Source organism: Tauraco erythrolophus, chromosome W (assembly GCF_009769465.1).
Source record: "Tauraco erythrolophus isolate bTauEry1 chromosome W, bTauEry1.pri, whole genome shotgun sequence".
In the NCBI taxonomy this organism is placed as follows: Eukaryota; Metazoa; Chordata; class Aves; order Musophagiformes; family Musophagidae; genus Tauraco; species Tauraco erythrolophus.
In genome coordinates, this window is record NC_141497.1 from 7,646,993 (window position 1) to 7,707,143 (window position 60,151).

At 45.0% G+C, this 60,151-nt stretch overlaps 1 protein-coding gene across 1 annotated transcript; it reads left to right on the top strand.

The window, feature by feature from the left end:
* Positions 1-19,805: 19,805 nt before the first annotated feature.
* On the top strand, positions 19,806-47,254 carry LOC104378476 (zinc finger protein 131-like). The gene is made up of 7 exons (XM_086630193.1): positions 19,806-19,848; positions 23,960-24,086; positions 25,571-25,672; positions 26,848-26,992; positions 36,607-37,292; positions 43,117-43,247; positions 45,337-47,254. The coding sequence occupies exons 2-7, from the start codon at positions 23,975-23,977 to the stop codon at positions 45,976-45,978; spliced, it is 1,818 nt and encodes a 605-aa protein (XP_086486319.1). The 5' UTR covers positions 19,806-19,848; positions 23,960-23,974; the 3' UTR covers positions 45,979-47,254.
* Positions 47,255-60,151: the final 12,897 nt, after the last annotated feature.

The following is a 60,151-nucleotide window of genomic DNA, read 5'->3' on the forward strand; positions in this document are numbered from 1 at the left end:
CTTCAGATGCATCTCTGCTTCATTGTCAGTCTCCAGCAGCGTGGCAAGTCCTTCCCACGGAGACAATCCTCTACAACCTCCCTTAGGCATAGGCATATCTGCTTCACTGTGGGATTCTCCATGGGCTCCAGGTGGGTCTCTGCTCCACCATTTTTCTCATGGGCTGCAGGGGGGCCACCTGCTGTCTCACCACAGGCTGCAGGGGAATCTCAACTCTGGCTCATCTCCTCCCACTCCATCTTCACTCACCTTGGTGTCTGTGTAGTCGCTTCTCTCAAGTCTCAGTCCTCTCTCTGCTGCAGCCACACTGGGCCCGACCGGCCTGACGAAACTCGGCGGTCCCGACGAACCTCGGTGGTCCCAGCAAGATGAACTCTGCCCAGCAGGTACCCTGGGAGTGGGGCACTTTGGAGCTCTCCAAGCCATGCTGCTGCGACTGTCTCCAGTTGAGTGGTGGTGGCCCAGCGTGAGCAGCCACTCATCCAGGAGGCCAGGAGAGCCAGCCCCCCGCCTCCTCTTTCTCTTCGCTGCAGGTCCTGCATGGCTTGGGTTCCTTTGTCCCCTTCATAAATATGGTATTCGCAGAGGTGCTGATTGGCTTGGCCTTGGCCAGAGGAGAGGTGGGTCGGACCTGGCCAAAGACCAGTCCAACTGGTTTTGGAGCTGGGGAAACTTCTTGCATCTCTGTACAGGGGCTATCCCTGCAGCCCCTCCCCTGCTACCAAAACCCCACCACACAAACTCAGCACAATGTGTGTGTGGGGGGGGAAATGATAACAAAAGAATATATAAAACAAGTGATGCACAATACAATTACTGACCACCCACTGAGTGATGGCCAGTCCGTTCCCGAGCACGGATCGTGCTGCCCCTGGCCAACTGCCCCAGTTTATATACTGAGCATGATGTTATATGGTATAGAATATCCCATTGGCCAGTTTGGGTCAGCTGTCCTGGCTATGTTCCCTCCCAGCTTCTTGTGCACCTGGCAGAGCATGGGAAGTTGAAAGTCCTTGACTGCTTAGCAACAACTAAAAACATCCGTGTAGTATCTTTATTGTTCATACTAAATTTGAAAACATAGCACTATATCAACTACTAAGAAGAAAATTACCTCTATCCCAGCTGAAACCAGGACAACAGAACAAGTCATTGTGGAATGGAGACAGATTCTGATACAGAGAAGGCTTCTTGCAAATGATTGATATCACTACAAGAATGAGCAGTTGATTTCATAAGACTTCTTTTTAATAGAAGAGACCAGAAAAGGCCACATTGTAGCTATCTGAATTCTGCACTTCCCTGAGTGAATCATTTGGTCATAATGCAGAACAGTGTGGTGGGAGACCTGAGTGTGTATGAGTGCACTAAGCAGCTTTCAAAACTATTTGGTGAGCCAGACAGAAGTCTCCAGCAAGCTGGGTGTAGGTCACAGGCTGCTAGGTGGATAGCCTTGCGCTAGATAGGCTAATGGTCTCTTTTGACCCTCATTTATAATCTGAATCAACTGCTTTTGGAAAACAGTTATCTACTCAATCCTGCACATAAGCATGCCTTCCGAATTCTTGGTTTCACATCTGCAGTTTATTAATTTCTTTGTTACTTCATACAAGAGAGGGGTTTTATTAAAGAAAGGAAATATATGATTCACACTTTTCTATGATTAGTTTAGTATTCATTTTTGTCTGTTTGCTACTTCATAGCTCTTCGTGGGAGAGGCAACCAACACTCAGTCTGGCTGAATGTTCTCTACCTTCTTCAACACTGCTGTGAGAAGATCATAGCTGAAGGAGAACATCTATGCTTTGGTAATATTCCCAAACTCAACTGAATGTTGTGTTCAGAAGGCATATCGGGTTATCTTAATGAATACAGATTTCTCCAGAGTGTTATTGAGGTGATTCTGGAAGAGGAAAGAAACATAGGGAATTTTCAGACATAGAAATGCCTAATACAGATTAAACTAGAGATATGGATAAAAATGATTTGGATGTTTGATTAACATTTTCTTTCCCTCGTGTAAATAAAATGCACCATAAACCAGATTATTTTGAGACTTACAATTGAATTGTATTGGTTTATAATATATCTCTCAGAAATCCTAGAGGTAGTGCTGGGAAACACCACACCCATATCTAAGAGAGGAAAAGGAGAACCTGAAAAGTCTAATTTTAGATTTGAAAAGCTATTAGGACAAATTATAAACCATTCATTTAAAAGTAAGATCATGGAGCAGATCCTCCTGGAAATTATGCTAAGGCATATGGGAAAAAAAGAGGTGATTGGTGACAGCCAACATGGCTTCACTAAGGGCAAATCCTGCCTGACTAATTTGGTCGCCTTCTATGATGAGGTTACAGCATTGATGGATAAGGGAAAAGCAACTGACATCATCTACCTGGACTTATCCAAAGCATTTGATACTGTCCCACACGACATCCTTGTCTCTAAATTGGAGAGACATGGATTTGACAGATGGACCACTCGGTAGATAAGGAATTGGCTGGATGGTTGCACTCAAAGAGCTGCGGTCAATGGTTCAATGTCCAAGTGGAGGCCAGTGACGAGTGGTGTTCCTCAGGGGTCAGTACTGGGACCAGTGCTATTTAACATCTTTGTTGGAGACATGGACAGTGGGATGGAGTGCACCCTCAGCAAGTTTGCAAATGACACCAAGCTGTGTGGTTTTGTGGACACGCTGGAGGGAAGGGATGCCATCCACAGGGACTTTGGCAGACTTGAGAAGAGGGTCTGTGCAAATCTCATGAGGTTCAACAAGGCCAAATGCAAGGTCCTGCACATGGGTCGGGGCAATCCTAAGCACAAGTACAGGCTGGGCAGAAAATGGATTGAGAGCAGCCCTGAGGAAAAGGACTTGGGAGTGCTGTTTGATGAGAAGCTCAACATGAGCCGGCAATGTGCGCTGGCAGCCCAGAAAGCCGACCGTATCCTGGGCTGCATCCAAAGAAGCGTGGCCAGCAGGTCAAGGGAGGCGATTCTGCCCCTCTACTCTGCTCTTGTGAGACCCCACCTGGAATACTGCGTTCAGCTCTGGAGTCCCCAACACAAGAAGGACATGGAGCTGCTGGAGCGAGTCCAGAGGAGGGCCACAAAGATGATCCAAGGGCTGGAGCCCCTCTGCTATGAAGACAGGCTGAGAGAGTTGGGGCTGTTCAGCCTGGAGAAGAGAAGGCTCCGGGGTGATCTTATAGCAGCCTTCCATGATGTCCTGGTTTTAGCTGGGACAGAGTTAGCTCTTCTTTTTAGCAGCTAGAAGAGCTCTGTGTTTTGGTTTTACTCAGAGGCTCACTCTGAGAAGAATGTTGATAGCAAGCTGATGTTTGTGGTTGGAAGTGAAACTCCAAGGACTTTTCAGTGTGCCATGTCCTGGCCAGAGTGCAGAAGCACGGCAGGATAAGGGGGGAGCATAGCCGGGACAAGGGGGCCACGATTCCCCTTGTGATTTGTGGTGGAACTTAAGATTGAGGGCCAAACTGGCCAATTAGTATTCCATATCATGCAGCGTCATGCCCAGTATAAAAGTGAGGGACAGCTGGAAAGAAGGGCTTTTTGCGCTTTTGCTCTTTCGCCGCTTTTGCTCTTTTGCACTTCTGCACTTTTGCTCTATTGCCTTTTTTTTCTCTCTCTCCCAGTACTCCCACTCTCTGAGTACTATCTCTCTCTCTCTGCCCCTCTCTATTTCGGGGCCTCGTGTTCGTCCGGGATTGCAGCTACGGGACAAGACGGGCTTCGCATAAGAGGGGGTGGTGAGCATCTACACTGTGTATTAAATCATCTGTATTAAATTGTTCTTATCTCAACCCATGGTTTTCCCGTTTCTCCTTTAATTCTCTCCCTCATTCCTGGGGCTGGGGGAGGGTGAGTGAACGACTGTGTAGGGTTCAGTTGCCGGAGCGGCCTAACCCACGACACATGACCTAAAGGGGGCCTACAGGAAAGGTGGAAAGAGACTTTTTAAAGGGGTGTGTAGTTACAGGACAAGGGGCAATGGCTTTAAACTGAAAGAGGGGAGATTTCAATTAGATCTAAGGAAGAAATTTTTCACTCTGAGAATGTTGAGGCACTGGAACAGGTTGCCCAGAGAAGTTGTAGATGCCCCATCCCTGGAAGCGTTCAAGGCCAGGTTGGTTGAGGCTTTGAGCAACCTGGTATAGTTGAAGGTGCACCTGTCTGTGGCAGGGGGGTTGGAACTAGATGATCTTTAAGGTCCTTTCCAACTCATAGATTCATAGATTCATAGATTCATAGATTTCTAGGTTGGAAAAGACCTTAGAGATCATCGAGTCCAACCATCCCTAATCCCCATTAAACAATATCCTTAAGTAGCTCATCCACCCTATTCTTAAACACATCCAGGGATGGGGACTCAACCACCTCCCTGGGCAGCTTATTCCAGTGGCTGACAACCCTTTCAGAGAAGAAATACTTCCTAACATCCAACCTGAATCTCCCCTGACTAAGCTTATGCCCATTTCCTCTTGTTCTATCACCCATCACTAATGTAAAGAGCCCTTCCCCTACCTCCCCACCATCTTTTCTCAAGTATTTATAGGCCGTAATCAGGTCTCCCCTCAGCCTCCTCTTCTCCAGGCTAAACAGCCCCAACTCCCTCAGCCGCTCCTCATAAGTTTTATTTTCCAGCCCCTTGACCAGTTTAGTTGCCCTTCTTTGGACTCGCTCCAGGAGCTCAATATCTCTCTTAAAGCGAGGGGCCCAAAACTGGACACAATATTCCAGGTGCGGCCTCACCAGTGCCGAGTACAGGGGCAGGATCACTTCCCTGCTCCTGCTGGTCACACTATTCTTGATACACGCCAGTATCCCATTGGCCTTTTTGGCCACCTGGGCACACTGCTGGCTCATATCAAGCCGGTAGTCAACCAACACCCCCAGGTCCTTCTCCGCCAGGCAGCTCTCCAGCCACTCCTCCCCGAGCCTATAGCGATGCTTGGGGTTTTTATACCCCAAGTGAAGGACTCTGCACTTGGCCTTATTAAAGCTCATGCCATTGGCCTCAGCCCAACGATCCAGTCTGTTCAAATCCCTCTGAAGGGCCTCCCTACCCTCGAGCAGATCGACACAGCCTCCCAGCTTGGTGTCGTCCGCAAATTTACTGAGGGTACATTCAATCCCCTCATCCAGGTCATTGATAAAGATGTTAAACAGAACTGGACCCAGCACTGAGCCCTGGGGAACCCCACTGGTGACCGGCCTCCAGCCGGATTTAGCCCCATTTACCACCACTCTTTGGGCCCGGCCATCCAGCCAGTTTTTAACCCAAAGGAGGGTGTACCTATCCAGGCCAGCAGTTACCAGTTTCTCAACCAGAACACTATGAGAAACTGTATCAAAGGCTTTACTGAGGTCCAGGAAAACTACATCCACAGCCCTTCCCTCGTCAACCAGGTGGGTCACCCTGTCATAGAAGGTGATCAGGTTTGATTGGCAAGACCTGCCTTTCATAAACCCATGTTGACTGGGCCTGATCACCCGGTTAACCTGTATGTGCTCATTAATAGCACTCAAGATAACCTGTTCCATGACTTTGCCCGTCACCGAGGTCAGACTGACAGGCCTGTAGTTCCCCGGATCCTCCTTCCGCCCTTTTTTGTAAATGGGGGTAACATCCGCCAGCCTCCAGTCCAGCGGAACTTCCCCAGTGAGCCAAGACTGCCCAAAGATAATGCTCAAACCATTCTATGATTCTAATCTGACAGAATTAGAAGGGTGAAGCGATAGGAAAAAAGTAAAGAAACACTATGGAACATGCCATAGGAAAAAAAGCAAATGGTCAGAAAAAAACAAATTAATGAAAACTAAGCAAACCATCAACCTTGTCTGGATAGGTACAAGGTGCTGGAATGATAAAACTAAATTATTTTTAATTATTGTGTTGTGGTTTGGTCCTATAGTGGTAAATTTAGCAATATTTTGATTTGAATTGCAAGCTATTGGAGATATAGTTCTTCAATTAAAAATTAGATCTGTAATGATTTAGAGCAAACTTTTATATCTTTGACATGCAGGAGGCATCAACGTTTTTCTTGTGCTCCCATGTACCAGAAAACAAGAATGGGCGTGGCAGACAACTCCTAGATTGAAAACGATTGTCTGAACAGACCTACTAACAGGAAATTTAATAATATTATACTAGCAATGCCATTAAGCAAACTTTTTTATATTACATTACAAACCATCAATATTGATAAATTTGGCAATCTTTCTGTATTCCTGTATTATAAAACACTGCACAGATCCTTAGTAGTTTCTATATAGAGCTGGCTCTCTGAAATGCCTGTACACCAATGCACGCAGCATGGGGAACAAACAGGAGGAGTTAGAAATCTGTGTTCGATCAGGGGGTTACGATCTGGTAGCAATTACTGAGACTTGGTGGGACAGCTCGCATGACTGGAATGTGGTCATGGATGGCTATGTCCTCTTCAGGAAAGACAGGCCAGCAAAGCGAGGTGGTGGAGTTGTTCTTTATGTGAGGGAACAACTAGGGTGCATTGAGTTCTGTCCAGGGGCGGATCAGGAGCAAGTTGAGAGCTTGTGGGTGCGAATTAAAGGACAATCTGGCATGTGTGATACTGTTATTGGTGTCTATTACAGACCACTGAATCAGGATGAGGAGGTTGATGAGGCCTTCTACAGGCAGCTGATAGCAGTCTCGCAAATGCAGGCCCTAGCTGTCATGGGGGACTTCAACTATCCTGATATCTGCTGGAAGGCCTGCTCATCCAGCCATCCACAGTCCAGGAGGTTCCTTCAGTGCATTGATGATAACTTCCTGATGCAAATGGTAGATGAGCCTACTAGGAGAGGAGCGCTGCTGGATCTTATACTCACTAATAAGGAGGGTCTGGTTGAAGCGCTGAAGGTTGAGGGTAGCCTTGGTTGTAGTGACCATGAAATGGTGGAGTTCAGGATCTCATGTGGCAGGAAGAGAATGCCTAGCAGAACTAGAACCCTGGACTTCAGTAGGGCCAACTTTGATCTTTTCAAACAATTGCTAGGATAAATCCCATGGGACAGAGTACTGGAAGGTAAAGGGGCCCAAGACAGTTGGTTAGCCTTCAAGGACCTCTTCTTCCGAGCTCAAGACCGGTGCATCCCAACAGGCAGGAAGTCAAGAAAGGGCACCAAGAGACCTGCATGGTTAAATGGGGAACTGTTGGGCAAAGTCAAGTGGAAAAAGAGAGTGTACAGATCATGGAAGGAGGGGCAGGCCACTTGGGAGGGATATAGGTCTGCTGTCAGAGGATGTAGGGAGGCAACTAGGAAAGCTAAGACCTCCTTGGAATTAAACCTTGCAAGAAAGGTCAAGGACAGCAGAAAGGGCTTCTTCAAATAAATTGCAGATCAAACTAACACTAGAGGCAATGGAGGCCCACTGGTGAATGAGGAGGGTGCCCTAGTGACAGAGGATAAGAAGAAGGCAGAGTTACTGAATGCCTTCTTTGCCTCAGTCTATACTGCTGGAGGCTATCCTGATGAGCCCCGGAACCCTGAGGCTCCTGAGGAAGTCAGGATAGAGGAGGAGTCTACCCTGGTTGATGAGGACTTGGTTAGGGACCAGTTAAGCAACCTGGCCATCCATAAGTCCATGGGTCCTGATGGAATGCACCCGCGGGTGCTGAGGGAGCTGGCGAATGTCATTGCCAGGCCACTCGCCAACATCTTTGCTAAATCGTGGGGAACGGGAGAGGTGCCTGAGGACTGGAGGAAAGCAAATGTCACTCCAGTCTTCAAAAAGGGCAAGAAGGAAGACCCAGGTAACTATAGACCGGTCAGCCTCACCTCCATCCCTGGAAAGATAATGGAACAACTTATCCTTGGTGCTGTCTCTAGGCATATCAAGGATAAGAGGGTCATTAGGGGCAGTCAACATGGCTTCACTAAGGGGAAGTCGTGCTTGACAAACCTGATAGCCTTTTATGAGGACGTCACCCAGTGGGTGGATGATGGTAGAGCAGTGGATGTGGTCTATCCTGACTTCAGTAAAGCATTTGACACAGTCTCCCATGGCATCCTCACAGCTAAACTGAGGAAGTGTGGTCTGGATGATCAGATAGTGAGGTGGATTGTGAACTGGCTGAAGGATAGAAGCCAGAGAGTAGTGGTCAATGGGACAGAGTCCAGTTGGAGGCCTGTATCCAGTGGAGTCCCTCAAGGGTCGGTACTGGGACCAGTATTGTTCAACATATTCATCAATGACTTGGATGAGGGAATAGAGTGCATGGTCAGCAAGTTTGCTGATGACACTAAACTGGGAGGAGTGGCTGACACACCTGAAGGCTGTGCTGCCATTCAGAGAGACCTGGAGAGGCTGGAGAGTTGGGCGGGGAGAATCATAGAATCATAGAATGGTTAGGGCTGGAAGGGACCTTCAAAGGTCATCTAGTCCAACCCCCCTGCAAGGAACAGGGATATCTCCAACTAGATCAGGTTGCTCAGGGCCTTGTCCAACCTGGCCTTGAACGTCTCCAGGGATGGAGCATCCACCACCTCTCTGGGCAACCTGTTCCAGTGTTCTACCACTCTCATAGTAAAAAATTTTTTCCTAATATCCAACCTGAACCTACCTCCCTCTATTTTAAAACCATTACCCCTTGTCCTATCATAACTGGCCCTCCTGAACAGCCTCTCCCCATCTTTCCTGTAGGCCCCCTTGAGGTACTGGAAGACCGCTATAAGGTCACCCCGGAGCCTCCTCTTCTCCAGGCTGAACAGCCCCAACTCTCTCAGCCTGTCCTCATAGGAAAGGTGCTCCAGCCCTCTTATCATCTTCGTGGCCCTCCTCTGGACCCTCTCCAACTGGTCCATGTCCTTCTTATGTTGGGGACTCCAGAACTGGACGCAGTACTCCAAGTGAGGTCTCACGAGGGCAGAGTAGAGGGGGAGAATCACCTCCCTCGACCTGCTGGCCACGCTCCTCTTGATGCAGCCCAGGACGCGGTTGGCCTTCTGGGCCGCAAGAGCACATTGCCGGCTCATATTGAGCTTCTCGTCCACCAGTACTCCCAAGTCCTTCTCCTCAGGGCTGCTCTCGATCCATTCACCACCCAGTCTGTATTTATGCCTGGGATTGCCACGACCCAGATGTAGGACCTTGCATTTGGCCTGGTTAAACTTCATGAGGTTGGTACGGGCCCACCTCTCCAGCCTGTCAAGGTCTGTTGCAGCTAAAGTGTTAACAGTAAGGAATGTGTATCAGCGAATATAAAAAGAGCACTGTCCTTGAGATAAGAAGGTAGGTTGAAACTATGAAAAACACACTGTCCCTGGGAAAAACAAGAAGGATGAAACTATGAAAAACAAGAAGGATGGAATTATGAAAAACAAGATTCTGAGCAAAACATAGTAACTGCAAAAATATTAAAATATTGTAACAAACGTAGAAATCTCTATCCAATCACAGTGTGTATCATACTCGTGCTTGTCGTGTGAACAGCAGTGCTAGACCAATTAGCTTGCTAAGTACAGCGCATGAAAGCGTGCACAGAACCGAGCTATGCTATAAAAAGAGCAGTGTCACAGAATAAAGCGGAAGCCTTTTTACTCATCATATTGATGCGTCTTGCTTCCCCGTCTTCGGCCGCAACATCTGGTGACCCCGACGTGATCAAGAGGGTTTTCAACGACCACAACGCGGACGAGAGAGAGGACGGCCATCCCGGCGCCCGAGAGAGGCGGATAGCCCGAGAGAGGCGGATAGCCCGAGAGGCGGATCGTCCGAGAGAGGCGGAATCGTAGCGCTACGGACTGACCGGTGAGTCAGGCAGACCGAGGTCTGGTTCGGGATGGGAATGCTGCAATGACAGCCTGGGAACGAGATGATGGAACGGGACGTTGCATTGTCGTTGTTGAAAAGCTTCTTAGAGGAGCGTGGATTAAAACTTGGAAAAAGATATTGGCCCCTGATTGCAGGGGGGTATGCAAAAGACATTATCAGAAACACGAAGAATTAGGAACCAAAGGAAAGAAGAAGTAAGTGACTGAAAAAAAAAAAAAAAAAAAAAAACCCACCACAAATAAGCGACAACTGCCTCAACAAGAGGAGGTAAGCGACTGGGACAAAGTGCTAGAGAAACCAGCACTACTAACAGTTCTAACTTGATAAAACTCCCGGTACTCCTGGTTTGGGTATCAGCCCATGTACCGGAGGCCTGACAAGGACTTGGGACACTATAGACGTTAAACTTTGGCGTGCAGCCACCTGTGGGGATGCTGCTGGCCTGGAAAAGTCATCATCGAATCTTTTGATCCAGGGCCCCGAACGAAAGACAGACTTATTTCTTTGCCCCTCTTCCAACGAAGTCGGTACACCGGCACCCTCGCGCCGCGCCGCCCACCGCGCCCGGCGGCGCCCCGGGAACGCCGCTGCTGCTGCCGGCCGGGGCCGCGGGCGGCGTTTGCCTCGGCGCTGCCGCTCGTGTGCGGGAACGAACCGCGGCTGGAAAGGACGGAGACGCGCTGCGGGCCCCGCTGCGCCGGTTCGTTCGCGGCTGATGGTCCCCTCGGCGGGAGGGGGCGGCGGCGGTTACGGAGCGCGAGCGGCCGGAGCTGCGGCAACAACAACAAGAGCAACAACAACAAGGGGGGGGGGGCGGCACAGGGCTGCTGGGTCGTCATCGCCACCCCGCCCGGCTGAGGCGAGGGAGGGCTGACCCCCCCCCCCCCCCCCGCCCGGCCGCTGCCTGTGGCCCAGGTTGTACCAAGAGAGAGCACATCGTAACTTGGATCGTCTCGATCGGCATCGCGGGAAATAACTAATCCTCTTTTGTTCCAGCAATTTCAACAGTTAATATCAGTGTTGCAAAACCGTAAACATGCACATTCCATTGTACATCTGCGAGCGCACACCACGCTTCCAGGGCCTATAGCAGAAGGGAACAGGCGAGCTGAGCCTCTCGCGAGTGCAGCTCTTGTACCAAACTCGTTAATACAGGCAAAATCTTGCAGGACTTCTACCATCAGGATACTGATGCTATTAAGTGACAATTTGGTTTAACACAACAATAAGCCCGCTCAATCGTACAATTCTGTACTAGCTGTTAAAATATGATCATGCCACCAGTGAATGGTGTTAATCTTCGTGGTTTACGCTCGCAGGAACTTTGGCATACACTTCTTATCAGACATATGTATTTTTGTTATCATAAGGTATTGAGCATGTTGCTGGTATTCCTTACAATCCTACTGGGCAACCGATCATAGAATACGCACATGGTACTTTGGAGAATATGCTTTTGAAACAAGAAAGGGGAATGATGGGGAAATCTCCCAATGAAACAATAGCTAAAGTGTTATAGGTGTTAAATCTCTTAAATCGAGAGCTAAACATTTTGGGATGAATAAAATGTCACTCATGTCAAAATTAGGCACAGGCAGGGTTACAGCAAGTAGCTTTCCAACAGCTGACTGAATTGGCTACGAGAGCATTAAGACGTGTCCCTGATTTTTGGGACAGGGGAGGCTTCCTTTGCTTCCATTCGGCAGGGAGCACAGGAACCTTATGAGCATTTCTTTGATCAGCTACAAATGGCAGTTCAGAGATAAACAGAAAATCCGGCTACTGCAGATGTGCTGGTATTCCAGTTAGCCATTCAAAATGCTAACACAGACTGCCAACAAGCTCTTGATCTTATCAGAAATCGGGCAAAAACGATTGCAGATTTAGTAAAGGCGTGTCACAATGTGGGCTTGAAACACTATAAAGCAAAATTTTGGGAACCAGCTAAAATCATTGCAGCTTCAATATTTACACCAGGAGTTAGAGTGCCACAGGTGTTAACTACACTGAATAAGTTGGGTTGTTAGCTTGCAAAACAAATTAATGCTACAGCTTCTGCTTTATCAATGCTCTTAATTGACAGGATGGTTAAAATCTTTAATAAAGCAGACATTATATTGCTAGTAGTTCTTTTATGCATAGTAATAATCACCCCCTGCCTATTGTCACGCTCCCAGCAGACGATACAGAGTACGGTTAATCAAGTAATGGTCACAGAAAAACAAAAAAGGAGGGAGTTGTTGTGGCATCATACACACAGCTACAGTTGAGGTTTGACCTTGATGATTTAAGCCTGTGCTCTTTTCTGAAGTTGGGAAACACCGATAAAGAGGATGAGAAAGAAAAGGGAGTGTGAACAGCTGGTGCAGGGAGTGTGAGAAGTTGACATGAGGAGTTTGGGAAGTTGATATAGAGTGTGTGAGAAAATGATGTTTAGTTTAGCAAGTAAAAAATAGCTCCTTTTTAGGCATAGCCAATAATAAAGTTAAAATAGGTGTGTGCACTATTGTTTGTAATCAATCACAGTTAGGTGAGAGCCGCATGGACACATCATGGCCAGAGTAATAATCTATAAAAGCTGCCTGTATAACAACAATAGAGGTCACTCTGCTATCACAAAAGAATTTTGGACACAGACAGTCACAGCTGCACAGCCTCCTTTAACAGTAATCATTAATGGGAAGGCTTTTCTGGCCTAGTTGACACAGGGGCTGATGTATCTATAATGAAAAATCCTGACTGGCCGCCCTCTCGGCCTCTGATACAAGCCCTGGCAGCTGTGATCAGAGTAGGTGGAACACAGATCCCACAGCAGAGTGCACAGACCTTGTTAGTAGTAGGCCCAGGTAACAAACAAGCTGTTTTGAAACCATATGTTTTTGATGTCCCATGTACATTATGAGGTCGGGATTTGTTGAATCAGTGGAATGTGAGGCTAACCTCAAATTTTTAGCACGTCACTGATGTCCAGCCCTGACTCAAGCTGGCAAGCTGGTCTGGGTCGATCAGTGGCCACTAAAAGGTGAGTGACTGAACTGAACTCAAAAATTAGTCAATGAACAGCTCAAATTAGGACATATAATTCCCTCCAATATTTGTTATCCCAAAGAAATCAGGAAAATGGAGATTTATGTTAAAAGATTTAAGAGCTATTAATACAATCATTTCACCAATGGGTGCATTACAACCGGGTGTACCAAATCCTACTATGATTCCAGAATGTTAGCATTTGATGGCGATTGATTTAAAAGATTGGGTTATTTCACCTTTTTACTTTTTTATTTATTTACACCCTAACGATTGTCCTAGATTTGCCTTTTCAGTTCCAGTGCTTAACAATGAACGACCCACGCAACAATATCATTGGATTGTACTGCCTCAAGGAATGATGAATAGTCCTACAGTTTGTCAATTGGTAGTAGATGATGCTCTCTGTCAGGTCAGACAGTAAATCAAGCTTAGCAGATTGTACGTGCCTGCCCTGACCATCAATATATTGTGCCTTCAAATACTCCAGCAGGAGTAAATCCAACAGGTTTATGTGCCAATGAATTATGGCAAACTGATATTACTTATATTCAATTGTCTAATCGATCTAAATATGTGCATGTAACTGTTGATATGTTTTCTGCCCTTGTTGTTGCTACTGCTCACACTGAAGAAAACCATGGGAGCACCAAAGAAAATTGGGACAAACAGTGATCCAGTATGGTGCCTTTTTACAGGATTGGAGAGTGACTCGCACTACCAGCATCCCTCATTCACCTATGGAACAAGCTGTTATTGAACAAACTCATTTAACGTTAAAACGGATGTTTGATAAACAAAAAAGGGGCAGTCTTCCGTATATTTCCCCACAAGAGTTAAATTTATTAGGATCAAAATTTGTAGGTAGTGCCAGCAACAACCACGTTACACAAACATGTGTTGTTTTAATCTAAGTGACCATGGTAAGTCCATCCACGAACAATTGCAATGGTTTGAAGAGCATTCGAGGAGAATTGTGGTAGAGGATTGTATATTGATATGTAAACTGTCTTTATGTTTCTTATGATTTAGTATATTACGTGTGTGAAAGTTGTTTGTATATATTGCTTGTATATATGCTTTGTGTCTTTTCTCCGATCGGAAAGTGTATGGATTCCACCCGTAGCTACTGGAAGAAAAAGAATTAACTGGTACCAAATTAATGACAAAGAATTACTAACTAGACTTAGTTGTAAGCACGTAACTTTGAAAAGAGAAGCTAGGAGGATTGTTATTGAACAACATGTTGCGATTCGCAAAAACCGCTGTTAGCCGGCAGAGCACATACTGGGCAGCCTTGTTGCACGCACTGGCCACGCGTGCGGCAACGCCGTGTCAGTACCTTTGTCGTAGACTCTGCTAAGGGTGAAAAGAGATGGCTCAGAGCGGAGCTGAGGGAGGCTGCAGGGCACACTGTGTAGATAAACAGGGGACGCCCTGAAGGTGCCGTGCCTGCCTCCCTTCTCCACGACGACCCTGCCGATTGACACCCTCCTGCTCAGCGAAATCTTGGGTATAGTGGAAATAGTAAGGCCCTCGGAAAGGGAAGTAGTATGCTAGAAACTGCTTTTGCAAAGCTGTACCAAAACAATATGCTAGTAACTGAAATTGCCAGTCTCCTACACAGAGTTTTATTCATGCAAAAAAAAAAAAAAAAAAGGGGCAACGCTGTCACTGATCGATCACACAAATTTTTTCACCAATCTGCTCGACCTCTTCAGAAAGAGTTTGCACTGTCGCGAGCACAAGCCCGTGCCATCGTCGCTGCAAGGCACCAACCCTCGAGGATTGCAACCAAGAGGAGTGTGGCAAACTGATTTAACTGAGTTTCCCGCCTTTGGTCGACTGCGCCATATCCACGTCACCATGGACACTTGCAGCAGAGCTGTATGGGCGACACCAGCGCCTTCTACCGCCTTCCGATGTGTGAAACAACATTGGCTTTCAGCATTTGCTGCCCTTGGCTTACCACAAGTCATCAAAACAGACAATGCTCCTGCATACGCAGGAGCAGCATGTGCTGCATTTGTAGCAGATTGGGGAATTGAACATAGAAAAGGTGTTCCGTACAACAGTACGGGTCAGGCTATTGTTGAACGGTGCCATCAAGATGTAAAGCGACTCGCTGCCATTTTGAAAAAAGAGGGGGAGATGTCCCCCAACGCGCGAACTGAAAGGCGAAGGCAATCCAGGAGTTCCCAAAGACTCGGACCTTTCTGCAGAAGAATAGAAGAAGTGCTAAATCTTCCAAAGAACATATTAGACGACTCTGATCCAGACGAGATAGATTTTGCCTTTATCCGTAGTCTGATACGCACGCGCAAAGCTGCAAAATTATACCCGCTAACGCACTGTAGGTGTAGATGTAGAAATTTACAGGCTATAACTATAGAGTGTGGAGGTTGTAGTCGCATATGTCATGAATCGCAACGTGATGCAGTGCAAGGCTGTACAGATTGTAGACACGCTTTAGATATTAATCCATACCAGGCATTCGCTACTTGGCTTAAAATAGAGAACGCTTCACGACAAAGGTTAACTGCGTTGTTTGAAAGTGCAGAAGAAGCTATATTAGCACACGCAGCTTTTAGGTTACAAAAACTATTGACTGTTGTAGAAGTAGCACAAAAGACACAAGTGATGGGTACCAGATATCAGAAGCAGTGTAGACATCATGACAAGGATGGAGGAGTTTATTGGTAAGACAATACCTATAGTAACAGGAATCTTAGTTTGGTGCCAAATGACCTACGGAATCAACTCCATCAGCCCGAGAGACAACATTTGGGTAACCATTGCTAACAAAACAAACCAGTCATCAATTTGCCTAGCCCTGGGTGGTATTGGAAACCCATTCCGTACCTGTCTCATAGGAGTACCAACATGGAAAGTGGCAGCCTTTAGAGGGCTAGTAAACACCACTAACCTAACATATAGCAACTTCAATACCACAACGATCTATAGAGCGACCCCTCAACAGTATGACGGAGCAGTACAATGCCGGCTTATTCATGCACTTAATGCTTCCCTCCAGTCTAATCCAGAAGAACTAGACCTGCTTGGTAGTATGCATGCAAACACTACCGCTGGGAAAATAGGAGGATGGTTTTCATTTTTGCCATTAGACCCAAACAACTTGAATAAAAACAGGAAACTATGGGCAACCTTAGATTCTAATCTTGACAGCGCATCGGTAATTCGCTTTCTATACTCGAGCTGCAATGGCAGCAACATTACTGAACCTCGAAGGTTGCCCGAAGGAATTTTCTTAATTTGTAGAGACAGGGCATGGAATGGCATTCCAAAACAACCAGAAGGAAGTCCTTGTTATTTAGGCCAACTAGCCTTATTCCATCCCAATATATCCCTATTAAGAGAATGGAGTGAAAATCACACCAGGAGAAAAAGAAGCCTACATGATCTAGACTGTAGCAGTGTAGGCAATCCCACATTTTGGAGTGAATTTGGACGAGTAGCTGCCTCCACGCTTTTCCCAGGGTTAGCAGCAGCAAAAGCGCTCACCTTAGCAAAACAACTAGGTTGCTGGGCTCGTGACGAGATAAACTTAACATCCAGCATTCTAGATGAATTAACGAAAGATGTAGAAAGTGTCAATCATGCAGTATTGCAAAACAGAGCAGCGATTGACTATTTGCTTTTAGCCCATGGGCATGGTTGCGAAGAGATCGAAGGAATGTGTTGTATGAATTTAACAGGTCCAGGAGAGTCAGTGCATAGAAAACTTAAACAACTAAAGGACAAACTACATGCCTTGAAAGAGGTAGATGGCATCGATGGATGGTTGACTTCCTGGGGAATAGATGGTTGGGTGAGAGATCTCATCAAAACGTGCTTGGGGCCTCTTTTGTTGTTAGGCTTTCTCTTGCTTTTTGGACCATGCTTAATGCAATGTGTGACCCAACGCTTGTCAGCTATAGCGCACGCCGTTTTTGAAAAAAGAGGGGGAGATGTTGCAGCTAAAGTGTTAACAGTAAGGAATGTGTATCAGCGAATATAAAAAGAGCACTGTCCTTGAGATAAGAAGGTAGGTTGAAACTATGAAAAACACACTGTCCCTGGGAAAAACAAGAAGGATGAAACTATGAAAAACAAGAAGGATGGAATTATGAAAAACAAGATTCTGAGCAAAACATAGTAACTGCAAAAATATTAAAATATTGTAACAAACGTAGAAATCTCTATCCAATCACAGTGTGTATCATACTCGTGCTTGTCGCGTGAACAGTAGTGCTAGACCAATTAGCTTGCTAAGTACAGCGCATGAAAGCGTGCACAGAACCGAGCTATGCTATAAAAAGAGCAGTGTCACAGAATAAAGCGGAAGCCTTTTTACTCATCATATTGATGCGTCTTGCTTCCCCGTCTTCGGCCGCAACAAAGGTCCCTCTGGATGGCATCCCTCCCTTCCAGCGTGTCGACGGCACCACACAGCTTGGTGTCATTGGCGAACTTGCTGAGGGTGCACTCCATGCCACTGTCCACGTCACCGACAAAGATGTTGAAGAGGGCCGGGCCCAACACGGACCCCTGAGGGACGCCACTTGTGACCGGTCTCCACTTGGACATCGAGCCGTTGACCACTACTCTCTGAGTGCGGCCATTGAGCCAATTCCTTATCCACCGAGTGGTCCATCCATCAAACCCATGACTCTCTAATTTAGAGAGAAGAATGTCGTGCGGGACAGTGTCAAAAGCTTTGCACAAGTCCAGGTAGATGACATCCATTGGTCGACCCTTGTCCACCGATGCTGTCACCCCATCATAAAAGGCCACCAAGTTGGTCAGGCACGATCTGCCTTTGGTGAAGCCATGTTGGCTGTCACCCACCACCTCCTTGCTCTCCATGTGCCTTAGCATGGTTCCCAGGAGAATCTGCTCCATGACCTTGCCAGGCACAGAGGTGAGGCTGACTGGCCTGTAGTTGCCCGGGTCCTCCTTGTTCCCCTTTTTAAAAATGGGGGTTATGTTCCCTCTCTTCCAGTCATCGGGGACCTCGCCAGACCGCCACGACTTCTCGAATACAATAGCCAGTGGCTTGGCAACTTCATCCGCCAGTTCCTTCAGGACCCGCGGATGGATCTCATCAGGTCCCATGGACTTGTGCACCTTCAAGTTCCTCAGATGTTCTCGAACCTGGTCTTCAAGTACAGTGGGCGGTGGTTCATCCTCACAGTCCCTGCTAGTTCTTTCCACAGCTTGGGTGGTAAGACAAGAGGCTTTACCATTGAAGACTGAGGCAAAAAATTCATTGAGTACCTCAGCCTTCTCTATGTCCCGGGTAACCAGAGCACCAGTATCCTTCCGGAGGGGGCCTACATTCTCCTTGGACTTCCTTTTGTCCCCTACATACCTATAGAAGCATTTCTTGTTGCTTTTTATATCCCTTGCCAAATTCAATTCCTTCAGGGCTTTAGCCTTCCTCACTTGATCCCTGGTCACTCTTACAGCTTCTCTGTATTCCTCCCAGGCTATGTGTCTCCGCTTCCACCCTCTGTAGGCTAACCTCTTCATTTTCAGTTGGTCCAGGAGCTCCTTGCTCATCCACGCCGGCCTCCTGGTCTTTTTGCCCGACTTGTTCTTCGTCGGGATGCACCTCTGCTGAGCTTGGAGAAGGTGCTCCTTGAATGTGGACCAACTTTCCTGGTCCCCTTGTCCCTCCAGGGCCACCTCCCACGGCACTTTGCCCATCAGGTGCTTCAAGAGGCCGAAGTCCGCCTTCTTGAAGTCTAGGGTACAGAGCTTGCTGAATGGTTTCCTTGCTGCCCCATGGATCTTGAACTCCACTGTGTCGTGGTCACTGCAGCCAAGGCTATCCTTAAGTTTCACATCGCCCACCAGTCCCTCCCTGTTGGTGAGCACAAGGTCAAGCATGGCACCCCTCCTTGTCGGCTAATTTAATGAAATACAACAAGGGCAAGTGTAGAGTCTTGCATTTGGGTAAGAACAACCCCATGTATCAGTACAAGTTGGGGACTGAACTGTTGGGGAATAGCATAGGGGAAAGGGACCTGGGGGTCCTAGTGGACAGCAGGATGACCATGAGCCAGCAACGTGCCCTTGTGGCCAAGAAGGCCAATGGCATCCTGGGGTGTATTAGAAGGGGTGTGGTTAGTAGGTCGAGAGAGGTTCTCCTCCCCCTCTACTCTGCCCTGGTGAGGCCACATCTGGAATATTGTGTCCAGTTCTGGGCCCCTCAGTTCAAGAAGGACAAGGAACTGCTTGAGAGAGTCCAGCGCAGGGCCACAAAGATGATTAAGGGAGTGGAGCATCTCCCTTATGAGGAAAGGCTGAGGGAGCTGGGTCTCTTTAGCTTGGAGGAGACTGAGGGGGGACCTCATTAATGTTTATAAATATGTAAAGGATGACTGTCATGAGGATGGAGCCAGGCTCTTCTCACTGGCATCCAATGATAGGACAAGGGGAAAAGGATATAAGCTGGAACATAGGAGGTTCCACTTAAACATGAGGAAGAACTTCTTCCCAGTAAGGGTAACAGAACACTGCAACAGGCTGCCCAGAGAGGTTGTGGAGTCTCCTTCTCTGGAGATGTTCAAAACCCGCCTGGACGTGTTCTTGTGTGATCTGATCGAGGTGGTCCTGCTCAGGCAGGGGAATTGGACTAGATGATCCTTTGAGGTCCCTTCCAATCCCTAACATTCTGTGATTCTGTGTGATTCTGTTATATACAAATATTATTTATATTTTGCTTGATGTTGTAGGATTTCTATGCTAAATGGCTGAATTGACTTCATTTTCTCTTCTTCTCTCTCTCTCCCAGAATGCACCAAGCAGTCGAACCACGCCCCCCGCCGCCTGCGCACCCTGTTGTGTGAAAGGTGACTCTGTCGTCATTTCCGCCGCGTGGTGCAGGCCGGGAATGCGAGTCGTGATTGTTCAGCGCCTGCTCCTGTTTGTAACGTGCTGAGGAGAAGGAAGGGGTAACGGCAAAGCAAGTGCGGCAGGACGAGGGGTTTCTTGCGGTGAGTACCTAGCGGAATCGCCTCTCCATCCCTCGGAGTACCGTGTCGCTGGGGTGTAACTCGGCCGGGAATTGAAAAGGGATCGATTTAATGCGCGCTTTGATGACGTAATAACGACTAACGAGGCGGCAGTGCTGCTAAACGTATGGCTCGGGCCGGCAATGGCCGGGTCCTCTTGTCGGGGGCGCTCCCGTGGTATATTCGCGCCTGCCGACCGTCGCCCGCGCTGCTCTCAGAGCGCCCGTGTCCGGTGGGTACTCGGCGCTGGCTAGATCTTCCGCCTTCTCGCTTCTGGGACACGGCGGGCGCTCATTGGCTATTCTGTCTGGAGCGGGTTCTGCCGTCGTTTTACGATTGGCGGGGGTCGCTCTGATTGCCATCAGCGCCCACTAATGGGGCTGTGGCTTACCACAGGTTGCGTGAGCTGAAGCTTGGAGGCGGTGCGTGTGATTGCCAGTGGTTTAGGCTTCGCTTCCAGCTGGCGGGAGTGCAAGGGGTATTGAAGGCCAATTGTGGTGCTGCTTCACAGCTGCTGTGGGCAGCGAGAGGCTTCTTCCGTCCCTTGATAGTGCGGCACCCAGTGTGTGCTCTGCTTGGCTTGGTAGGGTATGGATGCCTGAGTTGTCTCTGCCTTAGTGGGAGCGAGGCCTTGTCTGTGGTTAAGAGAGGACTGAGGGGCTGGCTTGCATCCTTGCTCTGCGGTTGTTATTTTTGAAGAAAAATATATGGCAAAGTGCACAAGAAGTTCTTGTGTCTGTGTTATCTTGAAGCAGCCACTGCTGTTGCCCACCAAACACCTCTTCTCTTTTTCTGAGATGGCTATGAGGAGATGGCAGTGGTTTGGCCAGTGCTCAGTCTGCTGTTTGTCCTGTTTTCAGCTGGGACAGAGTTAGCTCTTCTTTTTAGCAGCTAGAAGAGCTCCACGTTTGGGTTTTAGTCTGAGACTTGCTCTGAGAAGAATGCTGACAGCCCACTGGTGTTTATAGTTGGCACTGAGGCCTCAAGGACTTTTCAGCTGCCGTGTTCTTGCCAGTGTGCAGGAGCACAACAGGATGGGGGGAGCACAGCCGGGACAGAGGGTCCACGACTCTCCTTATGATTTGTACTTAGATTTAGGATTGAGGGCCAGACTGGCCAATTAGCATTCCATATCATGCAGTGTCATGCCCAGTATAAAAATGAGGGTCAGCTGGAAAGAAGGGCCTTGGCTCTTCCGGGGCTCTCACTTTTGGACTCTGAGAGTGTGCGCTCCCCCCTCCCCCCGGGCCTCTCACTTGTGTGGGATTGCAGTGTTGGGACTTATCTGTTTCAGGATCGTTAGTCCCGGACAGAACAGTCCTTGGTCAAGGGGTGGTGAACAATTACCCGTGGGGGAGGGTGAGCGAGGGGCTGTGTGGTGTTTAGTTGCCGGCTGGCCTAAACCACAACAGCTGAGAATTTCCATAACTCTGCTCTGCCTGCATTTGTGTATGATCTATATAGGCAAAGAAAGCAAATGTCTAGTGCCTAAATTAAGAGAAATTCCTGCTGGAGTCCAGGAGTATGGAAATAAGATAGCTTCATTGAGGTATATTTATAAAAACAGATCTGCAAATTGCATGCATGTCGTGAGATGCATCCAGTGTCAGAAGATGATATGGTTAAGTCAGTAGTCAACTGAGTCTTCCAAGAAAATCTAGGTAACTAACTGAATTAGTCCTGTTTCCATCACTCATCTATAAGCCTGCATGTAAGTGCCAACTTGCATCACTTCTGTCTGCCTGCTTTGGCTTCTTGTTTTTTCTCTAAGGACTGTGCCTTTCACTTCTTGCTCCAAACTAGTTATGCTCTCATTGAACATATGGTGTTCTGTTGGGCTTTCTTCTCCAATATCACTGAGTTTAAAATGAGAATACTCAATGAATGCTGCAACTGTATTCAGATATGGGATAAATTCACATTTTTTTACTAGTTTTGTATTAATTCAGGACAATAAATTAACTATCATGTTGTTATTTTCTTATTCATGATTTTCAGTGTTCTGAGAGACTGAAACTTTTTAAAATTTCTTAGATTTGCGGGGGGCTTGCTCTGTTATTTTGAGGGATTTTTTTGTAAGATCTTCCTACAAACGTAATTTGGAAGTAAATTTTGGATAGGTGGAAATAATGAGATTTGGGGGTCGAAGTTTTGCTTCGTTTGACTTTTAGGGAATTATACTTTTACCTCTAAGTCATCTATCCTTGTACGATGTGTCAAAAAATGGGCAAGAAGAATTAAACAGTGAAGTAAAGGGCTGACAGCTTCCCACATGAGACTTTACGTGGAATACCAGATGGCAGAAGAAAGGCAGGAGTTGCTGGTCATCTGTCTTAGGCCCATCCATTTCACATGAGGTGAAGTGAAGGGAGCAGCAGCATTCTCTCCCTTCAACCTCACCTTTCCCCTTGCCCTCACAAGATCCTGATATGTATTTCAGCATGTTTGGCAAAGTAGCGATAACAGATAGAACTAGACTTCCATAACCAGTTGCTTCTGCTCCTCTCTTTTCATGCTCTCGGCAAAATGATTTCTCCATGGGACAGTTTTTCTGAGATGCAAGAAAGTGTGTTTTGTGGTAAAAATAGGAATTCCACAATTTCCTTTACTTGATGTCTGTTAGTTGTAAGAAAATAACTTTGCTTTTATTGTAACTGGTTAATTCTTCTCCTCTCTACTTCTATTGAACCCCATATACCAGTACGTGTGTTTGTTGGAAGTAAGGTAGAATTTACACAGCTGCACAGGGGAGTTAGCAAGAATGGTGGCATCAGCTCAGATGTGGTTAGTACATGTAAGGAACGGGTTTGTGCTCAGAACTTTCCAATTCCAATCACACACAAAAGTCTGCACCAGAAGTTAGGGAGCACCTGCTATCTATTTTCTTCTAGCACTCTGAAGATAACTGCTTTTTTGCCCCACTAGAATTTTTCATCTCTATATTCAGTGTTTGGTTTGATACTAGCTGCTCTCTTGACTTTCTTCCTTTTGTCCATACTAAATAGATCAATATAGTGAAGAGTATGTCTCAAATTCCTTTAAGACTGATTCAAGCCTAATCACCATCTTCTCTCAGAAACCATATGTTCCTCAAAGTGAGTTAGACTGTGAAAAGAAACTAAGTTTCTGCATTAATGTGACTTTGAAATGTCTTTGCTTTTTCTGTGGCATTCTCAGTATGAGCGCCATGTGAATGTGGGAATTGGAGATGAGTGCTGCTGCGCAGATCTGAAGTCATTTTGCCTGGAGTTAATTCGTGAAATGTTTTCATTGAAGTACTTGGACTCTCTCCAGAGGTTCTTTTGCATAAGCAGCACACTAACATCTGTGTATCATCCACAGGCACAGAGTTCTGCTAACCCTCTTCAGGTTTGAGAACCTCTGTAACTCCCACCTTCAGCTATGTTTGTTGTATAAGTAAGGGAGGAAGAGCCATCAGATTACAAGCCTATATGTCTCTTTCAAAAAATTGGCAAAGAATATTACACTTCTCCCCCTTCAAGGTGAAAGAAGGCTGGGTGAATGAGAAGCTCTTAGGTGTGACAACATGTTAAATCCCTGGCAACTCCTATGTACTCAGAAGCTGAAAAGTGCTCCTTTATAACATCCTTATTTAAAGGAAGTAAACATCTTGTGTTCACTAGATACAAAATGTGACTTAAGTATGAAAATTTTCAGAACTGTTCTTTCACCAAGTGGATTGGTAGATTTGCAAGAAGTAACTTTATATAGATTCTGACATTATGCTGCTGAGATGTTGTAGAATAGTTAGCGGTGGAGATGTTATATCCTTGCAGTATTTGCTTTGAGGGAGGTGAGTCCCTGCTGAATCTGTAGAATAAAGAAATGCACTTACCCACTTTGACTGTTTTTTCATGCGTATAAATAAGGCCATACTCTGTTTCATTAACCCTAACGTTTCCTACCTGTCAGCTAAAATCAGGTAAACCTGTTACCAAGAGAGTTTGGTGTTTCTATTGGTTTTGTAGTCTCTGAATAGCTCTAGTTAATTTACATTTGTAGACTAACCTGACTGTGCATAGTATTTACTGAGCGGCGCAGTATTCTTACTGTCCTACCATGTCTTTTGCAGACTAGTCCTTTTGCCATGGAAGCCGAAGAAATGATGGAATTCCCTGAACACTATAAAGTTATTTTGGATAGACTGAATGAACAACGTGAGCAGGACCAGTTTACTGACATCACTCTGATTGTTGATGGTATGTACAGGCCTGAGAACCAGTTGGTATATAGAGAATTCTGAAAGCTGTGCTGGGAAGATGTTGGGTTTGTCACAGGTCAGCTCTCAAACTGGGTTGCTAAAAAATTCTTGGTTCTTTATTGGTGAGCGAGTCGCTTGCAGAGTTTTATTTAAAATCTTGGGGTGAACAGTCTCCAGCAGTGATTAAAAATTTTGCTTCTGCCTTTCCAAATAAAGGGATAAATATTTTCAGATAGAAGCCCACTATGAAACTGCTGTACTATATTTAACATGTTGTCTAAGGATTTCCAAAACATTGTAAAAAATATCTTTCCGTAACTCGAGCTGGCTGTTTGCATGCAGGGAACTTATACAAATATTGGTTGATTGTTTAAAAAAAAAAAAAACCACAACAACAAAACAGCTTGAAATAAGATTGCCTTCTTGCTTCTCTGGTATCTGCCTACTATTTTACTATATAGTTAAAATAGGGTAGAACAACTCACTTTTATTTTTCTATGTGTTCTAAAGACATAAGTATTAGTTTAAAAGGAAGATGGAGATATAAGTGCTTATTATCTCATTAGAAAAGGTGGTGTCTGATAGATCACCTAAGATTGCTTCTTATCCCAAACATGTCTTAGAATGGACGAGCACTTCAAGGAAGATAGGCAGTGTCCACTAGGACAGACCTAGCTAAAGGAGTGCTACCTGATCCTTAAAAGGATAGCAAGAGCTCACTTGAAGGAAAAGGGTCCTACAGAGCCTGGATTAGAAAAAAGTAAGCAAATGAAGAAAAAATTACTCTTCAGGAATCACTGTAGTTTCACTGACAGTGCTTGCACAAAACTTATCCTGAATGTTTGTTCCTGCTCTAGTGTTACCAAATCCATGTATTGAACTCAAAACTGTTTTCTTGTGCACCTATGTAGTTCTAACCCATGTTGCTTCTCTTACCTCTGTCCCACGGAGCCTTATGAATGTTCATGCCTGCACCAGGAAGAAGGCAACACAGTGATGGGAAATACACAGTCTGGAAAACAGGAAGAACAGAGCAGAACTACTTCTGTTCTGCAGGGGTCTTTATGCTGCCAGAAATGATGATAAAGTATACCTGTATGTAAGAGCAGCAAAAACCAAGGAGAGCCTGGATAAAGCCCAAGAGCTGAGCCCAAGACATACAGGAAAAAGTTTGCACAGGAATTTCCCATAACTTAAATATCTGAAAAGATAAACACTCTGGAGTAATTGAGTCCCCCAGCTGATTGAGTTGCAGAGCTTCAACAAGGTCAGTCATGTCAGCAAGGGTCTGCATGAGATGGGACAGGCGAGCTGCAGGGGTATCCCGTGTTACAAAGAGACATACTAAGTGACTATATGCTGCTGGAATAGATTTGTAGACTGGGTGGTTCTGCAGCCATTCTCTTCTCTGCATTGGCACTTATTTTGCACTATGAGTAAGGAAGGTGTTATCCTAAACCAAAATTTTTGCCTCCTTTGTAGGTCACCATTTCAAAGCTCATAAGGCTGTTCTTGCTGCCTGTAGCCAGTTCTTCTACAAATTCTTCCAAGATTTCACTCAAGAGCCCTTGGTGGAGATTGAAGGTAGTTTGATTCATGCAAATAAAAAACCTTTGGAGTTGTGTGCCCAAGCTCAAAATGAATGTAGTATCCTTGGTATGGGCTTAAACACATGCTTGGTCATATTGATTAGCTTTCTAGATCTAATCTCTTGAGTTGTTTAATTCTGGCTGGCAACTAAGCACCACACAGCCCGGCTTGCTCGTTCCCCCCCAGTGGGGATGAGGGGGGAAAATTGGAAGGGTTAAAGCAAGAAAGAAACTAATGGGTTGAGATAAAAACATTTTAATAATTAAAAAGAAATATTTTTTTAAATGATAAGAAAAAAATAATAGAGAGGAAAATAAAACCCAAAAAAGACAAGCAATGCAAATAAAAACAGTTACTTGCCACCAACTGACCAATGCCCAGCCAGTCCCTGAACAGTGGCCCCTCTGCCTGCCTCCCACCCAGTTTTATTGCTGAGCATGACATCATATGGTATGGAATATCCTTTTAGTCAGTTGGAGTCAGCTGTCCCAGCTGTGTCCCCTCCCAACTTTTTGTGCACCTCCAGCCTACTCGCTAGTAGGGCAGTGTGAGGAGCAGAAAAGGCCTTGACGCTGTGTAAGCACTGCTCGGCAGTAACTAAAACATCAGTGTGTTATCAACACTATTTTCAGCACAAATCTAAAACATAGCCCCATACAAGCTACTGTGAAGAAAATTAACTATCCCAGCCAAAACCAGTGTACAGGTAGCTATCGCCACTGGAAAAAAAACTTCCCCTGAAGAAAAATTAAAAAGATGCCTTGGCTGGGGTGCAAGAACAGGATAGATGTAGAGCAATGCTTGCCTGGTAGGCAAGGAGCAATTTCCTGGAGCAATAATTCAGCTTCTGGTAACTTGCTGCTCAGAGGTCTCTTGAGAGAGAGAGAGATATCATATTTTTATGTTTAAATTTATACTTTTTATTATTCTATACAAACAGCTTTTTGTCCATCTTATCCTTCCTTTCATCTGTGTTATGGCATGACTGTAGTTGTTCCAGATTGACATGTTTCTATAGTAGACTCTTTATTCCAACATGAGCCTTTCAAGGGTGGCGTCTTTATGAAACTGGCTGTCAAAGTACTGTGAGCAGGCAAGCGTGCAAGATTCAGCAGATAGATGAGACTGAGGAATTGCTAAAAGAGGCTGTTTTTCTTGCTTATAAACAGGTGTAAGTAACATGGCATTTCGTCACCTAATTGAGTTCACCTATACAGCAAAACTAATGGTTCAAGGTGAGGAAGAAGCAAATGACGTTTGGAAAGCAGCTGAGTATCTACAGATGTTAGAAGCAATCAAAGCACTTAAAATCAGGTAAATACATAAGCCTCTTTTTCTTCCCAACACTGAAACTGCTGTTCTGGAACCTCTTAAACTTGTGTGGGACCGTATACTCTTCTGCTGTAAGATATGGGTCAGAATTATAAAGGCTAAAAAATGAACGTCACATTCTTTGGGCTGGAACTCAATGACAAGTGACAGCTGGTAAATGTTGCAGACATTGTAGGGCTGTGACTTTGTGGTAACTAATACTAGGTCCCTGTGCTATCTGACTGCTCACACCTTATTGAGAGCTGGGCATACAGTGATGATGTGTCTCAGGTAATTAGACCCCATTAACAAGTTTGCACTGTTTTTTTGATTTCATGCAGCTTTCTGCTTTCAAGGGAAAGGCAGTGATTTTAAAACTTCTTGGTGCAAAATTAATCTCAAACTTCTTGAACAAATGTAATTGTTATAATCAGTTTTATATGGGATCAGTGCTTAATCAAACGTTGCTGTGGCACCTTTTATCCAGTACCAGGAACTATACTCCATTACCAAAATCCAACCTGAGAAAAGCAGGTGCCATTCCCATCATGCTGTTTTTCTTCCCCTTCCTTCCCTTTCACAAAGTGCTGTCGTGTTCTCATTCCTTCTGTATGCTATGCTGTTGTTCTGTCATGAAGCAGAGGGGGAGGGGCAATAAATGCCTCCCAGCATTATGGTTAGCCTTGCTTTCTCTTTTAGACCTGCTGAAAGGTCTTTGTGTTCAGGCTAAGGAAAGACTGTTACTTCCTATTTATCTCCCCATAGATGCACTAGCTAAGGAGAGTGGCATTGACCTCGAGTTCCTCTAGCAGCCAGCTAACTTTTTCTTTTATTTTTTAAAAAACAAAACCAAAACCCAAGCAAAACCTCCATGACATGGTACACTGGAAACTTGGTTTTCAACATCAGTGTTGATTATTTTTTCGAATCAACTTATTCTGTGGATTGGTAGCAGAGCTGAATAAGTACGTAATTTATTTTTTTTAATAGGAAAGATGGAATTGTACATTTCTAGTCCTATCCTCCAACTCCACCAACACTTTTTTTGACATTATTGAGATTAAGCATGGTATCACCAAAATAACTTTTTTCTTTCATTCAGGAAAAAAACCAGACCTTTGCTGTCTGCTTGAGAAATTTAAAAGGTACTTGAAACTGAAAAAGTATGTTCTAATTGGTATCACTTTGAGTCTGTGTACACCAGTAGAGCTGTTGAACCAGGATTCAGATCAGTCGGTCAAGCAAAACTGTCCAGCCTGCAATTGTTTTCCACTATTGTATAATGTTATGCAATTTGTTGGTTATGCATCACTAGTAAACGCTGTAATTCTTATGTTACAAAGAAACAAATGTTTTGCTTAACAAACTGTCCTAGTTTTAGCTGGGACAGAGTTTTTTAACAGCCAGAAGAGCTCCGTGTTTTGGTTTTACTCAGAGGCTCACTGAGAAGAATGTTGATAGCAAGCTGAAGTTTGTGGTTGGAAGTGAAACTCCAAGGACTTTTCAGTGTGCCGGAGTGCAGGAACACGGTGGAACAAGGGGGACACGATTCCCCTTGTGATTTGTGGTGGAACTTAAGATTGAGGGCCAAACTGGCCAATTAGTATTCCATATCATGCAGCGTCATGCCCAGTATAAAAGCGAGGGTCAGCTGGGAAGAAGGGCTTTTGCGCTTTGGCTCTTTTGCGCTTGCTGCGCTGTTGCTCTGCTGTTTTTCTTTCTTTTCTCTCTCTCTCTCTCTCTGCCCCTCGCGTTCGTCTGGGATTGCAGCTTCGGGACGAGACGGGCTTCGCATACGACGGGGTGGTGAGCACCTACACTGTATTAAATCATCTGTATTAAATCATTCTTATTTCAACCCACGGGTTTCCCGTTTATCCTTTAATTCTCTCCCTCATTCCTGGGGGTGGGGGAGGGGGAGTGACCGGCTGTGTGGGGGGTGCAGTTCAACCTAACCCACGACAGTCTTAATTGGCGCCCAACGTGGGGCCCGAAGGGGTTGAGATAACGATGTTGCTGGCTGCAATGCTGTTTGTTATGCTCGCATACATGTTACCGGACATTTATAATTTATTGCATTATTTACCCTATATGATGTTAGGCGGAATGTTTATGCGGTTTTCTGGCTCTGGGTGTTGGATCGGCATGAAAAGTATGTTATCGGTAATTAAGGGTTTTGCTATACTGTATAGTGTAACTCTGATAAGATCATCGGTGCTGGGACCAGCTCAGTCTTTGTATTCGGCGGTGCAGAGGGGGATGGTGATGTGGAGCTCGTTTATTAATTTTGAGCGTCACCTGGCGGATATCATCGCCAATTATACCGGTGACTTTTCATTCACAAAAGCTTATGTTGATTTTGATAATGCTGAACATCATTGGAATAATTTAACCGGTTTGATTGTCCTGCAAGGTCTCCTGAATATATGTTTAATTATCTATATATTCAAAATCAATCGGCCATTTAGGGGTGTATATCAATTTATTTCTCGGGTTATTGTGCTTGCCATCTCAACTCCCATGACAAGCACTATAGCTACTCAGACTACAACGGTATCAGTTGCCCCCATAAGGAAAAGAAAATGTATACAAAAGTTAGAAGATGAAGAAGAGCAATCAGGGCCATCACAACAACCAAATGAGGAAGAGCACTCAGGGCCATCAGAGCAACCAGACAAAGAAGAGCAACCAGGGCCATCACAACGATTGGCGGAAGAGCAACCGAGGAAATGTGTGCGAAAGTCAGAACGCAGAGGAGAGGATGATGATGATGAAGAGCGACCAGGGCCATCACGAGAAATGAAGCGGGAGCGTTCTGTTTCGCCTCAGAGAAAATCTCAATGGAGGAGGAGTGACATCATAGATGAGACGATAACCACCAGCTCTCTAAAAATGAGTGAGCTGCGAGATATTCAAAAAGATTATGGCTGTCTTAGAGGTGAGCCCATTGTCTCTTGGTTGCTCAGATGCTGGGACATGGGAGGCAATAATCTGGAGTTAGATGGTAATGAAGCCAGGCAGCTGGGAGCCCTTACCATGGATGGAGGCATTGATAAGGCAATTGGAAGGCAGACACAAGTCCGCAGCCTCTGGAGATGGCTCCTGGCAGCTATAAAGGAAAGGTATCCCTACAAGGACGAGATGCCATGTAATGTAAGCAAGTGGACCAACATAGAAAAAGCTATTCAGTATCTGAGAGAACTGGCTGTGCGAGAGTTGATTTATCTTGACTCGAGAAGCGGACCAAGACTCGAAGATCCAGATGACGTCCGGTGCACACGACCAATGTGGCAGAAGATTATACGGAGTGCGCCAGCAGCATATTCCACCTCATTGGCAATAATGGACTTCAGGGACGATGAAGCACCACTATCCGTAGGTAATCTGGTCACCTACCTCCGACGATATGATGATAACACTTCTATACGAACCTGCGTTGCGGCTGTGGAAAAGCTGTCTGAGGAGGTCCGAGAATTAAGAGAAAAAGTAGATTTCCCACCACCTGAACGTTCTAGAATTTCAGCTGTCAGAACCAGGCGTTACCCTCCTTGAGAGAGACAAGAGAGACGGTACAGATCACGGGGTGAGCTGTGGTTCTACCTCCGTGATCATGGAGAAGACATGAGAAGGTGGGATGGAAAACCCACCTCCGCTTTAGAGGCCAGGGTACGCCAGTTTGGAGGAAGAACCAACAGAAATAGAACTTTCTCCAATTCCTCCAGGACAGCTGTTGCCCCAGTCTACAGTGAGCAGTCCACTAGTCAAAATGGGAGGGCTGATCCTCCTAGCCACCCTGACTCTAATCCTGCTGATTCCTCTGATGAATATGATAACAGGTACTAGAGGGGCCCTGCCTCCAGCCAGGTGGAGGAGAGGGATAATCGAGTTTACTGGACTGTGTGGATTCGGTGGCCTGGCACATCATACCCCAGAAAGTATAAGGCTCTAGTGGACACTGGTGCCCAATGCACCTTGATACCGTCGAACTTCAGAGGGGCAGAATCCATCTGTATTTCTGGAGTGACAGGGGGGGTCTCAACAACTGACTGTGTTAGAGGCTGAAGTGAGCCTAACTGGAGAGCAGTGGCAAAAACACCCTATTGTAACTGGCCCAGAAGCGCCGTGCATCCTTGGCATAGATTATCTTAAGAGAGGGTATTTCAAAGACCCAAAAGGGTATCGGTGGGCTTTTGGCATAGCTGCAGTAGAGACAGAAGAAGGCAGACAGCTGTCTACTTTGCCTGGTCTCTCAACGGACCCTTCTGCTGTGGGATTACTGAGGGTCGAAGAACAACAGGTGCCAATTGCTACTACAACAGTGCACCGACGGCAATATCGTACCAACCGAGACTCTCTAATTCCCATCCATAAGTTGATTCGTCAACTGGAGAGTCAAGGAGTCATCACCAAGACCCGCTCACCTTTTAACAGCCCTATATGGCCTGTACGTAAGTCCAATGGCGAGTGGAGGCTGACGGTAGACTATCGTGGCTTGAATGAAGTTACACCACCATTGAGTGCTGCCGTGCCAGATATGCTGGAACTTCAGTATGAACTGGAGTCAAAGGCAGCCAGGTGGTACGCTACAATTGATATCGCTAATGCGTTTTTCTCAATTCCTTTGGCACCGGAATGCAGGCCACAGTTTGCTTTCACTTGGAGGGGCGTCCAGTATACCTGGAATCGACTGCCCCAGGGGTGGAAACACAGCCCCACGTTGGGCGCCAATTAAGACTGTCGTGGGTTAGGTTGAACTGCCCCACACACACAGCCGGTCACTCCCCCTCCCCCACCCCCAGGAATGAGGGAGAGAATTAAAGGATAAACGGGAAACCTGTGGGTTGAGATAAGAATGATTTAATACAGATGATTTAGAATCATAGAATCATAGAATGGTTAGGGCTGGAAGGGACCTTCAAAGGTCATCTAGTCCAACCCCCCTGCAAGGAACAGGGATATCTCCAACTAGATCAGGTTGCTCAGGGCCTCATCCAACCTGGCCTTGAACGTCTCCAGGGATGGAGCATCCACCACCTCTCTGGGCAACCTGTTCCAGTGTTCTACCACTCTCATAGTAAAAAATTTTTTCCTAATATCCAACCTGAACCTACCTCCCTCTATTTTAAAACCATTACCCCTTGTCCTATCATAACTGGCCCTCCTGAACAGCCTCTCCCCATCTTTCCTGTAGGCCCCCTTGAGGTACTGGAAGACCGCTATAAGGTCACCCCGGAGCCTCCTCTTCTCCAGGCTGAACAGCCCCAACTCTTTCAGCCTGTCCTCATAGGAAAGGTGCTCCAGCCCTCTTATCATCTTCGTGGCCCTCCTCTGGACCCTCTCCAACTGGTCCATGTCCTTCTTATGTTGGGGGCTCCAGAACTGGACGCAGTACTCCAAGTGAGGTCTCACAAGGGCAGAGTAGAGGGGGAGAATCACCTCCCTCGACCTGCTGGCCACACTCCTCTTGATGCAGCCCAGGACGCGGTTGGCCTTCTGGGCCGCAAGAGCACATTGCCGGCTCATATTGAGCTTCTCGTCCACCAGTACTCCCAAGTCCTTCTCCTCAGGGCTGCTCTCGATCCATTCACCACCCAGTCTGTATTATGCCTGGGATTGCCACGACCCAGATGTAGGACCTTGCATTTGGCCTGGTTAAACTTCATGAGGTTGGTACGGGCCCACCTCTCCAGCCTGTCAAGGTCCCTCTGGATGGCATCCCTCCCTTCCAGCGTGTCGACGGCACCACACAGCTTGGTGTCATCGGCGAACTTGCTGAGGGTGCACTCCATGCCACTGTCCACATCACCGACAAAGATGTTGAAGAGGGCCGGGCCCAACACGGACCCCTGAGGGACGCCACTCGTGACCGGTCTCCACTTGGACATTGAGCCGTTGACCACTACTCTCTGAGTGCGGCCATTGAGCCAATTCCTTATCCACCGAGTGGTCCATCCATCAAACCCATGCCTCTCTAGTTTAGAGAGAAGAATGTCGTGCGGGACAGTGTCAAAAGCTTTGCACAAGTCCAGGTAGATGACATCCATTGGTCGACCCTTGTCCACCGATGCTGTCACCCCATCGTAAAAGGCCACCAAATTGGTCAGGCACGATCTGCCTTTGGTGAAGCCATGTTGGCTGTCACCCACCACCTCCTTGCTCTCCATGTGCCTTAGCATGGTTCCCAGGAGAATCTGCTCCATGACCTTGCCAGGCACAGAGGTGAGGCTGACCGGTCTGTAGTTGCCCGGGTCCTCCTTGTTCCCCTTTTTAAAAATGGGGGTTATGTTCCCTCTCTTCCAGTCATCGGGGACCTCGCCAGACCGCCACGACTTCTCGAATACAATAGCCAGTGGCTTGGCAACTTCATCCGCCAGTTCCTTCAGGACCCGCGGATGGATCTCATCAGGTCCCATGGACTTGTGCACCTTCAAGTTCCTCAGATGTTCTCGAACCTGGTCTTCAAGTACAGTGGGCGGTGGTTCATCCTCACAGTCCCTGCTAGTTCTTTCCACAGCTTGGGTGGTAAGACAAGAGGCTTTACCATTGAAGACTGAGGCAAAAAATTCATTGAGTACCTCAGCCTTCTCTATGTCCCGGGTAACCAGAGCACCAGTATCCTTCCGGAGGGGGCCTACATTCTCTTTGGACTTCCTTTTGTCCCCTACATACCTATAGAAGCATTTCTTGTTGCTTTTTATATCCCTTGCCAAATTCAATTCCTTCAGGGCTTTAGCCTTCCTCACTTGATCCCTGGTCACTCTTACAGCTTCTCTGTATTCCTCCCAGGCTATGTGTCTCCGCTTCCACCCTCTGTAGGCTAACCTCTTCATTTTCAGTTGGTCCAGGAGCTCCTTGCTCATCCACGCCGGCCTCCTGGTCTTTTTGCCCGACTTGTTCTTCGTCGGGATGCACCTCTGCTGAGCTTGGAGAAGGTGCTCCTTGAATGTGGACCAACTTTCCTGGGCCCCTTGTCCCTCCAGGGCCACCTCCCACGGCACTTTGCCCATCAGGTGCTTCAAGAGGCCGAAGTCCGCCTTCTTGAAGTCTAGGGTACAGAGCTTGCTGAATGGTTTCCTTGCTGCCCCATGGATCTTGAACTCCACTGTGTCGTGGTCACTGCAGCCAAGGCTATCCTTAAGTTTCATATCGCCCACCAGTCCCTCCCTGTTGGTGAGCACAAGGTCAAGCATGGCACCCCTCCTTGTCGGCTCCTCTATCATCTGCAGGAGGAAGTTGTCATCCACGCATTCCAGGAACCTCCTGGACTGCCCGTGCCCTGCCGTATTGTCTCTCCAACAGATGTCAGGGTGGTTGAAGTCCCCCATGAGGACCAGGGCTTGTGACCGCGAGGCTGCTCCTATCTGGCTATAAAGCGCCTCATCTGCTCTGTCCTCCTGGCCAGGTGGCCTGTAACAGACTCCTACCGTAACATCCCCTATCCGTCCCCGTAATATTTAATATTTAATACAGTGTAGGTGCTCACCACCCCGTCGTATGCGAAGCCCGTCTCGTCCCGAAGCTGCAATCCCGGACGAACGCGAGGGGCAGAGAGAGAGAGAAAAAAGAAAGAAAAACAGCAGAGCAACAGCGCAGCAAGTGCAAAAGAGCAAAAGCGCAAAAGAGCCAAAGCGCAAAAGCCCTTCTTTCCGGCTGACCCTCGCTTTTATACTGGGCATGACGCTGCATGATATGGAATACTAATTGGCCAGTTTGGCCCTCAATCTTAAGTTCCACCACAAATCACAAGGGGAATCGTGTCTCCCTTGTCCCACTGTGTTCCTGCACTCCGGCACACTGAAAAGTCCTTGGAGTTTCACTTCCAACCACAAACTTCAGCTTGCTATCAGCATTCTTCTCAGAGTGAGCCTCTGAGGAAAACCAAAACACGGAGCTCTTCTGGCTGTTAAAAAACTCTGTCCCAGCTAAAACTAGGACACAAACACATGTGTAAGCCAGTCTGTTCTTAGAGTTATTTTCATTATTCATAGATATTTTTTTTAAAAAGTGTTGTTTTTTAATTTTTGGTAAGGTTTTTTTGGTTAGAAAAAACAAACTTGAGTACTGCTGTCAGTCTCAATTTTCTCCTCTACAGTAGGAGGGGGAAGAATTGCAATACAGTGCCTCTGAGCTTTGACTGAAAGGGATAAGCTTCAGAAAGTTCAGCTAAAGTAGAGATTATTATAGAACTAACCATTTGTGTAATCCATCAGAGTTGTACATCACGTAATCTAGACTAGAAAGAAAACAACCAGCTATTATTCCTTGAAGTACAGTTGTGTTGTATATGTGTATCCACATTCAAAGTTTCACACCTGAGCCACACAATGTGTTCAAGGATGGTAGTCTTCTCTTTGCTGAGCAGATTATTATTTTGGTACATGATCCTGGAGCTCGCAGTAATGTGCAAAATAACTGTCACCTTCTAGACATCAGAAATCCAGGCTAGATGAAACTGTAAGTTTAGCTGCTTTGTCTTCCTGTATCTGAATATAGTAAGGTGCAATTTAATAAGCTGTATCCTTTGTTAGGTCATTAGCCACACATCTCTGCCATATGACATACAGATACTGAAGAAAAGCCTTATGTCTCCTATTACTAGAAAACCTGGAAGTGATAGGGAGTAGGTTACGTAAAAGGATTCATCAGGCTGCAAAGGAAGGTAAAAGTACAAATTACTCTTGTCAGTCTGATTTGAGGGGAAGATAGCCACTCATTTTCAAAACTGATAATCAGTAGTAAAATTTCCAGCGTGTAAATGCTGTGGATAATTGTGAGGGTGTAAAAAGCATTTGAAAGCATTTGCCCACTCATCTCTGTTTGAGATGGGATGATATCCTTGGCATCTCAGAGGAAGGGGATTGTGTGTTTATGGTGCAATAAGAGGAACAGAGCTGAGGGTTGTCCTTAAGCCCAGAAAATTAAACTAGAATACTCTTTCCACATCTCAGTGGCTTTTTTTTTTACCTCAGCTGTTAGCTGTGTGCCTTCCTGATGTACAAGATGTTATAATAATCATTATGTGAAGTCATAGCTGTAGTGTTTTCTAACAAGCTGTAAGTGCTGCAGCCAATTGCATGCACTCCAGAGCTTAAGAGGTGAATGGCATAGGAAGGACTTGAATCTTATTTCTGAGTAGGCAGGCCAAAGAATTAATTCCTTCGGGGAAATTTTCTTTCCAAGTACAGAATTTCACAAGCTTCTTAGATAAACCTATGTCACTAGACTAACTGGCCTTTCTTCTTGATAGGTGGTGTGTGTCATAGAATCATAGAATGGTTTGGGTTGGAAGGGACCTCAAAGATCATCTAGTTCCAACCCCCCTGCCATGGGCAGGGACACCTGCCACTACACCAGGTCATTCAGGCAGAGCTATTAAAAACCTTTCAGTAACCTTATGTCAAAGGCTCCACAGCTTTAACCGTGCTATTCTACAGCTCAAAGGAGTATAGATTAAGGACAAATTAGCTTCTGAAATGCATGCAGGTTCGTGGTTGTCCATCGTTCAGCTTCTTTGAGGAACAACTAGCCAGTGTTTAATGCAGAAGCTCAGTATCAGGCAGGAATTGTTATGTAAGTGCTTATGGATCTTAACTATGTTTATGCAAATTCCTTTGCAGGAACAAAGAAAATTCAGCACCCTTAGAATCAAATCAAACACAAGGTAAAAATAAACCAAAAAAGAGGAAGATAGCTGAAACCTCTAATGTTATCACAGAAACGCTGCCATCTGCAGAATTGGAGCCTGTTGAAATTGAGGTTGAGATTGCTGAGGGGACAACTGAAGTGGAAGATGACAGCATTGAAACACTTGAAGTAGCTTCTGCAGAGCAATCCATAAAGTACCTACAGACAACAGGTACATCAGATGAATCTGCTTTGGCTCTTTTGGCAGATATCACCAGTAAGTATCGTCAGGGAGAGACAAAATGCCAGATCCAAGAAGAAGGTGGTAGTACAACTGGTCCCTCATGCAAACAGGTAGAAGGTATTGAAATTGTGGAACTTCAGCTGTCACACGTGAAGAATTTATTCCACTGTGAGAAATGTAACCGTTCATTTAAATTGTTTTACCATTTTAAGGAACACATGAAAACACACTCTACTGAGAGTTACAAGTGTGATATATGCAATAAAAGGTACCTACGGGAGAGTGCTTTGAAACAGCACCTCACCTGTTACCACCTTGATGAAGGTGGTGCCAGCAAGAAGCAAAGACCTGGCAAAAAAATACATATATGCCAGTACTGTGATAAGCAGTTTGACCACTTTGGACATTTTAAAGAGCACCTCCGGAAGCACACAGGTAAGAGCACTGCCATGGTCCTGTACTTGTGGCTTTGGCTCTAGCATTTTGGGTTTTTGCATGTTTTGGGGAAATGGAGAATATGCTGAAGAGAAAATGTGAGTCCTGAGTGCTAGAAATACTTGGCTTCTGGTTGCAACTAAAATGCTGTTTTGTTTTTTAGGTTTTGTTTTCCATTGATATAAACTTTGAGGGATTGAAGTGGTTAAAAATAGGCACCTAAAACCAGAAAGCACTAATGAAGCTTCTCTCTCAAGTCTATTAAATCTTAAAGATTTTTTTTCAAAATCATTTCTTAAAGCATGTTTTCTTCTTCAAAAGTACTAAGCTGAGGAGCTACTCTTATTTTCACAATTTTACTAGTAAATGTTTCTGTTGAAATATGATCTGAACTGTGAGCTTCTCAGTGAAATACACAGTTTAAAGGGTTTCTTCAACTAACAGAACTTCTGAGCAAATGCTTATTAATGCATTAGGCATAAAAGACCCTCCTAACAACTCTCTCGTACCATCTTGTTTGAAAGTTTCATCCTTGCTCTTGGTATCTCATATATGATTTCATTTTCTTTGTTAATTAACACAGAAAAACATTTCTAGTGACTATAATAGACTTTTACAGTAAAATCTGCCTCTGAAATCTGGATAGCATCTTTTGAGTACAAAATGACTTGTGCTCTTTCTTCTATATAATATGGGAGGTTAAGATGCTATTTCTTCATCTCACTGAAAAGTCTGTACTAACTGAATAGGTACTGAGCATTATATACATAGCTCTCTGAATGTAAAATACATGTTGTCCTGACCTTTCAGATGGTTTTAATGTCAGTTATGAGTCATCAGTAAGAATTTAATGGAGGGTAGCAGTCCTATTTCTTTTGTGGCTTGTTGTTGCTAAAGCCTTTTAATTGGAACTTATTTGCATATTTGTATGACACTGCTGAGTATTGATATATGACACTGTATCCAGTCTACTCCCAATAGCCCCTTAAAAGTTGCATTTATAAAAAGTCTTTGGCAAATTCTTATCCCCTATGAAGTAGGGAGTGTTTCTCTATTATGACCAAGCCAAATACAAACTACTTAACAAAAGTCTTTTATCTGAAAAGTTTGTGGCGGATTAACACAGTAATCCAAATATCACAAAATGTTGGTTGCTGTTGTGAGAAAGGATTTTGGAGATGAAGCAACTTAGCATATCACAGGAGGTACAGAGTATTTTTAAAATGTTTATTGATACAAGTATAATACATGGAATCTAATTACTTCCAGTTCAGTGTTTTGAAAGCCTTAAGCTTAAAATTAAACCAGATACTACCATATAACTGTGGTCTCCTAAGGTCAGTGGAAAACCTTCTGTTGAGTCAAAGGCATTCCAAGTTCTTAATTCTGTATAGCACTAGATGAATATGAAAATTAAATTAAAAGGCCAGGGAGAAAATGTCCTACAAAGTATTTGACCCTATTGTTGCTTAATCACAACACGAGCAACCCCCCTGCCATGGGCAGGGAAACCCTCCACTACACCAGGTTGCCCAAAGCCTCATCCAACCTGGCCTTGAACACTTCCAGGGAAGGGGCATCTACAACTTCTCTGGGCAACCTGTTCCAGTGCCTCACCACCCTCAGAGTGAAAAATTTCTTCCTTAGATCTAATCGAAATCTACCCTCTTTCAGTTTAAAGCCATTGCCCCTTATCCTATCACTACACGCCCTTGTAAAAAGTCCCTCCCCAGCTTTCCTGTAGGCCCCCTTTAAGTACTGGGAGGCTGCTATAAGATCACCCCGGAGCCTTCTCTTCTCCAGGCTGAACAGCCCCAACTCTCACAGCCTGTCTTCATAGCAGAGGTGCTCCAGCCCTCTGATCATCTTCGTGGCCCTCCTCTGGACCCGCTCCAGCAATTCCATGTCCTTCTTATGTTGGGGACTCCAGAGCTGAACGCAGTATTCCAGGTGGGGTCTCACAAGAGCAGAGAAGAGGGGCAGAATCACCTCCCTTGACCTGCTGGCCACGCTTCTTTGGATGCAGCCCAGGATGCAGTTGGCTTTCTGGGCTGCCGGTGCGCATAGCCGGCTCATGTTGAGCTTCTCATCAAACAGCACTCCCAAGTCCTTTTCCTCAGGGCTGCTCTCAATCCATTCTCTGCCCAGCCTGTACTTGTGCTTGGGATTGCCCTGACCCATGTGCAGGACCTTGCCTTTGGCCTTGTTGAACTTCATGTGGTTCTCAGAGGCCCATCTCCCCAGCCTGTCAAGGTCTCTCTGGATGGCATCCCTTCCCTTCAGCGTATCCACAACACCACGCAGCTTGGTGTCATCTGCAAACTTGCTGAGGGTGCACTCGATCCCACTGTCCATGTCACCAACAAAGATGTTAAATAGCACTGGCCCCAGTACTGACCCCTGAGGAATACCACTCGTCACTGGTCTCCGCTTGGACATTGAACTGTTGACCACAACTCTTTGAGTGCGACCATCCAGTCAATTCCTTATCTACCGAGTGGTCCATCTGTCAAATCCATGTCTTTCCAGTTTGGAGACAAGGATGTCATGTGGGACAGTATCAAATGCTTTGGATAAGTCCAGGTAGATGATGTCAGTTGCTCTTCCCTTATCCATCAATGCTGTAACCCCATCATCGAAGGCCACCAAATTAGTCAGGCAGGATTTGCCCTTAGTGAAGCCATGTTGGCTGTCACCAATCACCTCCTTATTTTCCATGTGCCTTAGCATAATTTCCAGGAGGATCTGCTCCATGATCTTGCCGGGCACAGAGGTGAGACTGACTGGCTTGTAGTTCCCTGGGTCTTCTTTTTTTTCCCCTTTTTAAAGATGGGGGCTATGTTTCCCCTTTTCCTGTCAGTGGGCACTTCCCCAGACTGCCACGACTTCTCAAATATGATGGATAGTGGCTTAGCAACTTCATCTGCCAGTTCCCTCAGGACGTGTGGATGCACCTCATCAGGTCCCATGGACTTGTCCACCTTCAGGTTCCTTAGATGGTCTCGAACCTGATCTTCTTGTACAGTGGGCGGTTAATGCATGCATGCATACAGTGTCTTATGTAGCTTCTGAGTCTCTGGGAAAAAAACAAAACAAAAAATAAAAACAAAATTGTCTTATATGTCATTATGTAACTGAATGTGCTAACAAACTCATTTCCAGAACTTATAGAGAGGCAGGTTTTTTGGCGTGATCTAATCATTCTCTTTTTTTCCCTTTGAGAATGAATGAGATTTGACTTGCCAATCATAAGTAACTCATAGGACAGAAATTCTGCAAGGCTGCACTTAAATAACGCATATCTGTTCAATAGCTCTAACTTTTCTTGCACAAGAAGAGTGATTTCTTCATATAGAAATCAACCTTAGAATGAAGCTACTGCTTTTGATATGCTTATCTAATCCTGGTATTTTGCAAAGCTTATATCTCCTAGCAGGAAGAGACACTGAACAGCTTTGATTCCCTCTGATTTTACTGGGAATTTTGACTACTGAATATTTCTCAATGTTTAATCCTTCTTCATTATTTTTTTCTTTTTTTTTCCTTTTATGGAGTGCGTGTGCACTCACATGAGCGAAGGTGGAAGTGAAGGAATTTTGATGTGCTCCGAGCAGACAAATTAATCAGTCCTTATCTGAAAACCCTGTAACTGAAGTAATTTGTTTGCAGATTTTATAAACTTCTTAGGAAAAATTAATCAAGGTCTTTGCCATTCTTCATAAATCTAAAATATGTTTTACAGGAAGCATACTTTGAACTGCAAATAACATCTTCCATAGGAGTGAATAAATGGACTCTATTTACATACCTTGAATAAATGATCCCAAGAAGTTCATTTGATAAACGCCTGCCTTGGCGGGGGGGGGGGGCGGAACACCAAACAAAAGAATCCAACTAGGCTTATTGTTTCTCTCTAAACTCAATCTAAATAATGATATGGCAGCTTTATGGTTATGGTTGAATTCCCTGATATTTCTTACATATTAGGCAAATAAAAGTCACTGTTGTTATGAGTGTCTTTGGGTTGGAAAATTTATTTTGGGCAATCTTCTTCTTGTGGCTGTAGGATTACAAAGGACTAGTACAATATTGGACTATCTTAGGTCAGAATTTCTGTCCTGTGAGTTACTTATGATTGGCAAATGAAATCTCACCCATTCTCATAAATGGAAAAAAGATAATTGTTAGATCAGTCTAGAACCCTCTCTCTTTATAAAAATCTCACTTAGATGAGACTAAACTTGTAGTTGGATGACACCTGGGGGAAGAGAAGCATGTTGTCACCTTTAGCAGAGGAATTTATCCTCCAGCTCGTCAATGCATTTCTCAAGCTAGAGGTAGGCTGACGTGTTCTCTGTGTTTTCCATTGCTGTTGTGACCAGTGCGGCCGAGGTTGCAGCATTGATTTGCACTGTGCAAGAAGTCACACAATGTCTTTTGGCCTTTGGATAATGCCACTGTTGTCTTTGAATTGTCACTTTCAGATACTTTTGACAGAATACATGGAAGATTATTGAAGAATTTGAGTAAGAATAGAATAAATCTGCCCTTGACTGGGCAGTGCCTTGTTCCAAGTAACTCTTTAAATGTGACCAGATCACAGGGCAGGTGAAGGTCTGTGGTGTGAGTTTTGTTCTGTGGTATCCTCTTGGATCACCAATGTATTTGGTTGCTTGCACAAAGTCCATGATTTTCAATCTACAAGATTGATGGCAGTTCAGCATCCTCTGCATTACCTGTACAACAGTCTCCAAAAACATAGCCTTTTATAACCGTTAAGAGGAATATTCCCACCGTTTAACATTTTTCTGTGGCCTTTAGGTGTATAAGTGAGAATTACAGGCTAATTGTGGATTTCTTTTGAAAAGCTAGTTAGGCACTTCTGAATATCTTTATTTCTGAAAATATAGGTTTATTGGCTTTCCATCTCAGTAGTCAATAACTATTGCATTCCTGAAAATGTAGACTTTTAAACTTAATCTAGCTAAAATAGATTCTTATGTTACTCACTGAAACATCTCAGCCTCTTTCGGAGTTCATTAAGTAGTTTATTTCAGTAGTTATGTTGGTATCAGTACTTCCATGGATTAATTATCAGACTTTCAGAAGAAACACACTGTTCCTAATTTTTTGTACTTTAATTTCCTTGAATTTCATTGCGTTTGTGCATTACGAAATTAGTAAACAGACACACCAGTTGTTCTTTGTTGCTACTTGATGATGGTAAATAACAATATACTACTTTAATCCAAAGTTTGGGGTTTTGTTTTGTTTGTTTTGATACAGATGCATTGTTACTTCATGGTCATTCTGTGTCATCTTCTTTTTCTGGAGCTCAGTTTCAGCTCTCAAGCATAAGCTGTTACTGTTCTTGAAAATCAAACTATATTATTTAAATACTTCCTTCCTTTATGTGTCACTTTGTATATACTAATGTTGAGTCTTTAACTGTTAATATTATCAGGTGAAAAGAGAGAAATAGCTGCTATTTATTTAAGATATTTTGTCAGAATAGTAATCTAACTTCCATAAAAAAACCTAAATGTACCTTAAATGGCACTGGTAATTATGTTACATTGTTGTTTTTTTGTAGTTTTTTTTTAAATAAATGAGAGTTATGACTTCACATTAGATTTTTACCCTTTTATTTACATAAATAAAGTTTACATAGACTGTCTTTCTCTTCTTCTGTAGAATAATCCAGTTGGCCATGTCTTTACGGTGTATTTATCAACCTACACAAAAGGGAGAGGGGAAGAAGGGAGAGCTGACAGAAAACCGGCTGGTTTTATACATCTACAAATCCCTGTGTCTGTCTTAACAGGTGAAAAACCATTCGAATGTCCAAACTGCCATGAACGTTTTGCTAGGAATAGCACACTCAAATGTCACCTGACGGCCTGTCAGTCTGGAGCTGGAGCTAAAAAGGGAAGAAAGAAGCTGTATGAATGTCAGGTGGGTTAATGGAAGTAGCAGAGTCTGAGGCTAGATACCTCCTTCCTGTGCTGAGGGAGTGTAGGAGTACTGAGCAGGAAAGGCAACGAGAGTGGGCTTATGTCTCCAAGAACTTCTTCTAGTAAAATAAATTATAAAGATTGCATTCAACCACATGAGGGTAAATTCTTATATCTAAGTAGTTCCACATTTAAAATATGGGATTACTGATATGGTGCTTCATAATACTTGAATCAGAGAGATTCTTGTGAGTAGGTAAGTGTTCATATGCATCTTACTGATCTTTCTGCTTCCTTTTCAAGGTTCTTGATGCACTGACCTAGGCCTTTCCTGTTTGTGAGCATGCTTCACTAAAGTCCAAAATACAAAGTACTATTTTATTTCCTATTTTATTATTCTTCTGTTTGATACTAATATATTGACTTTGCCTGGAAAGTCGTTCCAACTTATGATGACAATCTGTAATGTCTTTTAAGCAAATATAAATGCTGTAGATGGATAGCTAGGGTATAGGGTCACTATACATAGCTGACATTTGAAAAGTTGTTCAGAAGAATGTTACTTAACTTTTAAAAGTTGATTCTGAAAAACTAGAAAATATGAGAACTGAGGTTGGCTGTAGCATTTTTATTTGCCATTTTGCTGTTCCACTGCTGTGACAGTCTCAAATAAGAACACATTTCCCCCTCTCCCTCCCTTAAAGCACTCATTCAGTTCACAGAATGGCTGTGGTTTGAGGTTAAATTAGGTCGTATAGTAAAGAAAACTGCTGGATATCGACTTTATTTGTTCCAAGAAAAGAGAGTGATCTTATTCACAGAAAGCAGTGAATACTGCAGGAGATGAATGAATTCTGTGTGTTGCTAATCAAATCATTTAATCAGAAGTTTCACTGATGCTGTTGCATTGTTTAGTTGTTACGCTAGTCTGAAGTCAATTCTTGGGAGCATACCTTTGTCTTAAAGATAAGTTTGTTTTGAACATGAGAACTACTGTATAACACAAAGTTGTACCTAGTAGTTTCATTGAAGATACTTTTTTGTCTTTGTGGCCCTTTGGTTTAATTGTCTTACCTCCATAGCTTTCTGTTACAGATATTGTGAATGTGGGTTAGTGTTATTTCAGCCTGCAACAACTACAGCAATTATTGGATAATTTTTTCTTGAATTTTTTTTCTCTTTAGAACTAAATTTGAATAGCATTCAATAAATAAAATTTTGGCTCACTGAAGAAAGAGGAGAAAACAAAGTTGTGCTTGCTTGATGAGCGCTTTTGGTGCTCTTCAGTATATGCCTTGAGTACTGAATTAGGCTCCATGTGGCAAGAACAGTAATTATGTGCTTGGGCATTGCTGATAGTCATACATAAAGGTAATGACTAAGTAATTTTGAGTGCTTATCTATAAGGTTAGTATTTTAAGAAGTGTGTGTGCAATTTCTTTTTAAAGCATGAGCCTGAGGGGGGAGACAAATAGCACATCACTAGCATCACAAACATGAGTTTAATACTTCAACAGCAAAATGGGGATATTCAGCTCCATTACACAGACTTGTTCCTTGAGTTAATCCCTGTCAGATACTCAATCATCCTTCTATGCTATTGCTGAAAATCAAGATAGAACATTCTGTTTCAAAAACATTTGCCAACAGCGAAGGGGTGCCAACAGTGAAATGCATGTGCTTTGCTTCTTTCTGCAGCCAAGAACACTTGCATGGACGAAGACCCTTGAGCCTGTTTCTTTACTCTGAGCCTGACTACCCCACTCCTCTCTCTTCTACCCTGGCACCTCATTCATTTCTGCAGTGTCTTTGTGTGTTGTTTTCAGGCTACTTACCTCAGTGCCAGCTGAAGGGAAGGAAGTGTACTCAAGTGCTTTGTGAAAATAGTATGTCTGCAGTCAAAGCAGTACTTTTAGCTGAAAGTCTTCTGTTCATCTGAAGCTGACTTTTCAGCTTTTACCTCTAACGTACATGTTTTTTTAATCTAAGTAGCAAGAAGCTACACTATGTGAAGCTATGATCTGAAATAGGCACTATACTTTGTCATATTTCTGTTGGCACTGTTTAACATACTGTATCTTTTGTTTCAGGTTTGTAACAGTGTGTTTAACAGCTGGGATCAATTTAAAGATCACTTGGTAATACACACCGGTGACAAACCCAACCACTGTACCTTATGTGATTTGTGGTTTATGCAAGGCAGTGAGCTGAGAAGGCATCTCAAAGACATGCACAATATTTCAGAACGAATAGTGACAGAAGAGGTTCTTCCAGTGGAAGCTGAACCAGTAACATCAATGACTATAATAGAACAAGTGGAGCAAGTCCATGTCCTACCAGTAATTCAGGTACAAGTAGATCCTGCACAGGTAACTGTGGAACAGATGCACCAGAATCTCATACAGGACAGTCAAGTGGAAGGCACGCAGATGGAGGAACTGCGAGAACAGGTACAAATTAGTTACTTGGAAGTTGAACACATTCAGACTGAACAAGGTGCTGAAGTTCATGTGGAGCAGTTACATGTTGAGCATGTAAATCAAATACGGATGGCAGAATTTACAGATGGAACAGACCTGGAACAAGTAGAATATGAAAGTGTTGATCAAGGAGAAGCAGAAGAAAAGGAAACTAGTCAAGTAGATGATGTAGATAAGGAAGATCATGAACAAGCTGAAGACTTAAAACCTCAACAATTAGTGGACGCACAGAATGAAAAGGTGGATGACTAGGACAAATAACCACATTGTGCAGGTTTATGAATGAAATATCCAATTATTTTTGTTAGCTTTTACATTGGTTTTTGAACCATCAGTGGTCAACTTTCCAATATGCTGTCCTTAGAAAGCTGGACAAGTGGACCAAAGTTAGCTTTCTTCATGTACAACTATACTTCTCTCATGTGAAAAATAACTTTCCCATTCATGTAATACCATGGAACAGAAACTACCACAGAGATGGACAGCTTTGTGAGGATTTTAATAATGAATAGCTTGTATCACTGTTACACCATCCCTGGGTATATGTAAGAGTAACTTTACCTCTTTTCCTCTTGTCATAGAAGCAAACTGTTGTTACAGATTTGCAGGGTGTCTGTGGCAGAAGAATCAGTAAAATCTGGTGGGTTCTAATGTAAGTGGCCAATCGGGTACCTGTGAATTTTCTGGGCAGACTGTTTACTGTTTCCCAACAGCGGTCCCTAACTTTCAGGCTGGGGAAAAAACATTGTTGCTAGAGGTCTTGGAGCACAAAAATCCAATGCATTTTCAATGCTGACTAGTTAAATTTCCACAAATTTTTTAGAGTATTCAAGAACCTAGTTCAATAAAAGGCAATGTAGCTAATGTTATAGTGCTTTACATTTTTGCTTTAAATCGTCAGCTACTGATTTTTTTTTTTTCATTAAATTTAGGAGGAGGGGTGAGGGAGGAAACAGATTCCACGTGGAGGCAGCAGGACACTAAAAGGGACGCTTTAAATTGGGAAAAGCTCAGTAGAATCTGTGGTAAACATGAGCTGGAAGAAAGCTACCAGCAGACTTTTCTTTTATAAATCATTTTTTAAAATGAATATTTTTAAACATAAATATAGAGAAGACTTGTCTATATGGTATTAGGTTCCTGTTTTTTTGAAATGAAATTCTGACACTTGACACAAAGATGTTGTACTAAAAGCCATAGGTATGAGTGCTGAAATGTGGATTGAAAAGTATATTAGACAATAAAACAATACCAGCCATGAAATGTTGCATTATTTGCTTCATCCAATAAATCAGGAACGAGTGACTGGCGATTACAGTGCCAGATTTCATTGGCAAGAATCAATCTCACTTTAATAAGATTAATAGCTCATTACTGTAAAATTAAGTTTGTTTAGAAAATACTTGTCTAGCTCTAAGTTTAAGGATGCTAAGGACTTCTAATTCTCAGTTATTGCCTTGAGATTAGAGGTGCCTCCGTACTTCTGAAAAACTTTCTTTTCAAAGCCTTAACTAAAGGGAGGAATTTTTGCAAGGGCATTCCCTAATGCTCTTGGTAATTCTGTAGATCTCAGTTAAAATCAGGCTTTTCTATTCAGTCTTCTCCAAATGCAGAATAATTTCCTGAGATTTATGCTTTTATTTAGTCTCATTCAAAATGATTCTTGTGTTTTATCATAGCATAGCCTTTGAGAAACTGTTGCAAAACCAACATGGATCTCGATTAAAATTTCAAACACTTTGATTAACGTAGCTTGCATTCTTTTTTTTTTTTTATGATGTTCTGTGTTTTCTGAGATGCAAGTAATATGTGATGAGATTCTGTGCAGAGGGAAGAATGTAGCCCAATGTTAATCATGAAAGTAAAAGTTGGCTATTATACAATAGCCTTATACCTGGCTTCTGATAAGAAGCCGATCTTTTGATAACATGCAGGGGACAAGCCTGCTTGCTTAGCTGCCTAACTCTATTTTTTTTTTAGGTATTTATGCATATAGACACAAGGTCTGTATCTGTGGAATTAAAGGAACAATCTGGTTGTATGTCTAACCACTGAAACTAACTTTTAGGTAACTTAAGGTCCAATGTAAATTGAGAAGGTATGTTGTATTGGTAACAGGGCCATGGTTTGGTAAGCACAGTTGGGCTATTTTTTTTTGTTGTTGTTCAATTTTATCTCCTCTTTTCAACAACAGCTTGCAAATTTGGTAGGAGAGAAATGATGCTCTGTTGTTATGCCCAATGCTACCTCCACCCAGACTCCTGCTGAACCTGGGTTGGAGTGCAGTGAGGGCATGAGCAATCCTCTTCTCACCCTGAGGGACAGGGTGAAAGGCTCTCCTCAAGTAATAACTCCACTGGAAAGTATTTCCCTTTGCAACTCCCTCTTCCCTAGAATTTCCTTTCCAAAGGTCTAAAACCCAAATTGCTTCTACCGGTAGAGTCCCCTATGTCTCCTTACTGCAACAGCTGATAGTGAGAGAGGGACAATTTCCGAGCAGTGACGCTGGAAGAAGCAGATGTGTCCAGTATATCAATACATGGCTCTGTGGCTGGTGTCATCACCACAATTTTGGCTTTTTTGACAATGGTATGGGCCACATGGTACCAGGCTTGCTGGCACCGGATGGGATTTGCCTTTCTCAGAGGGGAACGAGGGTCTTAGAGGGTCTTAGAACAGCTAGAGGGGCTCATTCACAGGGCTTTAAACTAGATTCGAAGGGGGAGGGAGGTAATATCAAGCTTGATCAAGATATGCTGGAAGCACCTGAAGAACAGCAGAAAGGAACTCCAGCTGCTCCAGCCAGGAAGTCAAACTCATTTGGGCCCCAAATTAAATGCCTCTGTGCAAATACATGCAGGATGGGGAATAAGCAAGAGGAGTTAGAAGCGTGTGCGCGCCTGTTGGAATATGATCTTATTGGCATCACGGAGACGTGGTGGGATTAATCCTATGACTGGAATGTCAGAATAGAAAGGTACAGGGTCTTCAGGAAGGACAAGCAGGGGAGAAGAGGAGGAGGTGTTGCTCTCTATGTCAAAGACCAGCTGGAGTGCATGAAGCTGCACCTGGGGATGGATGAGGAGCCAACTGAGAGCTTATGGGTCAGGATTAAAGGGAGGGCAGGGACAGGGGACGTAGTAGTGAGGATCTGCTACAGGCCACCTGACCAGGAAGACCAAGTGGATGAGGCCCTCTACAGACAGATAGGAGCAGCTTCATGTTCACAAGCCCTGGTCCTCATGGGGGACTTCAACCACCCCGATATCTGTTGGAAGGACAACACAGCAGGGCATAGGCAATCCAGGAGGGTCCTGGAATGCATGGATGATAACTTCCTTCTCCAAGTGATAGAGGAACGAACGAGTTCCCCACCTGGAATACTGCGTTCAGCTCTGGAGTCCCCAACACAAGAACAACATGGAGCTGCTGGAGCAGGTCCAGAGGAGGGCCATGAAGATGATCTGAGGGCTGGAGCACCTCTCCTCTGACGACAGGCTGAGAGAGTTGGGGCTGTTCAGCCTGGAGAAGAGAAGGCTCTGGGGTGATCTTATTGCAGCCTTCCAGTACTTAAAGGGGGCCTACAGGAAAGCTGGAGAGGGGCTTCTTGCAAGGGTGTGTAGTGATAGGATAAGGGGCAATGGCTTTAAACTGAAAGAGGGTAGATTTCGATTAGATCTAAGGAAGAAATTTTTCACTCAGAGGGTGGTGAGGCACTGGATCAGGTAGCCCAGAGGAGTTGTAGATGCCCCATCCTTGGAAGTGTTCAAGGCCAGGTTGGATGAGGCTTTGAGCAACCTGGTGTAGTGGAGGGTGTCCCTGCCTGTGGTAGGGGGGTTGGAACTAGATGATCTTTGAGGTCCCTTCCAACTCTAACCATTCTATGATTCTGTGACTTGGAGAGTCTGAAGTTCTGGTTGCTTTCTGTAACAGGCACCTTGCCATCTTCTTTTTGCTCCAAATGTCTGTATGGACACGCAGACCTCTTCAAACTTTATATCTTCAAACTTTATATTACCTATGCACCATTGGAGGAGTTGTTCCCTCTAAATAAGTATATATTGCTGGTCCCCAGAGCACCCTGTGTTATGCAGGTACTGATCTGTAGCTTTTAATGGGGCAGCACTCAGCTGCACTTGTTGCCTGGGGCCTGTGGTGGGCCATGTCACATGGGGTGAATGCTTGAATTTATGCTGAATGAAACTGATTGGTTAAAGCAGTGTGACCTAGGCAGTGAGAAATGGAAAAGTGGGAATGAACAAAAAACTGTGAGGTGTGTCTGGATACAAAATAACAAGTGAGCACTAAATTGAGACTGAGGTTAGGGATAGACTAGTAAATTTATATAAAATATTCATGAGGGGCCACGAGCTATTTCTGAAAGAAAGGCAGGGAGGGGAAAGGGAGCTGATCAATAGTTTGAGAGCTGCTGAATTATTCAGGCAATATAAGAAAGGATTAGCTGCTTTTTTCAAAAGCAGTTGCCAAAGCAAGTTTCATCTGCAGGCTTATGGGGATGAAATTGGATGTCAGTCCTGTGTGAAACAGTCACTAGAGGAGGATTGTGCAGCCTCTGCTTTGTTTCATGCCTCTGAATTAAAGAAACTTAACAGCCAATGAGACTATTAAGCAGGCATTCTTTATTGCAGCGCTGGGCAGCACCGGGGATTGTTTCACCATGAGTGCTCCGCCAGATTCGCAAAATCGTAGAGGTTATATGTTACACAATCGTACATATTCATGAAATTTCTGAGAACTAATTTACTTAAATATGAGATTTCCTGGAAACCATTAATATGTATAAATGTCCATCTCGCATGTGCAGTTGTCTGCCTCGGTGGTCTTTGGGGGTCCTCTGGTGGTCTTTCATAGTCTTCCTCACTTGTCCGTTAGTTGACCTTTTTCTTGATTCTGCACAGTGAGAAGTTTTCTACATACTTTGGACGGCAGGTTTGAAAGAATGCTTGTTAGCAGCTTCATTATCTACACTTCCTTGATTATCTTCCTTTCACAGTGTTCCCTCAGTAGTCTGAATTATGTGCAAAAGAGTTAAAAGGCTATCACCTTCCCAGAGAGTGAAAAGAAACAAGTCTGGAGTTAATCAGCTAAGGGTATTTACAACATCATTTGTGTCCTTGGGTAGGTATCACCTTCTTTCATTCATTACTAAAGCAAAGCACAGTCCTTATCAGTAAAGCACATTCTCCCTATTTTGACATCTTGCAAAACACAATTGGTTTTACAATAGGCCTAGTGTTAAGCAAGCTCAGCAGTTTAACATATATACTGTTTTAGTAGTTTATATGAAAGATATGCTAATACTTTGTTTCACCTCTAGTGGAACTTTTAATTAGCTAATTGTGTAGAATATGGTACTCTCTTACACAAATTCTGTAACTCGTTATTATTTCAAATGAAAAAAAACATTTAAATAGATGTTTAATTTGGTTGCTTAAAGGACCGAAGTATCTCTTCCATAGGGACTATTGTGAAAATGTGACATGCAGTTAGAAATAACAGGAAAAAAAAAATCTAACAACTTTATTCTTAAACTGTAGTGTTTGCTGCTAGTAAATAATTTAAAAATTAAAATAACCTGTTTATAATGAAAATACAAATAATTTGTAGCTTGTCAAACACTTGGCAGCTCAGGCAGGGGTGACAAGCTTTGGGCACATCCACTTGCTCCTTCATGGGATCCTCCACGGGCTGCAGGTGGATATTTGCTCCACTGTGCATCATGATGGTATGCAGGGCGACAGCCTGTGTCACCGTGGTCTTCACCACAGGCTGCAGGTGAATCTCTGCTCTGATGCCTGGAGCCCCTCCTCCCCCTCCTTCTTCACTAACCTTGGTGTCTGCAGAGTTGTTTCTCTCACGTATTCTCACTCCTCTCTCCTAGCTGCTGTTGCGCAGCAGTTTTTCCCCCTTCTTAAATATATTATCACAGGGGCACTATCACCTGTCATGATATGGTAGGATGTTGAGTCCATAGAGGACAGAGAGGGGGACTACCTCGAGCCCTTTTCAATTTGACCAGCCTGCCCATTTCCCAAGAAAGACAAGACCCTTGTACCTGACCCACCTGCCACACCCCATTTAAGGAGAAGGGGCGTTTCCTCGAACCTTTTGCAATTTGACTGGTCTGTCAGGCTTATGCTGACAACGTCACTGGGACAAATCCCTCTGGACAGCCTGCTAAGTCGGAAGGTGGTCGCCTAACCTATTCGGGGACCCTCACGAGCAGCAACACTGGGACAAATGCCTTATATCCCCTGTATCAATTATTGAAGTTTACAGAAACTCATATTTATAGATAAACTAATTTTATTATATATGTTCATGACAGGATACAGGTTCGAGGATAGCCAGTGATAGGGACTGACTGCAAAAACAGATTTGGAACAATATACAAACAGAACTGATCAGTGATGATTTTCAATAGCCAGCAAGATGTGCGCGTAACACAGAGCTTTTACCCAATAGGTGTCCCTATGGGAGGGAGAAGAGAGGTCCAGCCCATTGACTGATCCCAGACTGTTCCACTGGAGGTCTTCCCCCAACATCCCCTTCTCTTAAGCCATTTTTATACTGTTTTTTACTTTCAGGTGGAGCTTGAGTGACTCTAGTCATACATACCTTTGTTAGGATTGGTGTAAATTTTCCTTGTTTTGATTTAAAGGTATAGGCAAGAAGAATTTCAGAGCGCACGCTCAGTGAGGGGTGGTCGCAGCCCAGAGGCGGGTAGCTTTTGAGGTGGGGGTGTGTTTTGGTATTATAATGACACTATAATGAGCAAAGTTCAGCTTCAGGACACGATTTCATCATCATTGCTGAGGCAGCAGTTGCGAACCATCTTCCCTGATGGCAGCTATGTGGTTATCTTTACCAGACATTCTTTATCCCTGATAACAGGGATGAGCCGTGGTACCTCCATACCACTCTGCTCCCCATTCCAAAGATATTGTACATTCTGCTCGGCCAGATACAGGCCTTGGCCGTTCCAAGCACATTCCGTTCCTGGGAGCAGCAACTGTATCTCGCCTCAAAGCTGCTCTAATATTACAGCTTATGTTAAGATGTAAGCTGAACTTTGGGGGACAATATTCTCCCATTCCTCTCAATTTCTGTTATTTTTCCACACCACTGTTGCTGGTTGGCTCAGCCATGACCAGCGGTGGGTCCGTCTTGGAGCCAACTTGAACTGGCTGTATCCAATATGGGGGCTTCTGGAATCTTTAAACTAGACTCAAAGGGGGAGGGGGATGATATCAGATTTGCCTGTGACAAGCTGAGAGCACCCAAATAACAGCATAAAGAAATTGCAGCCACTCTAGTCAGGAAGTCAGCTTCATCTGGAGCCTAACTTAAATGCCTCTATGCAAACACACGTAGCATGGGGAATAAACAAGAGGAGTTAGAGATGTGTGCGTGCCTGCAGGGCTATGATCTTATTGGCATCACTAAGATGTGGTGAAATGAATCCTATGACAGGAGTATCAGAATGGAAGGATACAGGCTCTTTAGGAAGGACAGGCAGGGGAGAAGAGGAGGAGGTGTTGCCCTCTATGTCAAGGACCAGCTGGAGTGCATGGAGCTCTGCCTGGAGATGGAGGAGGAGCTGACTGAGAGCTTATGGGTCAGGATTAAAGGGAGGACAAAGACAGCTAACATAGTAGTGGGAGTCTGCTACAGGCCACCTTACCAGGAAGACCAAGTGGATGAGGCCCTCTATAGACAGAGAGGAGCAGCCTCACGTTCATGAGCCCCGGTCCTCATGGGGGACTTCAACCACCCCAATATCTGTTGGAAGGACAACACAGCAGGGCAGAAGCAATCCAGGAGGTTCCAGAAATGCATGGATGATAACTTCCTTCTCCAAGTGACAGAGGAATCAACAAAGAGAGGTGCTTTGCTGGACCTTGTTCTCACCAACAAGGAGGGGCTGGTGGGGAACGTGAAGCTCAAGGGCAGCCTTGGCTGCAGTGATCATGAAATGGTGGAGTTCAAGATCCTTAGGGTGGCAAGGAGGGTGCTCAGCAAGCTCACTACCCTGGATTTCAGGAGAGCAGACTTTGGCCTCTTCAGGGATCTCCTTGGTAGAGTACCATGGGATGAAGCCCTGGAGGGAAGAGGAGCCCAAGAAAGCTGGTTAATATTCAAGGATCACCTCCTCCAGGTTCAGGAGTGATGCATCTCAACTAAGAGGAAGTCAGGTAGAAACACCAGGAGGCCTGCATGCATGAACAAGGAGCTCCTGGACCAAGTCAAACACAAAAAGAAGGCCTACAGAGGGTGGAAGCAAGGAAAGGTAGCCTGAGAAGAATACAGGGAAATTGTCTGAGCAACTAGAGATCAGGTTAGGAAAGCTAAAGCCCGGATAGAGTTAAATCTGGCCAGGGACATCAAGGGCAACAAGAAAAACTTCTATAGGTATGTCAGAGCTAAAAGGAGGACTGGGGAAAATGTAGGCCCCTCTCTGGAAGGAAAAAGGAGAGCTGACTACCCAGGATATGGAGAAGGCTGTGGTACTCAATGACTTTTTTACCTCATTCTTCACTGGCAGGAGCTCCAGCCGCACAGCTCAAGTCACAGAAGGCAAAGGCGGGGACTGGGAGAATGAAGAACTGCCCACTGTAGGAGAAGATCAGGTTCAAGACCATCTAAAGAACCTGAAGGTGGACAAGTCCATGGGACCGGATGAGGTGCATCCGCGGGTCCTGAGGGAACTGATGGATGAAGCTGCCAAACCATTATCCATCATATTTGAGAAGTCATAGCAGTCCGTTGAAGTTCCCACTGCCTGGAAAAGGGGAAACATAGCCCTCATGTTTAAAAAGGGAAAAAAGGAAGACCCAGGGAACTACAGGCCAGTCAGTCTCACCTCTGTACCTGGCAAGATCATGGAGCAGATCGTCCTGGTGACTATGCTAAGGCATATGGGAAAAAAAGAGGTGATTGGTGACAGCCAACATGGCTTCACTAAGGGCAAATCCTGCCTGACTAATTTGGTGGCCTTCTACAATGGGGTTACAGCGTTGGTGGATAAGGGAAGAGCAACTGACATCATCTACATGGACTTGTCCAAAGCATTTGATACTGTCCTACATGACATCCTTGTCTCTAAACTGGAGAGACATGGATTTGATAGATGGACCACTCGATGGATAAGGAATTGGCTGGATGGTCGCACTCAAAGAGTTGTAGTCAATGGCTCGATGTCCAAGTGGAGGCCAGTGACGAGTGGTGTTCCTCAGGGGTCAGTACTGGGGCCGGTGCTGTTTAACATCTTTGTCAGCGACATGGACAGTGGGATCGAGTGCACCCTCAGCAAGTTTGCTGACAATACCAAGCTGTGTGGTGTTGTGGACACACTGGAGGGAAGGGATGCCATCCAGAGGGACCTTGACAGGCTGGAGAGGTGGGCCTGTGAGAACCTCATGAAGTTCAGCAAGGCCAATTGCAAGGTCCTGCACATGAGTCGGGACAATCCCAAGCACAAGTACAGGCTGGGCAGAGAATGGATTGAGAGCAGTCCTGAGGAAAAGGACTTGGGGGTGCTGGTTGATGAGAAGCTCAACATGAGCCGGCAATGTGCGCTTGCAGCCCAAAAAGCCAAGTGTTTCCTCGGCTGCATCCAAAGAAGTGTTGCCAGCAGATCGAGGGAGGTGATTCTGCCCCTCTACTCAGCTCTCGTGAGACCCCACTTGGAGTACTGTGTTCAGCTCTGGAGTCCCCAACACAAGAAGGACGTGGAGCTGCTGGAGCAGGTCCAGAGGAGGGCCATGAAGATGATCCGAGGGCTGGAGCACCTCTCCTCTGAAGACGGGCTGAGAGAGTTGGGGTTGTTGAACCTGGAGAAGAGAAGGCTCCAGGGAGACTTTCTGGTAGCCTTCCAATATCTAAAGGGGCCTACAGGAAAGCTGGAGAGGGACTTTTTACAAGGGTGTGTAGTGATAGGTCAAGGGGCAATGGCTTTAAGCTGAAAGAGGGGAGATTTCGATTAGATGTAAGGAAGAAATTTTTCCCTCTGAGAATGTTGAGGCACTGGAACAGGTTGCCCAGAGAAGTTGTAGATGCCCCATCCCTGGAAGCGTTCAAGGCCAGGTTGGATGAAGCTTTGGGCAACCTGGTGTAGTGGAGGGTTTCCCTGCCCATGGCAGGGGGTTGGAACTAGATCATCTTTACGGTCCCTTCCAACCCAAACCATTCTATGATTCTTATGGTAGGGCTATTTGGAACCTAAAGAGAAAACATTTTCAGTCTAAGAAATCCCATACTGTGTTTAACTTAAGAAGCATATTACTAATTCCATGGAAGAAGCCATAGTTTAATCTGTTCATGTAGCTTTATAGTGGTGTCATAGTTTAGCCCAACTGGCAGCTAAGCTACCATGCAGATGCTCACTCCTCCCCTTTGATGGTGTGGAGAGGAGAAATAGGTGACAAAAGGCCTGAGGGTTGAGATAAGAACAGGGAGGGATCACACACCAACCATGGCCCCAGGCAAAACAGACTTCTCTGCTTGAGATCAAAATCAATTTTATTTGTTAACAAGTCATTCAGAGAGGGTAAGGAGAAACAAAGCCGGATCTTAAAAAAACTCCTCCCTGCTCTATCTCTTCCCCACCCACCAGTGCATGGTGATGGACAAGGGGGGTTGCAGGTCAGTTTGTCACATGTTGTTTCTGCCACTTCTTTCCTTAAAGGGAGAGGACTCCCTACACTCTTCCTTTGCTCCAACGTGAGGTCTCTCCTCACAGAAAAAACAGTCCACAGACTTATCCAACATGAGTCCTTCCCACATGATGCAATCTTTACCCATCAGGTTGCTCCAGCGCGGGGTTTTCCCCATGGAGTCATGACATCTTAGGGTGCAGCCCTCTGCTCCAGCATGGGGTCCTCCACGGACTTCAAATGCATCTCTGTTTAGTCACCAGGTGGTAAACATTTATACTGTGCATCACTTGTTTGTATATATTATTTCTATACATATATATTTATATATTATCATTATTACTTTTAATTTATTATTATTATTAAATTTTTCTTTTCTCAACCCATGAGTCTCCTTCGCTTTTCCCCTTTAATTCTCTTCCCTATTCCCTTGGAGTGAGGAAGGGTAAGCAAGCAACTGTGTGGCTTTTAGTTTACAGCTGTGCTAAACCACAACAAGAGGCTATCTCTGCAGCCCCTCCCCTGCTACCAAAACCTCACCATAGAATCATAGAATGGTTAGGGTTGGAAGGGACCTCAAAGATCATCCAGTTCCAATCCCCCTGCCATGGGCAGGGAAATCCTCCACTACACCAGGTTGCCCAAAGCCTCATCCAACCTGGCCTTGAACACTGCCAGGGATGGGGCATCTACAACTCCTCTGGGCAACCTGTTCCAGTAGCTCACCACCCTCAATGTAAAGAATTTCTTTCTTATATCTAACCTAAATCTGCCCTCTTTCAGTTTAAAGCCATTGCCCCTTGTCCTATCACTACACACCCTTGTAAAAAGTCCCTCTCCAGCTTTCCTGTAGGCCCCCTTTAGGTACTGGAAAGCTGCTATAAGATCACCCCGGAGCCTTCTCTTCTCCAGGCTGAACAGCCCCCCTATATGGCCTGTACGTAAGTCCAATGGCGAGTGGAGGCTGACGGTAGACTATCGTAGCTTGAATGAAGTTACACCACCATTGAGTGCTGCCGTGCCAGATATGCTGGAACTTCAGTATGAACTGGAGTCAAAGGCAGCCAGGTGGTACGCTACAATTGATATCGCTAATGCGTTTTTCTCAATTCCTTTGGCACCGGAATGCAGGCCACAGTTTGCTTTCACTTGGAGGGGCATCCAGTATACCTGGAATCGACTGCCCCAGGGGTGGAAACACAGCCCCACTATTTGCCATGGACTGATCCAGACCACACTGGAACAGGGTGATGCCCCAGAACATTTGCAATACATTGATGACATCATTGTATGGGGCAACACAGCAGAAGAAGTTTTTGAGAAAGGTGAAAAGATAATCCAAATCCTTCTGAAAGCAGGCTTTGCCATAAAACAGAGTAAAGTCAAGGGACCTGCCCAGGAGATTCAGTTTTTGGGAATAAAATGGCAAGATGGGCGTCGTCAGATTCCGATGGACGTGATTAATAAAATAACAGCTATGTCCCCACCAACCAACAAAAAGGAAGCACAAGCTTTCTTAGGCATTGTGGGTTTCTGGCGAATGCATATTCCCGACTACAGCCAGATTGTAAAACCCCTCTACCAAATAACCCGAAAGAAGAATAATTTTGAATGGGGCCCAGAGCAAAAACAAGCCTTTGAACAAATTAAACAAGAAATAGTTCATGCGGTAGCCCTGGGACCAGTCCGGACAGGACAAGATGTCAAAAACGTGCTCTACACTGCAGCCAGGGAGAATGGTTGTCGGGGGAGTTCCTGGCTACTACAATAGAAAGCACCTGTGCCTTGTTAGGACAGGTGCTGTGAGTCACGTTGGTCAACCGGAAACCACGTGACTCATGGAGGTTTAAAGGTGGGGCACTCCCAGGAGGGAGTGGGGCAGTTCCCTCCTGGAGACTGGAGTGATAGGAGCCCCTGGAGAGCAGCGTCTTGAAGCTCTCTGTTAGAAACCTTTGGTTGTGACAAGGACCTTTGGAGGGTGTTAGAGCCTTCTGATATACGAGGAAGATCACAACGACCTTCTGGGTTGTGATCCCCGAAGATTGAGGCATCAGTAGTCCGCAACAATTGGTGACCCCGACGTGATTTGTCGGAACAGGAACCACTGGGACTGCAGACTGAAGCTTGAGAGCGGCAGGAGCTGCGGACTGACCAAGACACCTGGAACAAGGTGAGCCGCTGAGAGTGAACATGGGTCAGAATCTTGTAAAGGAAAGCCAGACCTTCACCTTTCTCAAATCTGCAGGAATGGCTGCGGGGCTCAGTATAAGTAATGAGGATTTATATTACCTACTCAACTGGGCAGCGGGACATGAAGATCTAGTCAACCTCACCTCTACCTTTAACCTAGAACTTTGGAAAAGGTTGGGGGATAAGTTACTCTATGAAGCTGTGGTTAATCAAAAGGGCCGGACTGACCTGCTGCGTACATGGGAGGCCCTAGATAATATAATCCAAAAGGGGTCAGCAGAAGAGGAGGAAGAGGAATTAGCAGATTATGTATCTGCAAGTGAAGGGTATGAAGGGAGCAACGAACCATCTGAAGGAAGACTAACCCCAGACAGCGTGGACAGCGAGTTAGATGTATCCTCGCTGTTCATAGAGGTCAATAAAGTTGCGGGGACTATGCAGGGACTCTACCCCACCCTGCAGGAAATAGTGGAGCGTCCCCCACTCTTTGCCCCAGCAACCCCCCCTTCCTCCTCAGGATGTGTTATGCCTACGGCTCCGCCATTCGAGCAATTGGCCCCACCCTTGGCAACTTCATATCCCGCGGTATCTGGTTATCCGGCCCAGGTACATTTGGCGCAGCCAGCACTAGTGCGCCAGGCCGTAACAATGCTCCAAGGAGTATCTCAGCAGTTGGCAGCTGTAGTGGAGATACTGCATCAGGCTATGACCCCCCCCTGTAGCAAAAGAAATTTCAGGAGAAACCTCCAAGACAAGTGCTAAGGAATTACCACCGGTTTCTCCACCAAGGGAAAAATCACTAGAATCTATCTGTTTATTAAATCCAAACCCCTTGGGAACCCCTACAGCAATAGTTCAACGCCGTGACCCGGTCCGTTTTTGGAACGAAATAAAAATGAAAGCAATAGAGGCTGGGAATTGGGACTTGGCTCAAGTCTTGGGGCTGCCAGTCAATAACGAAAAATCATCCATGATGGAAATAGGGGAAAGGCCAAATGTATTCCCTGTGGAATTGACCCTCCCGGGTTCTAACCAGCCCAATCAATACCTGGGCTGGTCATGGAAAGTCGTACGAGACATACAAAAAGCGGTAGCACAGTATGGGCCAAACTCCCCAGCAGTAACACAATTATTACGATTACTAAACTTGGAAATATTGGTGCCGTATGACTTTCAACATCTAGCTCAGATTATGTTCCAGCCGGTACAACGCTCCATTTTTATGAGCACATGGAGGCAGTTGGCTGACCGTCAGGCACTACAAAATATACAGTTACCCCAAGGTGACCCATGTTATGCCGTAGGTGCAGATGTCCTGATGGGAACGGGTCAGGTATTTAGTAATCCGGTGGTACAGGCCCAATGGCATCCCCAAATTCTTGGGCAAATCAAACAAATAGGAATGCAGGCCCTCATGCGGACCATAGAAATGGCGAAACCCCAAGCGAGGTATTCTACAATTAAACAAGGAATCAAGGAGCCTTTCTTACAATTTGTAGAAAGATTGCAAGGGGCTATAGAAAAACAAGTTTATGATGGCAATCTACGGGCCCTGTTGA

What these genes read in the sequence shown, in the direction of transcription:
- LOC104378476 (XM_086630193.1), top strand. Translation starts at nt 23,975, where the DNA reads ATGGAAGCCGAAGAAATGATGGAATTCCCTGAACACTATAAAGTTATT. An exon ending in CATCACTCTGATTGTTGATG is followed by an intron (nt 24,087 to 25,570) that starts GTATGTACAGGC and finishes CCTCCTTTGTAG; the next exon opens with GTCACCATTTCAAAGCTCAT. An exon ending in ATCAAAGCACTTAAAATCAG is followed by an intron (nt 26,993 to 36,606) that starts GTAAATACATAA and finishes ATTCCTTTGCAG; the next exon opens with GAACAAAGAAAATTCAGCAC.